The following is a 72,089-nucleotide window of genomic DNA, read 5'->3' on the forward strand; positions in this document are numbered from 1 at the left end:
GCGCAAACCCAAACATGCATTCCAAGCCCTCAAAACAAGGGAGGGCGAAAGAATGGAAAACCCCCGGGTGAAGGGATACGGAACAGAGAATGACATGTGAAACGTTACAATGTTAACCAGACATTAGAATGAGATCATGACACTCATTCCCATCTTCATAACCATAGTCTTACAGTCTTAATATTGGTATCCTGATGTTACAGTTTGCACTAGTAATTAAGTGTTAGTCATTTTCCACAGTGTATAAACTAGATTACTATCTCAATGGGATGGCTGTAATTTTATCCCTTAATGTTATTTTATGCTAGTCAGTGACCAAAATAACCTTTTTGGTTATTTGGAACCTTGTTGAATAACCTTGTTGGGCCAGACTCTGTCTGTCTGTCTGTCTGTCTGTCTGTCTGTCTATCTGTAATGATATCAAGTAAGTTAAGACATTATATAACTTTCATTTGTTCTCTTCTGTTTTGGGGGGCAGAGATGTTATTGAGTCAAGAACTGTGTTAAGAACATTTGGAGGCTTTTATTGTGGTGAGTACGCTACCTCAGAATGAAGAGAAACTACACCACTGATTTTTGGCAGTAATGACTCAATGAGAGATATTCAGAAGGTAGAAAAAAACAGAGTCTGAAGATTAGATAAAATGGAATGAGGAATGATACGATATTATGAAAAACAGCATTGTGCTCAAACATATCCCTCTAAACTAGCTTACTTATAGACAGAACACATTGGAACTATGATAAGTTGCATTGAGTTTTCAGCACCTTACAACTTAGTGACCACAAGTACAGTAAAGTGTAGATAGTGAATTAGGAATACCTTCTGTGTTTCCTTTTTAGCCTTTACTCTTCCTGTTCTTTGTCTAAAAGATTGCTAATCATAGTGTACTCCCTTTCTGCCTTTCTGTCTCCCCAGCATATTTGATTTCTGACTCTAACTGATAAGATATGCTAAGCTAGGAGCTAGACTTTGGTTATATCTCAGGTCAAGTCCCCACCGCCCCCCGTATTTAACTGTTTCTGTTTAAGTTACAAAGACCTGTTTCACCAGTTAGATTTTTGCTGTCTAGGAACACACTTAAATAGCTGCTTCCAGTAGGATGTAGGTAAAACAAATGTGTATATGGCTTATCTAAAATATCCTTATGTAGTGAAGATGAGAAACATTTAGAGAGTTGTGAGTATCACATCAATATTAAAATGCGATGAATTTTAAGGTTGCATTGTTCGTGTGAGCTTTTTATGTTTTGGTATAGTGAGTTGGATCAATGTTAATTTAATATCATGTTCTGTATTTTATAGCCACCTTATTTAATTGCTTTATACAGTTGAATTTTAAATTATCTTCCCCCTGCCCTTGGGGTAGAGTGGCTTATAAATGTGAATAAATATATAACATCGTTTTTATTTCTCATGACAACTTAATAGGTTTTACCTATTTATGATATTTTCATATGGCCTATGAATTTGATAAAAATGAATAATACAAATTTGAAATTGCAATATAAAAGCAATATAAGCTGTCCATTAAATCACCAAGCCCCCCACTCCTGATCATATTTTACTTTACTAGAAAAAGCAAAATGCTGATAAACAAGATATTCAGTCAAAATAGATTTGGCCAGATTTGCTGCCTATTCTTTTCCTGTTATACATTCAGCAATGTCTTGTAATCAATTTAGTAGTAATTTTATGGTTTTCTTTTCCTTTTCCTTTTTTTTCCCCTGTTTGGATGTGCAGAAAAACATAAAACATAACATGTGCGGAAAAACATAACTGGTTGCTCCCAAGCCAATTACTAAAGTTGACTTTTTTTTTTTTTTTGCCCATTGCTTTAGGTAGGAGATATGGTATAGCTACACACTTATCAAGGAGTCTCAAATCCCGAAATATTTTCCAACACTGATCAAAATAAATCTTAGACAAGGAAAGTTCATTCCTAGTTACTAAGTAAGGATAGCTAATACCATTCATCACTAAAGTCAAGAAACATACAACCCTAGATCATGGAAGGAACATTAGTATAAGAAAAGTTATTTTCTAAAAGTAGAAGTAGGTCCCATGGGATTTTATCTAATGGTTTAGAGTAGTTTCATATTCACAGGCATAAATGTTAGTCACCAGAAAACATACTAAATTGCAACACTAAGGTAAATTTCCATTTGAAAGGAATTAGATTTTATTGATAATAATCCCCCCCCAAAAGAATAAATGGTATTATATCATAGGCAGTTGTAATCATTTTGAAAGGCAGCTACATTAAAACTGTACATAAAACTGTATCAGTTTAACGAAACATAAATTTTAAGAATACTTATCTGAAAGACTTGTATTGGATCATACATAAAGTTTTTTATGAATGAACTCAGAACTTCACAAATTATCTAAATCCAACATAGTTGCGAAATCTGAACATGTACTTCCCTAACTTGATAAACCCCTGTAGTTATCAGAGCTAGTAAGTTTTGCTGCTCTGTTTCTTTTCTTATAGGTTAGTATCTAGTATCTTAATACTGTATATCCTGCTAGCATTCAAAGCATTGTGTTGTTAGGTCCTTAGTTTCTGTCTAGGAAATCATGTTGGCCATCTCCACTTCATTATTTTATATTGGGCACATTTTTTCTACATCAAGTTCTTCATAAAATCTCAGTGAAGAAGTAAATTATGTCAACCAGTGGAATAATTCCAGTAGGTAGTTGTGACCACAATATTACTACCAATAAATATTTGGGTTAACTTAAGTCTCAAAACAGACTTAATGTTGAGGGTGGTTGAGTGGAGAATCCTCCAGAAAAAGAATAAACCCTCCAAAAGCCATATTTCCCATTGTGGTCATACCTAGCTTTCAAGGCTGAGGATCATAATTTATAACTAGCATAACTTTAAGAAGAATTCTAACAGTTACTTTTACTGTCATCAGGAACTACAGTATATTCTTATGTTGATTTCTAATGACAGGAATTATTGTGGAAAGAATAAAATTAGGCCTTCTAATTCTCCATCATTTTAGTATGACCAAAAGTAGTCACAGTGAACCATTTTATGAGTGTCGCAATACAAAAACTGGGCATCTTAACCTTATTCTCATTTCGATCCTGTCCATTATTAGCATTATAGAAGTGATAGCACAGACAAATGCTTTCACCTCCGCAGGAGCTATGCACATTAATAGTATTACTCAATTTTATAAAAAACAGTTTGCAGTGTTTCAATAAAATTATTATTAATTCAATACAATTATTATTAAAAAAATAAAAAAAAATGCATTATGAAGCTTACTGTATTTCTGCAGCTCAAGATATTTTGAATTTAGGAAATTAGAATGCTAGTTAATTGTTAGAGCTAGTGCACTTATTTCTACTATTCCTCATACAGTTAAATAGCATGGGGATTAGAACACTCAGATGAAGCTGTTGAAAATATGTAGCTTCTTACTTTCATAACATCAAGGATCAAAGTCATATTATTATAAAAATAACAAAATTGCCATTTTGTTTTGTTTTAATAAGCACAAAATAAGAAAGCATATTTTCACTGCTTTCTGTGTGTGTGTGTGTTTGCTTGTATATGTATATGATGATGATGATGATGATGATGATGATCATCATCATCATCATCATCATCATCATCATTTTATATCATTAAGGTTAAAAAGCCTTCATAAAACAGTTTACAAAATAAAAAAAAAACAGTTTACAAAACACAATTTATAATGTGTTTGGAGACTTCAGGAACATATTTAATATCTGTGTTGATAAATAAAGTAGATGTTCTATAGAAGAGAACACTGGCAAAGAAATGTCTGTGGAGTCCTTGGGACTCCACAGTTCAACCCTGAGCTACAAATATTCGCTCTGAAAGAAATGTCTGTTGTCAGTCACAATAGGTCTTTTGCTGCTGATATATGTACTGTAGATTGATAAACTAGTCAGAAAAGTCTTCATAATCACAGTGGGATGCAGAAAAAAAAAAAAGAGAGGGAGAGAGGGAGAGGTAAACAGAGAATTAAAGCTCTTCATCGAAATCTATGTATCTATTATAAAAACAATATTGTAAACACTGATCTTATGTCTTGCCCAAAAAAATGCTTTCATATTCTTATTGCATTAAATGCACAAATTAAACTACAAAAGAAAATTTATTTTATTGTATTGTATTAACATTCATTTAGTAATCTGGAAGTCAAGGAAATATACATGATTAACCAATTTATTGATTGTTAAATCATCTTGACAGAATGTATGTACAGTCTGTCTGTCTGTCTGTATTTTTATTCATTTAATTCAATTTAGGCACTCCCTGACTCCAAATTATTCTGGGTGGTTCACAATATAATATCATGAAAACTAATATAAACCAGAACCAAGATGGGATCTGAGCACAATATGCAGACAAAAACCAAAATAGCAGACACACCCAGGAAGAAGCCACATCCATCTCAACCCAAGGCCTTGGAAAACAAACACAATGTTTCATAGAAAACCGAACCTATTATTCTCTTTTCTGTAAAATGTGTGCAACTTATTCAAATCCCCCCCCCCTTACTCAAGAGTTTTGCCACTTACTCAAATTCTCCTGACTCATATTCAGCTTGAATATGCTTTACTTAAATGTTTATTATTCTCCTATTCGCTACAATCCCCCTTTCCTTCTACATACACTATTATCTTCTTTCAAATTTAAGATTTAACTCCTTGGAAACTTTGTGTGATTAGATCCAAGATTATTTATGGCATAGACTGAAGAACCAATATGGAATTATAGGTTTACTTGAAATTATAATCCTAGGAGACATTAATCAAACTATTTGGTAAAGGCTTTAATATGTTTTTTATATCCCTTGCTGCTTGATTGCTTTAACTGAAAATATTGCAGATTGAACCTGAGACATTTTGCATGAAAACCATGTACTATATGACTGCAATCAGTATGGATCTCACTGTACAGAGATATACTGTAACATGCAATAAAGTAGTAAGATGCTCTGTTTCCCAAAGGACAATAATAAGCTTATCTTTAGAAATCAAGCAAGACAAGAAAACCTAAACTGGCTATAATACAGACAAATTTTAACATTCAGGCTGAAATCCCTTATGCTCTTATCTCAAAGTTAGTCCTATTGAACTAAACAAATATAAAAGTAGTGCACCGCTAAATTATTTCTGAGTCTTTACAGAAAAGGTGCAACCACTTGATTGTACTGTGCTTATCTAATCTGCCTTAATCTAGATTAGTTTTGTGATAAATCTTTGAAGACAGAGTTCTCTCTTCCTGATGGCTTTATCTTTTACCTGCTTTATTTTTTATTTTTTTATTTACTACTACTCTATCCATTTGCTTCTGAGGCACCCAGTTTTAGGTTGTTGAAGTATTGTTAAATTGAGCAGATTTCAGAATACAGAAAAGAGGCTACAAAGAGGGAAGCTGTAGGACAAGCTGGCATCAAGAAATAAATAGTAAGCAAAGACCCAAAGGTCAAATGGCAGAAGGGCAGTGGAATGAAGGGCAGAAAGGGGGAGGGGAGACAAGGTGTAGGAGAAGGAAGACACAGCAAAGTCAAAAGGTATAAATCCAGGAAGTGCAAGTGAGGCAGACAGAAAAAGGTATGAAATAGAGAAAGAAAAGTTATTTTGGTACAAAGTGAGGAACTCCTCTCCATAATATAAAAGTTGTGTGAATAAGCAAGAGAAGTAGAACAGCTCTTTCTGGCAGAGATTATCCTCCCCATTGCAAAAGAAAAAGAAGACGAGCAACTTAGAACAGGGGGCCTAACCATTGGGAGAAGAAATAACAAAGAGATTCAACCCAGGACATGGAACCACTGTTCTTTGTTTTTTTTCAGGCATTCTTAGCAAGCTACTGTATATAAACAGGGAGCAAATCCCACACTCACTCACACTGATGATGTTACCTAGTTTGGTAATGAAATGTCTGCAAGCAAACAACCAAGCTCAGAGAGCACCAGAGACTCCACAATTCTTAGCAAGCATTTAAAACTTGAACAGGACAAACACAACCAATTCTTGAACTAGTTTCTTATTCTTTGTATAGTTATGTCTTATTATGCAAGGGGGGGGGGGGTTGGTATGTTGTATTGCATATTTTGGCCTTCATAAAATTATATTATATGAATTAACATGATCGTGAATTTTAGCTATGGTTACTTTGCTAGAGGTGTATCTCAACGAAATAGGTTGTAGGAGAACCTGTGAGAAACAAGAGATGCAGGTTAGTTTTTTTCTAAGCCAGCAATTCTTAACTGAATTATTTTATATTTCAGAATACTTTAGCTGCCACTTTCTTATGAAGAAAGACAAAGTTACATAACAAAAGGTGCTAACCATGACACAGAGGTGGGTTTGGTATTGAACCCTTCTCCAGGATTCAGTTGCAACATCAAAATATTATGCTTATGAAATTTAACTTGACTAAAAAACCTGTTGGATGTTCACAAACAAGTCTGAACTCAGTAATAAAAGTAATTACTTAAGTCAACAGGCAAATCTGAACATTATCTAGAGTGTCTTTTCTAGCATGGCTCTTCTTTTTAAGAGGCTTAATGGAATCCATTTCCTGGAAGTTTTTAAAGAAAAAGTGGTAAAAGAGAAAAAGGGAGTGGGGTGCCTATAAACACAGATGTATGTATGTCACTTGCCATTTCACCTCAGGCATAAATATAATTAGGCTTTTTCCCCACCAGTGGTACTGGGGGGAAAAAACAAAAAAACGAAACAGTGCATTTGAGGGATGGATAACATACATTCTCTCTCCCCACAACTCATTAAATTTCTCATTTTACCAAGTACAAGTTGTATTCATCCCCAAAGTTTATAGATTCAGCAGAAAGGGGTTACATAAATGTTTTACTTATTTTTACATGTGCTTCTGATAGATTTTGTCTACACTTTTGTGAATTCTTCTTTTGCATCTTGTGATGCAGGCAAGGTACAACAGTAGGAACAATAGAAGGAACATTTTTAAAATCAGAAAACTGTTGAGGACAGCATTATGAAACACAGTTCATTTGATACAATGAAAAATCAGGAGGACAAACATTTAATTTGATTAAAATAAAATTAAATATGCAGATAAACTGAATATAACTACATAAAACAAAAAAGACAAACTAGCCCTAAAATGTGCAGACACATACAATTTTCACAGTCAAAACAAAAGGGGACCTAATGATTGATCTATAAAAACAGTGATTTTGGAAATAAGGCCAAAAAAGAGGAAACCAAAAAGCAAAATGTGTTTTTCTTCTCATTTCTGAAGAAATTCAGATTTGATTATCTGCATGAATGTTGTAAGACAGTAATAAACATTTTTCATGAAAATCATTTTTTTTTTTAATTCTGATCACCCATCACTTTCCTTCTGCAGAAGAAAAATGTCCTGAATCTAATTTAAGTAGCTTGACCACTGCTAACTTTGAGTTCTGCCTCCATTAAGAAAAGATTTTTTGGATGCTGTGAATATAAGAAAAACCTAATGACTAGTATAAATGGCAGATTCAGAATTAACCAGAGGAAAGATTCTTCTAAGACGCTAAGAGGAGAAGAACCTTGAAAGCTCTTAAAATGTCAGCTACACTAATACTGTAGATATAATTATTATTCTTGCCTTCCTTCTTTCCTTAAGATTTGTTTCAATATACTGTATAATAATTTAAATTTGGAACATTATTCCCCCAAGGTGAGATTGGCCCTCAGAACCCGGTTTTGTCATCCAAGGCCTGGGAGTCCCATGGATCTGTAGAGCCCATTCAGTGGCTGCACTGTATGTAAGTTTAGAATGGACTCTCCCACTTTGTTGTTGTTGTTGTTGTTGTTACAGTTTTTAACTGGTTTTAACTGATTGTGTTTGAATAATGTTGATTGTTTAGCTTTGTGTTTTAATTGTGTACACTGCTCAGAGTCACATGCATGAGATGGGTGGCTATATAAATTAATTAAATTTAAAAAAATGATAAATAAGTTTCACTCTTCACAACTACTATTTAAATAATGCACACACGTGGTAGAACAGACAATTGGGGGGAAATTAGGAGGAAAGATAAATTAAACACACTTTTTTAAAGTCATTAATATCATTCTTTTTACTTACTTGGGGGGGAAAAGATTGAATTACTTGAGATAAAACATCCTTGTGGAAACATGAATAAGCACCATTTTTTTTAAGTTGCAAAAAACTTCAAACTTCAAAAAACTTGGTTTTAAAAGTTTATTTCCACTGTTCAGTCATTCATTCTTTCACATCATTGGATTAAGTGAATTAACAGCAATGGAGAGAAAAAAAAACATATAGCAAACAAACATTCCATTCATATAAATATATTTACTCACATAAACTCATGGCTTTTCCTAGTACTAAATCAAAGTCCTATCAATTCATTTTTGATCAGCTCAAAAAAAATCTCCAATAACATTTACTGTCGCATTGCAAATTTCTGTTTTGGCTCTACTGTATTTCTTGGAGTCGCTGCCAAACTGTGTCTTGATTTGTGTATGTGCTGGTTATTATTCCTATTTTAATCTGGGATTGCTGCTGTCCTCTTTCACGAGTGATGAGTCAATGGGTAAATGTTGAACAATTAGGACACCATGACAAGAATGGTGTCAGCATCACTGGATAGACCAGAGGAAGAAATCAATTTCATAGGAAGGCTAAAAATACTTTTATTGAGATTGATTATAATAACAGCATCTCACAAGTCTGTGCTGTACCTCCTTCCCCTCCTTATTTTCCTGTGAACCAGGCAGAATCTGCCTAAGCCACTTCTAGATATTATCTCATTTCTCTGGACTTTCTACCACTTTTACCTAGGTAACAGTTCCTGCATATTTTCTGTCAAGATCATTTTCCTTACTCTTTATAAATGGGATTGGTCTGATTTCAGGATTATGGCTGATTTCTCTGGGCTGGTTTGATTGTCCTTCCTCCTATACCCCACTGGGTCATCTCCCAAATAAATATAATATGAAACAACGAAACACATGGGAAAACACTAAGACAGAAATATTCCCAGAGACAAATGAGGCAGACCCTACCATGGTTTTGCATCTGGAGCAGGACTACAAGAGTGAGACTACTGGAACTGACTAGTTTCAGGCAATAACTTTCACTGGGGTACATGGTATTTTGTTTGAAATGACAGATACAGCTGAAGTGACAAATGCAGACAAACACATTTCATTTTTTTCTCCAAATGGGGTGGGGGGGATGTTAAGAAGCATTCTTCTCAGCAATATTTTGTTAGGAGCCTGGAAAAAAATTGGGATCAAAAGTAGAGAGGGGAGGTGACAGGTCTGAAGGAAATGAGAAATAAAAGGAAAATGGTGAATGATGGAGAGATATGGCTATGGTGGAGATTGGCTAAGGACCAGAAGGGAGAACCTTATGGTCATGATTGTGCTGCACTTAATGCAATGGGGCAAGGGCCACAAAAGTCCCTGTTTTTCTCCTGCCGAAGTCCAGTATAGTCCAGCAGTGATAGGAGGGAGAAAAGGTGGAGGAAAATAAAGATGAAAAAGAATAGAAAAGAAGGAAGAGAGGATCAAGCTGAATTTGGAAGGCAAACAGAAGGAAGACATTGAGTCACAGAAGACAATAAAGTAGTAAGCATGTACTTTGAAGCCATAACCTCTATATGTCCCTTGAGTGTGTACTATCCCTCCTGTCCTTGATGTGCCTCTTTTATGTCTGGGGGAGCAAGCAGCTCCCAACATGCTTCTTCCTGGTTTGGGTAGATATTCTCAAAATCCTACAGAAAGCTAATCTGAGAGAATGTAGATCTCTTAGAGTTATAACTCAGATAGATTTACAGTAGTTCTTTCTTTTTCCTCTAGCATGGAAGTTATGTGCAGGAAATCTGAATGCTTGCAAACTTATATTAAATAAAATGGTATATTTGTGACATTTCACTGTTTGTGACCTTGCTTATATACATTTTTAAAGACATAAGTGGGATTACTCTGCCCTGTCTTCAAGAAATCTAGATGGGTAAAACAGGAAGCATGATTTATCATTTTAAAAACAAACAAACAAACAAGCAAAGCTTTCCAAAGGGGGGAAAAGAAGGTTTTCAAAATGCCATATTTTGGCTAAGAATGAGTCAATATTAATTAAATTTGATTTACTTCTGAACTCACCCTGTGATGTACATTATTTACAGTATTTTATGAATAATAAAACTTTGAGAAAAACAAAGAGAATATCTATCATGTATCCATCTGTCTGTCTGTCTGTCTATCTATCATCATGTATTGAATACATGCATAAAAGAAATAAAATAAAGTATCATTCATACTTCATGAAAGTCTGATTGTTGAAGCTTTTTGCATTTGTTTATTACCGGTGTTAGGATAGTGAGTTAAAATAAAGATAATCTATATACACTTCATAAATATTATCATAAATTTGCTTAGAACTAGCAAACCACAAATTAACATGACAGCAACATGCACTTTCGCATAGATTATTTATTTTAAAAAGTGTGCAACACAGAATTACTGATATGACCAGGTGTTTCTGCATGAACCAGCTGAGTTGCCATAGTGACAGCCCAGCCACAAGGGTGATCTAAAATATATGATAAATTGCAGACATCTTGTAACTCAGCAAGCTAGCAAAGTTTGGCATTTAAGAAATATTTTGTGTATCTATAGATCCTTAACGGAAGAAATAAGTACATTATGACAAATCACTGATTTTCTATATTTTCTTTCCATAAAAACTGTGTTGTAATCAGATTCTTGGTTCATGGGATTCTGCACCTTCCTTTTATTTTTGCCCTTTTCTGTAACAAAATGATGAGTTGTTTCGTACATGCAAAGTATACATACACCACATCACACATGGGCACACATGCATACATACACACATATGTAGTACTTTGGAAAGTGGCAGAAATTGATCAGTCCTATTCTAGCCAAAATAAAACCAGTGGCAACAATGACAGTATGCAAGAAAGTAACACAATCTATATGAGAAAAGGAACAGAAATGAAACCTAGCAGTTTATGCCTGCATGGCTGAGAACAGCATAAAAAGTAGTATGAATAACTGGGAAGTTTGCATATTTTTGTATGATTGTATGTTAAAGATAATTAATTGTGTATACACAAGGTACGGATATTAAACCCAATGACCAGTACGAATATAACATTGCTTAGGAATTAACATTAGTTTCAATTATAATGTAGGTCCTTGTCTATATTTTGTGACTGACAAAGAAATGGACAAAAATATATAATGAATATTGGCTGCTGTGATTTTCAAAACACTTGCTTGGTGCTATAATGACACATATTTAATGTGTCATAGATTGAAAGTGGTTGCAAAATAAAAATAGTTATTAGGCAGCCATTATATTTATAGCTATATTTAGCTACCTTTAGTTATATGTTTAAGGGACATGGTGGTGCTGCGGGTTAAACCGCTGAGCTGCTGAACTTGCCGATCGGAAGGTCGGAAAGTCGGTGGTTCGAATCCGCGTGACGGGGTGAGCTCCTGTTGCTAGTCCCTGCTCCTGCCAAACCTAGCAGTTCAAAAACATGCAAATGTGAGTAGATTAATAGGTACCGCTTCAGCGGGCAGGTAACAGCGTTCCATGTAGTCATGCCGGCCACATGACCATGGAAGTGTCTACGGACAAACGCCGGCTCTTGGCTTTGAAACGGAAATGAGCACCACCCCCTAGAGTCGGACACGACTGGACTTAATGTCAAGGGAAACCTTTACATTTTAGTTATATGTTTAAGATGGGCGGCCATGTAATCTTCCTAAATAAATATCCTGAGTGATTAATTTGCTGTCTTCTTGCTATCTCTCAATTCTCAGTAATAATAAATAGCAATTCAAGAAAAAATGTTTAGAATAGGCATAGCCTCTTCAGTAAGATAAAGGAACAACCTCATTCCATCATTGTTGTTGTTGTTTATTTGTTTAGTCACTAACGACTCTCCGTGACTTCATGGACCAGCCCATGCCAGAGCCTCCTGTTGGTCGTCAACACCCCCGGCTCCCCCAGGGACGAGTCCGTCACCTCTAGAATATCATCTATCCACCTTGCCCTTGGTCAGCCCCTCTTCATTTTGCCCTCCACTCTCCCTAGCATCAGCATCTTCTCCAGGGTGTCCTGTCTTCTCATTATGTGGCCAAAGTATTGAAGTTTGGCCTTTAATATTATTCCCTCAAGTGAGCAGTCGGCTTTATTTCCTGGAGGATGGACTGGTTTGATCTTCTTGCAGTCCAAGGCACTCTCAGAATTTTCCTCCAACACCACAGTTCAAAAGCATTGATCTTCCTTCTCTCAGCCTTCCTTATGGTCCAGCTCTCGCAGCCATATGTTACTACTGGGAATACCATTGCTTTAACTATGTGGACCTTTGTTGTCAGTGTGATGTCTCTGCTCTTAACTATTTTATCGAGATTTGTCATTGCTCTTCTCCCAAGGATTAAGTGTCTTCTGATTTCCTGACTGCAGTCAGCATCTGCAGTAATCTTCGCACCTAGAAATACAAAGTCTTTCACTGCTTCTACATTTTCTCCCTCTATTTGCCAGTTATCAATCAAGCTGGTTGCCATAATCTTGGTTTTTTTGAGGTTTAGCTGCAAGCCAGCTTTTGCACTTTCTTCTTTCACCTTGATCATAAGGCTCCTCAGTTCCTCTTCACTTTCAGCCATCAAAGTGGTATCATCTGCATATCTGAGATTGTTAATGTTTCTTCCAGAGATTTTAACTCCAGCCTTGGATTCCTCAAGCCCAGAATATTGCATGATGTGTTCTGCATACAAGTTGAATAGGTAGGGTGAAAGTATACAGCCCTGCCAAACTCCAATCCCAATCTTAAACCAGTCCATTGTTCGGTGGTCTGTTCTTACTGTTGCTACTTGGTCGTTATACAGATTCTTCAGGAGGCATACAAGTTGACTTGGTATCCCCATACCACTAAGAACTTGCCACAATTTGTTATGGTCCACACAGTCAAAGGCTTTAGAATAGCCAATAAAACAGAAATAGATTTTTTTTCTGAAACTCCCTGGCTTTTTCCATTATCCAGAGGATATTGGCAATTTCGTCCCGAGTTCCTCTGCCTTTTCTAAACCCAGCTTGTACATCTGGCAATTCTCGCTCCATGAATTGCTGAAGTCTACCTTGCAGGATCTTGAGCATTACCTTACTGGCATGTGAAATGAGTGCCACTGTTCGATAGTTTGAACATTCTTTAGTGTTCCCCTTTTTTGGTATGTGGATATAAGTTGATTTTTTCCAATCTGATGGCCATTCTTGTGTTTTCCAAATTTGCTGGCATATAGCATGCATTACCTTGACAGCATCATCTTGCAAGATTTTGAACAGTTCAGCTGGGATGTCGTCGTCTCCTGCTGCCTTGTTATTAGCAATGCTTCTTAAGGCCCATTCAACCTCACTCTTCAGGATGTCTGGCTCTAGCTCACTGAACACACCGTCAAAGCTATCCCCGATATTGTTATCCTTCTTATACAGGTCTTCTGTATATTCTTGCCACCTTTTCTTGATCTCTTCTTCTTCTGGTCCTTGCAATCTTTCTTGATCATACCCATTTTTGCCTGGAATTTACCTCCGATGTTTCTAATTTTCTGGAAGAGGTCTCTTCTCCTTCCTATTCTATTGTCTTCTTCCACTTCCGCACATTGCTTGTTTAAAAATAATTCCTTATCTCTTCTGGCTAACCTCTGGAATTTTGCATTTAATTGGGCATATCTCCCCTTATCACTGTTGCCTTTTGCTTTCCTTCTTTCTTGGGCTACTCCTAGTGACTCAGCAGACAGCCATTTTTCCTTCTTGGTTTTCTCTTTCTTTGGGATGTATTTGGTTGCCGCCTCCTGAACAATGCTGCGAACTTCTGTCCAGAGTTCTTCCAGGACCCTATCTACTAATTCCAGTCCCTTAAATCTATTCTTCACCTCCACTGCATATTCCTTAGGAATATGAGTGAGCTCATATCTAGCTGATCTGTGGGTCTTCCCTAATCTATTTAGTCTGATCCTAAATTGTGCAAGAAGAAGTTTGTGATCTGAACTACATTCAGCTCCAGGTCTTGTTTTTACCAACTGTATAGATGTCCGCCACCTTTGGCTGCAAAGGATGTAGTCAATCTGATTTCGGTGTTGTCCATCTGGTGAAGTCCATGTATAAAGCCATCTCTTAGGTTGTTGGAAGAGAGTGTTTGTTATGCAGAGGGAATTGTCTTGGCAAAATTCTATCAGCCTATGTCCTGCTTCGTTTTTTTCTCCCAGGCCATACTTACCTGTAATTCCAGGTGTCATTTGACTGCCCACCTTAGCATTCCAGTCTCCTGTGATGAAAATAACATCTCTTTTAGGCGTGTCGTCCAATAGGTGCTGCAGATCCTCATAGAACTGCTCCACTTCAGCTTCTTCAGCATTTGTGGTTGGGGCGTATATTTGGATCACTGTGATGTTAGATGGCTTGCCCTGAATCTGAATTGAGATCATTCTGTCATTTTTTGGGTTGTATCCAAGCACTACTTTCGCCACTTTACTATTAATTATGAAGGCTACTCTATTTCTTCTGTGGTCCTCTTGTCCACAGTAGTAGATCTGGTGGTCATTTGATGTGAAGTGGCCCATTCCAGTCCATTTCAGTTCACTGACGGCCAAAATGTCTATCTTTAATCTTGACATCTCACCAATAACCACATCCAATTTGCCCTGGCTCATAGATCTTACATTCCAGGTTCCAATGGTGTGTTGATCCTTAGAACATTGGATTTGCCGTTCACCACCAGCACCGTCGGCCGTTAGCCATCCTTTCGGCTTTGAGCTAGCTGCGTCATCATGTCTGGGGCTAGTTTAACTCATCCTCTGTTCCTCCCCAGTAGCCTTTTGACCATCTTCCAACCTGGGGGTCTCATCTTCTGATGGTATACCAACATATCTCTGGTTGTACTGATCCATTTAGTTTTCATGGCAATAATACTGGGGTGGGTTGCCATTACCTTCCCCAGGCATTGCATTTAGTCTGACCTCTCTGTCATGACCTTCCCGTCTTGGGTGGCCCTTCACGGTTTAGCTCATGGCATCATTGAGGTGCTCAACCCCAGCACCACGACAAGGTAACGATCCTTTGCTGAAGTGCAGAAGGCTACATACACATTATTCTTTTTATAAAAGTTGAACTAGAATAATACAGCCAGATTCAGTTGGGTTCAATTTTATTACCATCACTGACCAGTACAAGATACAATTCTATAAAGATATAGACATTAGCCTTAGCCTTAAAATATGAGCCATCTGATTTAAAATATTTTGAATTTTGAATTTACAAGTTCCAATTAAATGTTAAAATGTTTAGGTCACAATATAAATGAGCCCATTAATCAAATTTAAAAACAATCTTATTAATTTGCATTATCATGACTAATATTCTATCAAATATAAATGTCTATAAAAATATGATATGTAAAAAATTAAGCCAGATTAAAAATGATCAATAATGTAACACAGATCTATGCCCAGAGGCATCGCCTTAACATATTGAAATCAAAAGAATGAAATGTGTGTTGTGATATCACAATGCAAGCTCTCTCCTTTTGTACTTCTATACAAGGTCATAACACACATTTTGCCCCCCTTGTTCCTGTCTTGTGAATACCTTGGAATGACCTTGGAATAAAATGACCTTCAGTTATCCTGTCTAGACCAAACCTAATAGACTACACAAAGCTTCTTCTTTCTTCATTTTCCAGGAATATGGAGTAAAGAGATGATTTTATTAAATAATTATTCTAAATAGTATCTTATGAATTAGGATGCTTCTGGGAAAGGATTTATGGTAGAAATGTCGTATCTTTTTTGTCCTGTCCCATCAGATTGATTGGCATCAGTAGAAAATTGTTGGCTCTCTAGATTTTTCTGACTCTTACCATCTTGGGCAAAGTTGAAATTATTACTATTTATGTATTTAACATTTGTGCAATTATTTATACTCTAACTTTCAGGACATAAATTCTACAAAACAGTTTATATGCAAGAATACCACTGATGAAATTAAAAACACAGTAACATTACTTTTAGGGGGGGGGGGATTAATTTTAGGGATTCTTCCTGAAGGCATTGTAAGAGGAGAGATGGGTTAATCTATTTTTTTTTTTTAAAGGACTCCGTAAGCACTTTTTAATAAAATTGGTAAGTTGGAAAAGGTGCTATCAGAGTCCTTCTGTTTGTTTGCTTACCATAAGCCTTATGCCTTTTTATACCTATTATAAATATGTATGATAAAATTAGTTTGTTCCTTTATGTTACTAAAGAGGTTCAGCTTGTTCTGAAAAAATATATATATTGAATTGTTATTTTATTATTATTGAGGGTTGATAGGTAGCAAGAAGATAGCAAATTAATCACTTGGTTGGTTGGTTCTGTTGGTTGGCTGGTCTTAGCCTCCTTTTTCTGCCTGCGTACACTGACACACACAATTTCTTTCCTGAAAATAGCATAATTCGAATTTGTCCTGCATGAACTAATCTTTCATAGTGGCATTTCTTAATAATAATTTCAAACATTAATTTCATGGATTATAATAATTCTAAACTGTGAATATTTATCAAGGCTTGGTAAGAAATTATTTTTTCCCCATAACGTACTAGGTCACTTAAATATATTTTCACTTGGTTACCTAGTTTAGCTATTAAAATATAGAGAGCACCTTTGCTTTAAAATTGACAGGCCAATCTATTTAAACACATAAAAACTATGATCTGAACAATCGAGTTGAGAAATTGAACTGCTAATTAGTGGAAGCATGCAACTGTGCTAAGATTAAGGATAAACAAAAGCAAACAATTTTCTGGTAGAAGGTGTCAGTGAGGTTCATAAGGAGAATTTTAAATTGCCTTTGTGAAAATGCAAGATTATTATATAGATTAATGATCCACTAATGCCTATCATTTATAATCATAATAAAGTTTACTACTCAAAGTAGTAAACAATATTATTTTCATAGAGTACTGTAGAACTTTCCTGTATTACTGTGGAGCTTAGGGATCAAATTGTGATATTAAATCTAATCGTCATGAATACAACCTGTGCAATTAAGGGTGTGTGTGTGTGTGTGTGTGTCTGTGTGTGTGTCTGTGTGTCTGTGTGTGTCTGTGTATGTGTGTTTAAATATCAAGTTTGAGGAACTTTAAATTTCTTGTGAAGCTATGCTGGCAGATTGTTTACTTGGGTTAATATTAATTTGCCACACTTATCTCACTGCTGGCTCATTTTCTTCAAGGTTTGGTAAAGTGTGAAAACCAACACAAATCAAACCAAACCAAAAAACCTTGCCTCCCAGAATTGAGATGTATAAAAATTTTATTTTATTTTATTTTTATCCTGCCGTAATTATTTTTTTATAAATAACTCAAGGCAGCAAAAAACCCTATTACTCCTTCCTCCTCCTATTTTCCCCACAACAACAATCCTGTGAGGTGAGTTGGGCTGAGAGAGAATGACTGGCCCAAGGTCACCCAGCCAGCTTTCATGCCTAAGGTGGGACTAGAACTCATAGTTTCCTGGTTTCTAGCCCAGCACCTTAACTTAGCTCAAATCACTACTTTGCATGCATAGTAACAACATGCAATTCTCATGCTGCAAGTGGCATTTGTTAGGATTCTAACCAATCTGTGCTACAATCCCTGAGGTGGAAAGGTATGTTGTGACATTATTATAATATTTCCTATCATCTAGAGTTTTGGTTGGTTGGTTTGTATTACCAATCTGGCTTATTAGAAAGAAAAAAAACAAAGTGCTAACTTAAATTTTATATCATATAAGCAGTCTAATATGTCACACTTAGCCAGTTTGGTGTGGTGGTTAAGGCATCAGGCTAGAAACTGGGAGACCATGAGTTTTAGTCCACCTTAGGCACAAAGCCAGCTGGATGACCTTGGGCCAGTCACTTTCTCTCAGCCCTAGGAAGCAGGCAATGGCAAACCACTTCTGAAAAACCTGTCAAGAAAACTTCAGGAACTTATCCAGGTAGTCTCTGAGCATCAGACAGGATTGAACAGATTTTTTGTTTAAGTTACAAGATAGACAAGTCGGAGTTTGCAATATACAGTTTGCATTCGTCTTTCAGAGCAGATTATCATTTGGGAGTAATTTATCTAGGTTGACATTCCAGTATCCACATTTCCCAATTATTTGCTAGGTAATAAATGCTAGATCATTTCATCAAAGTCCTATCTAGCAAGGCATAATCATTCGCCCAAATTCTACCCGTTACAGATTATAACATATTCATCCAAAACTATTTCCTGTTAGACAAACAAATAACAAAAAAGCCAGAATAGCCCCAGATCCTTATTTCTCCCCCACACACACACACAATGTCTCCATTTTTCTACCCTTTGGTGGATTTTTTTTTTTTTATATTCACCTCACTGTGAAGCTGTATACCCCAAAGTTTCAGTTACATTAATGAGTGGGATATAGTTCTAGACATAGTGATGTTATTTTGCCCATGTTTCATGCAATTAAAATAATCATCCACTGTTAAGAGGCAAATATATTTTTAAAGTATTATAAATTATCAAAATTAAAACTAATTCTCAGAAAATATTGTCACCAGCATAGAACATAGATATCAGTTTTCAAAGTGTCATAACTTGCCAAGATCTAAATAAATATACATCAAATTTCACATGCTCCTGAATATGTCTTCAATTTATGTGTATAGTATTTCATAAAGTTAAAATATATAGTTTTATTTCATGAACAATAAAATGTTTGCAAAATCAATGACAGATTGCCAAAGATTCCTGATGGTCTTATATAGGAGGGTATGACCTGGTCTTTTCCAATAGCTTTGAGGTAGTTGGTATAGAAGGTATGTAACTGCTTTACTATTTTTTTTATCCCTATAGAGTACATATATAACTTCATATTAACAGAATATGTATTAAAAATACATTGTTGTATCTTAGACCCATTCAAGCTAATTAAAACACTGACCACATGAGCACTGCAATTAAGCAACCCTTTTATTGATGTCCTGCATATATCCACATGTTCAGGAGAAAAAAATTATCCCTGATCTACTGAGACCACTGCAACCATCATTTCAGAACAGACTAATTTATGAAACTTCCTGGTTATATATGGCAGCATTTGAATTTTCAACTCGCTGTCATGCCTATTCTCAACTTTATTATTATTTACTATTTCAACATTTGGTTGATCAAGAAGACACTTGCAAAATAAGTTGTATTCTTATATACAACCACACCCCAGTAGCATTATCTTTTCCTTCCTTCCTTCCTTCCTTCCTTCCTTCCTTCCTTCCTTCCTTCCTTCCTTCCCCCCTTCCTTCCCCCCTTCCTTCCTTCCTTCCTGCCTTCCTGCCTTCCTGCCTTCCTGCCTTAAAATTGTACTGAAACACATCAAGACTTACATTTTGTTAATAAGATAATCAAAATATTAGTTCATTTTTTGCATAAAAACACAATTAGGAAATTTAATGTTTGGGATATTTTAAGACATATATTTATTGCAAATGCCATATGAAATAAGAAGAAAGATTAAACAATTTCAACATAACACTCTAGAAAAGAAAGTTAAGGAACTTTTGAATGCCTATGTGTGATCTCTTTGCAGCTATACATGCAGGCATTTCTTTGTGCTTGATTATGATTATTGTATAAAGCAAAATTATTGGGAATGAGGAGGAAAAAAAGTGGTTTGTAGAATTAAACTAGTAATTGAACAACAAGTAATAATACTATTTTTGCACTTAAAGACATTCAGGATAGTGTATATATTGATTTCATATATCAACACATACTGAGTTTGTAATGATATTTTGAGAGCTCCTGACATGAAAAAGGATTTTTTTTAAATAAAATAGAATTGTTAAGGATTTTACAAGAGCAAAGTTTGATTTAGTTGCACTGTTATAATTACAAGAAATTGTTGATACTATTAAGTTTATGAAAACAGAAAAAGGCCCTGGTCCACATAGTTGTTTTTTTTTTCCTCTTTCTTTTCCATAAAATGGTATAAGACATAGGTAGAGTTTTTCACTCTTCTAGTATAGTATATCAATGAAGCATTTTTAGTAGATTATTTTTCTTCCCTCTCATGTTATGAAGCCTCTATAATAATAATATTGAAGCCTGGTTTTAAAAAAAAAATCTTGAACCTATTGCCCAATTTTTTTAAAATTAAATATGGGTTACTAAAATTTTGATGTCAACCTTGGCACAGAAATTGCAAAATATATTACCATCAAGAATTCATCATGCTCAGTCTGGCTTCAAAAAAAGCCAACAAGCTTCAGATAATATCAAACTGCCAACAAATAGTATGCTAGAAGTGCAGTCAGAGTAACTGGATTGTGCAGTTGTGGCTTTGCTGGAGACACAAAAAGCTTTTAATATGTTGAAGATTAAATTTTTGGAACAATTTTTGGTGGTATTTGGATTTGCTCCTGCTTTTATCAGTTGGATTTAAATGTGGCATTTGAAACTATTAGCTCGGCTCAGAAGAATTATTTCTGCTATTAAGATGCATTGTGAGATTCAGCAAGGAATAAAAGACAACAAGGATGTCTTTTATTTACTCTAATATTATGTGAGGGGTTGGAACCGCTGTTTTATTAGACAATCAAAGGAGATTTGAGGTATAAATGTGGCTAGAGTGGAACATAAATTATTATAAAATTTAGGTTGATATTTTAGGTTTTACTGACATTTATCAGAGCTCTTTACCTGAATTTGTGGATATTATTCAGCTATTTAGTAAATTATCAGGCAGTTGAAATGCTATATATACTTCCAATTGTATCTAGAATATCTAGACAAAATTATAAGAAAAAGGGTTATGTTAATTGTATGAATGCTCTTAAACATCTTGGAATAATTTTTCCTAAACTAATCTCAACTTTTCTTAACATGTGTAGGGGTGTGTGTTTGTGTGTGCACATGTATATATACACATATATACAGTATTAATTATACACAACAATTCCCACAAATTCTAGGTGGTTGAGTTATGGGGAAGAATGAATGTCAAAATCAAGTCAAGAGTCCAAGATACAGCTTCTTGCCAGTGGCGAACCTGGCCTTTAGCCAATTTATCCACCAGATCTTCCAGAGCATCCCTAAGCACCTGCCAGAAACTGACAGGATCAATAAGGTACATGACAGAACCATCTGGATGGGTCTGGCTTTGCGAAGGAGCTGAGGTCAATTGCAACAGGACCAGAAAGTGATCTGATTATGACAAGATGCAGACTGTAATGCCCTTCATGTCCAGATCAGACAACTGCTTGGAGGTAAACATCAGGTCTACTATGTGACTTTCCACATGAGATGGAGCTGATATGACTTGGGACAAGTCCATGGTTGTCATGAGCCCATGTCCTGCACTCTACTGGAACAAGGTCCTCTGACCTGGGCCTGGAAGCTGAAGTCCTCTAGTTCTAGCAAACAAAGGTTTCTACTTAGGCAACTTAGAGTGTTGTCAAAAATAATGGCTTTATTTTTTTTGGGGGGGGGGGAATGTTAGTATGAACTTAAGTCCTGAAGATATATACTCACTTTGAACCTTTGAACTAGCTTTTTATTAACAAATTGGAAATAATGATTCAATAACAAATGTTAATTTACTTAAAACTCTGTTGAAAATATAATTTTTATGTAATAAATGTAGTTTGTTGTCCTTTTAATTTTTTTTTTACATTCTATATATCTTTCTTTTTGTATCCATGTATGTATGTACGTATGTATACACATACACACACACGTATGTATGTACTGTATATTGTTTCATATTCTGTATGTTTTCTAGTAATTTATTATAGTGATAAAATTAAAACAATAAAATGATTGCTTTTGATCATTATTTATTCATGATTGATGATTACTTATTCAAGCTGTATGAAAGCTGATGTGAGTGTGTATGTATATGGATGTAAGGAAGACTCTATCACAAATGTATTTTCAAGAGATACAATGTTATCTGCCAAAAATAATTATCATATACAGTATATGTATAGGCATGCAATTCAAGAAGTTCACATATATTTATGATGTTGCATACCTGAATGCATCTTATAGGAGGATAGGTAGTTATGCAGTAATTTCTCATTCATTGTCATTCTGTGCATTAATTTATTAGATTTGTATCTTGTCCTTTTTCCAGAAGCTTAGTGGTGCTTACATTCCATTCATTTTATCTCCCTGAGAACAACCCAATGAGATAAGTTGGCCAGAAAAGAATGGCTACCAAAGTCACTCCACCATTTTCCACTGCTGAAGATGGTCTTGGAGGCAGGGGAGCAAGAGGGAAAAATGACAATAAGTCCTTGATGACATCATCACAAAAATGCTACAAATTATGCATTGATGTTAGATGTTGGAATGCATGTACCTAATGGTAGCATTTGTGTGATGATGTAACTGTGAGCATGTTACTATTTTGGCAGATGCTGCTAAGTCAATTTTACTAAGAGGAAAAAAAATGATTGTGAACCCTAATCCAAATTTCTCTAGAAACAAACTCTGTATTGATAAAATAAATAAATCATCTTTTTCAAGAAAAATGAGGATACTATTTTAGTTCATGGAATAACCTCACAAAGAGGTTTAAAAAATATTTCCTGCTTCTCTGTAAATAAAAAAGTTCTGCTTCTTTGAACAAGCAAACTCTAGATGTGGAATTCAAAGCTCATGAAAATCAACTTACATATGTGTATGGATAAACAGATAGACAGATAGTCTTGACATATTTTCCCAACTAAATTGAATAAAAAATCTGAAAACACTCAAATCACTACCTCAATGGTATCTGGCACAAAATGTGTTGATGAAAAATTTACAAAAGGTGGATTGCAATTTCATAACACAAACTTTGCCCTTCCATCCTTGTTTCTTGATGTCAAACACAAGTGTGTAAGTTATGTGGTTTGTACCACACTGATGTGAGTCATTTGCCCCCTGTGCCTTGTCCATCTAGTGATGGACACCCACACACTTCCATATCTGGTGATGCCATTGTGCCACCTTGGTAAAGCATAGGTTCCAGCTGAAAAAACAGATCTCATTATTATATATCTCCCAAGGTTTTAAATAGATTTCCTTCCTACCCTTTCTTAGATAGGTCAAAAATTTAAGACAGTATCTTCTCCATACAAACAAGCTACTATTCCACTGAACTGGGCCTCCTTTTGTGCAACATCTCTTTTATTCTTATGAATTTTTCTAATTTTGATGGGGCACAGTGATTGCCAATCATCCTAGAGTATCATGCTGCTAGCAAAGCATTATTAATAGAGCAGTGGCAAAAATAGCTATCTTTGCCAGGAGCTCTTATACAAAATCTTTTGTAAAGTTACAGAATTAGGACAATGGCTATGTGAGCTGGTTTAGCTGAGCAAGACTTCCTTGCCTAGAGGCAAAATAATTTTGGATCTTCACATTTCATGACCTTTCTATTACTTTCCTCATTTCTGGGCTATAATAATTTAGCTTCTCAACTTCCATGCACCTGGCTGTGATAAAGTGCAAATATTTGGGTAATAAATGATTTGTACACGTAAAAGTCTGGTCTCTCAGTAGAGAAACAAGAGACACGAGACTGAAAAGAAGGGGAATAAATATAATTCATGGTAAATGCTCTGAGAAATAAATCTTGATGACTTCACACAGTACATCATAAAATTACTTCCAAAGTTGACCACTGGATTAATCACATACTTTATTATTAACTCACCCTCAGCAGCACCAGTAGATGTGTATAATAAATTTATTCCTGAAAAACATAGAAGTGTAATTGCAAAGTGAAGACCTATGCAGCAATGGCCAATGAGGTACATCACTGTTGCTTCAGGGCAATTTGCCAATCACAGATTGCAGATCTGCCTCATTGCTTGCTTCTTTGTCTCTTATAATTAGCTGTTTGTGCAGGCAAATATGCTCAAGCAACATTATCTAGATTCGGTTTAGAAAAAGTGAGCCTCCCCTTTCCATTACTTATATATTTTGAAAATCTACGGTATATGGGTTCCCCTAATATCTCAGCCACAATGACTAAGGAAACATTCTGGTCTTAATAGCCTTCCAGAAAGCTAAGAGGGTTGGAGCCCTCTAAATCTCAGGGCGGAGGCTGTTGCATAGGGCAGCTGCTGTGACAAAGATGCCATATCTTCTCAGTCCCTCCAGATGATACTATTTAACAGATGGGACTTGGAACATCTCTATTCTGCTGGATTTGGTGGAATGCGCAGAAACCCTTGGAGATAGCTGATCCTGCAGGCAACCCAGTCACATGCCATGCAGACCTTTAAAGGTGATAGCCAGTTCCCTGAATTGTAGCCAGAAGCATACTGGAAGCCAATGCAGTTCATGCAGCGGGGGGATTGCAGAGGCAAAAATTGGAGCATTCTGGATCAGTTGAAGCTTCTAAGTCAACCTTTCTCAACATTTTGACCCTGGAGGAACCCTTGAAATATTTTTCAGGCCTCAGGGAAGTGACTAAGGTGGTGAGTGACAGTGAGGAGAGCCTCTTAGTCCAGGTATGGGTATAACTACCACACAAAACAGATCTTTCCAGAGACCCTCCTGTCTGTAGCCTCTACCTGGTCTTCAGTCATATGATATCTGATATCTCCCAATATGTGACTAATAGCTGATCTGCACTTCCTGCTTGCCCCAGTACAAGGATGGGCCACCTACAGTTTTGAATGGGCAGCTATAGATGACATAATTCTCAGCCTTCCCATAGCCTGCTGGCAAGGTAACATCTAGTCTTAATGTGATTAGTATTTTGCATTAACTTCATGAAGACCAATTTGATTTTACTGCAGTTTGCTCTGTGTAAGTTTTGCATGATGGCTCCACATACAATAAACTAGGTATGATCTTTTTCTCAGCAGTCATTCATGCATCTGTAAAATTAAGAGGCACTTCTAGTAATACTCTATAAATATACTATTAATGAAATGCTGGTAATTTCTCCTTATACTAAGAACCTGCATCCATGCTGGGGGTAAAGAACATTTATCAATCTGTAGCAGCATTCTGTTACAGCAGTCACTGAGCTGCAGCGTGCTTTCATTGTCACCCAGCAAATAGTTATTGGTAAGGATTGATTTTTGCTTCTCTCTTTCTGCAATGGTGGCAAGTATTCCTGCTCTATTAACTTAGTGTAAAATAGAACCTTTGTGCTGACTAACTGGAATAAACAAACAAACAAAATTATTATTATTATTATTATTATTATTATTATTATTATTATTATTATTTTAATAATACCCTAAAATATATATTTTATATTCAATGTCTTGTGGCCATGTACCTTCCATTTCAATCCCAAGCAGTTTTTTGCAAAAAATTTAAATAGGTTTTTATCTACTCTTACATTTACGTGTTATATCCAGTGATATATTTATTTGTGTCAGAGACATTCAAAGGCAAAAGACAAAGGAAAATCAATTTTCTTTGTTCTAGAAAATCTGGTTTATTATACAAAGGATAACATGTTTAAAAAAGAGTAACAATTAAATGAAAATTAAAAAAGAAGGTAGCTTTCTGATTAGTCCAATAAATGTGCTATATCAGATAAGCTGAAATTTTTATATTAGCATTATTTCAAATATATGTAGTTCAATTTCTGTTTTATTTATATTTTCTGGCACTAAGACATAGGTTTAAATGCCTGAAACATTATTTTTCTATATGCCTTCTGCTTCACCTTGTAAATAGGTAGTTAGGTGGATGGGTGGATATAGACTGTCTTTCGAAGTTCTTTTCCCTGATCATTTTCAATTTATGACATAATTCTGCTGCTGTTATAACTCAGAAATTTCTGAATGGGAGAATGCCAATTAATTGGTTTGAATAAATATTTGTGTTGTAAAGCAGTTACATATATCTGTAATAAAGCCTTTGCTCCATAGCAGCTTCTGTCCTAAAGGACATCAAAATGCTTTATAAAGTTAAATATCAGAGGTAAGTGAGACTCTCTTAAGCAAAAACTGAACTATAAGTCCCCTGGGAGTTAAGTAGCATCTGCTTCTATACAAAGATAAATGACCTTTTTTTTTTTTCCTTTCTTTTCCAAGAAACTATGCAAGGCCAGGCATAAGTTCCACACTAATTCAGCATAAGGTGTGTCATTTGCTGAGTCATCAGGATCTACCAATCCAGCAGTTGTAGCAGGTGTTACCTGGCACCTTTCATTGTGGATATGGTATTGTCTTGACTTTGTAAGACAAGATTATTTGCTGCAAGGAAGAAAAAAATGGAATTCCCAACAGGATAGCCTTACAAAAATATAGCCTCAACAACCTAATTCATTTCCTTTGTCCTATATAACAAGGTGAATTTAGATTCATGTCTGTTTTACATCTTTTTATGCTCATGTGATTCCTGTGCTTTGTGAGCTGCATTGATTGCCAAATGGCTTCTGGGTGCAAGTGAAGGTGCTTGTTGCCACCTACTATATAAAACTCTTCATGGCTAGAGGCATGGCATGGGGCCTGGATGACTAGGGAACCATTCTTTTCCCATTGTTTCTGCCTCTCTGATAAGATATGGCAAGATCAGACTGTTCTAGGTCTTGTTCCTAAAGCAAGGTTATATTGCAGGACCTCAGATACATGCCTTCTCTATGGCTATCCCTACCCTATGTAATAGCATCCTCCTGAAGTCTCCATAGCCCCCAAAGGCCTGGCTTTTTCAATCAGCCCTCGGAGAGGGTGATATGTATTATTCCGTACTGTTTTACTCTTCTCTAATATATGTGGATAATATATTTTTAATCTTTGGGTATATGAAAGGTATTTTACCTGGTCTTTGAAGTTTGTACAATGCCTGGAGTTGTTTCAGCAACTGAAGGAACTAATAAATGGATCAATCAAATAAACTATATGGCTATGGCTATGCTGTCCCTAGTAGTTGAGCTTGATACAAGAGAGTGTATACTTTTTTACACCCATTTTCTACAGAAAGAGGAAATGCTATGTATTATATTATGTAATACAATCAGTTCCATATAGATAAAACCAGCAACGTGAAACAGTTAATCAGATACAGAGATCAATTAAAAGAAGTAGCAACTAAAACAGATATGAAAATAAACATCTAAAATATGAAACTATTTAAAATCAGGCATAACAGGAGGAAAAAAAAAAAACCTTAAAAGACTAGAAGGCATGCAAAAACAGAAAAAGCTTTTCCCAATCCCAAATGATAACAAAATACTTTGCAGGAGCCCTTCTATGGAAAAAAAAATCTCTCTCTCTTTCTCTCTCCTGCATTTTTGCCAACAAAGTTGCTCAGGTTCGCCAAAGCCTTCTGCTACTGGGCAATTCAGTGTGGTGACTGCAGCAATGCCTAGCTCAGTTGCCTGGGAAACTTTTTGTCTGTGGATCCTGAGAAAGTGGACAGGGTTCTCTCCTGACCTGTCTGCCACTTGAGGACTTGATCTCTGCCTCTCCTGGATTTTATGTGACGATAGATGATGGGTAGCAACCTGATCCAGGAGCTTATCAGTGCTCTGAAGGAGGCTATGGACCTTGTCATTAAGAGGTCCTCTCTGGATCTAGCAGCATCTGATTTATTTATTTATTTTTGCCCAGTCTCTTTTAAGGAAAGTTGTTGAGTAAGGAATAGGACTCTGATTGCACAGCTCTCTAGAGGAAGCAGATTATCTAGACACTTTTCAGTTAGGATTCAAGCCTGGATATTTTGAAACAACATTTATTTGTTTGTTCATTGGATTTATACACCATTTTAACTGACCAACTCTCAGTGGTTTAAGGAATACAACAAAGACAATTAAAATGTCCATGTAAAATAATAATATAAATGAAATGAAAATTATAGCAACAACAATAATAATAACAAAATAAATAAAGCAAGAAAATGTTATCCAGAATAATTCAGTTTTCATAACAGGCCAGTAGGGAGGAGGTATGTCAGATGTTCAATGGAAGGGCATCCCAGAATAACAATATTACCACAGTAAAATAGCATTGTCTAGTCTCAGCAATTTTTACATCCTAGAAGTGAAATTGCAAAACATTGGTCATGCCAGTGGATGAATTTTGTTGGGACCATTCTTGGTTTGATTTTTTATTTGTTTAAACAATGCATATACTGTAGCTACCCAACTTGTAAATTACATACATCAACCCATTCCAAAACAGCAACATAGCCAATTAAAAATTTAAAAAATAACAAAAATGAAATCCATAAACCAACATATAAATATGTTCAGCTTGAGCTCACCACTCCCAGAATGCTCATCTCTTGTCCTGGCAACTCTGTCGGAGGGGCTGCTACTATTAGTCCTCTTCCCCTTGCTATTTAATAATTATATGATACAACTGGAATAGGTCATCCAATGATTTAGGACATGATAGTATCAATATGCTGACAACACCCAACTTTATAACACTATTCTGGGCCCAACGGAAAATGCCATATAAGTCTTGTCCTGTTGTCTGGAGACGTTTATAGTCTGGATGGGATGGAACAGGCTGAAATTGAACATCAGCAAGGTGGTGTTACTGTTTGTTCATCATATCTTTCTGTTCCATTATTGTATCTCAAGGGAAACCATGGGGTATTTCTGAATTCCTAATTTCTGCTTGATGATCAGGTAGAGGCTATGGCCTTCAGGGCATTTGCTCAGGTTTTGCTGGTGTGGTAGCTTTGGGAGGGCCTGGTCATAGTGATTCATACCTTTATCATCATATGGTTAGACTTCAGCATGGTCCTCTGCATGGAACTCCCTTTAAATACCACTGAGAAATTACAGTTAAGTAATATCTCAATTTCTGAATGCTAAATAATGTTATAATATTATACCTGACTTTCAGTATTGCATTGGTTGTCAATTGGCTTTCAGGAACAATTCACAGTGCTGATTTCATTCATAAAGCCTTCTTTGGATAGCTACCTACTCCAACTAGAGTCAATTTTCTCTAAGAGTTTGTGATTTGTGTTTGTAGTTGTAGAATTTTGTGGGGTGAGTGGAACTGAAGTCAGAAAATTGTTGTTCAATTATGGTGCCAATGTTTTGGAATAGTCTGCCTCTAGAAGTCAGGTTAGCCCCTTAGTGATGTCCTTCTGGAAGGTAATAAACATTGTACTATTAAAAGGATTATTATCCTGCTAGCAATCCATAGTATTTTACTATGTGATGCACTTTGAACAGAGTCTCAGAAAGATTTCAGGGCTTGAATAAGAAGGTAATAGAAGAAATTGCTGTAATGCATCTTATGGCCCTAAGCCATGAAGGGTTTTATAGGTTAAATAGATTTGAAGTGGGCTCAGGATAAAATTTGGAGACAGCAAGATACAGCCTTAATATGTTCATTAATTACCAATTATAGTAAGTAACAATCTGCCATAGTTTATACTAATAGATATTTCAGATAATCCACTCTATATGAAACATATTGCAGTAATTTAATTTGGAGATTTCCAGACTATGTGACATGAAGAAAGCAAAGTTCTTTCTAATTATAATTATTTTAGATGGTATACAAGTTTAAGCTGGTAAAAGGTGTTCCATACTACAAAGGATACTTGACCTTCTAAATAATACAGATGTGTCAATGACATTTTTTAATCTATAAATTTGATTTAAAGGGAACACAACCCCCCCCCCACAAATATTTGAACACTATTCACCTGAACACATAAAGTAATTGGTAGTGGCTTTGATGGGATTAAACTTCAATCTCTTTCTCCTCTGTCCATAAATATGATAAAACAGTGCTAATGCATTCTTCCTGCCTCCTGGAATCTGATGATACCTGCAAATGGCCAGCATATTGATGGTACTGGATTCTAGATTGATTTACTCAGCAGTTTCATGTAGTTGCTGAGAAGTATGGAATATAAGTCCTGAGGAACAGGTGGTATATACTCTGTGGCGACACCATAAACCTCTTATTGTCTTCTGCAAATGGTCAAGCAGAACCAGTTCCAAATCTGGAGGGGTTACATGAATCATCTCCAATTCAGATTCTCTCTCCAGAACAATGTTATTAAAAGCCACTGAGGAGGAAAAAAAAAAGAAAGGAGTTGCATTTCTGATTCTTTCCAGCATGTATCATTTCATCAAGCAATCAACAGAATTCAGTACCATATCCTGGCTTAAATATGTATTGAGATAAATAATTAAATAATTAAATACATACACACACACACACACACACACCATATACATTATTCCTGTATATGATTGTTCACTTGAATATGATTGTTCACTATCAGTAGTTTGAGCATGTGGCCAGAAAGGAGATTTTAGCAATGGCTTTTAAATTTTCAGGTCCGTCCTCCCTCCCTCCCTCCCTCCCTCCCTTCCTTCCTTCCTTCCTTCCTTCCTTCCTTCCTTCCTTCCTTCCTTCCTTCCTTCCTTCCTTCCTTCCTTTTTTTTTCTCCAGACATATCTCATTACCACTGCTATTAAGATTTGGAATACTTCTTCACCCTTCCCTGTGTATAACACACATATATGTGTTTTATGATGGCTCCACTACCTGTTCAACTTCACTATCAAATTAAATGAAATAACAGTTGTGATGGCCTTTCTGGAAATGGATAGGGTTCAAGTGGACCAGAGTTTATATCTTCAGACAAATAAAGAAGGATAAAATAAAGAAAGTAAAAACTATACATCAGGTAAGGCAATCTATTAGTATTGAACCAATCTTGAGGATGATGGCATTTGTTTGTTTATTTATTTACAGTATTTATTTATGCTTCAAATTTCATCACCACCCATCTCACTGAAAGAGCAACTCGGGGCATATATAACCTTTGAAGATAAACATATATTGTGATAAATAGAAAGAAAAATAACCAATATTAATGTATACAGTATAGAGGACATAGTACCGATGATAGAGTTTTCAGTCACTTCAAATAATAATAATGAAATGGTGAAAAAAAAGTTAAAGTTAGGAGTTTGAGGGAAATGTCAATTAATTAATCCCAATGTATGAAAAAATAAACCTTAAAAGTTGAAATTTGTCTGTTCACATTATATTGAAGAAAAGTTTTCAGGTATTTCCCTACTACTAGAGCCAATTTGGTCCAGTGGTTAAGGCACCAAGCTAGAAACTGGGGGACCATAAGTTCTAGTCCCACCTTAGGCATGAAAGCTAGTTGGGTGACCTTGGGCCAGTCATTCTTTCTCAGCCCAACTCACCTCACAGGGTTATTGTTGTGGGGAAAATAGGAGGAAGAAGGACTATTAGGTATGTTCACTGCCTTGAGTTAAAAAAATAATAAAGTTGGGATATAAACAAATTTTAAAAAAAAATGAATTGTGTGTTGGAATCCGCATAGAACACCTGATTTTTTTAAAAATGGTTTTTAAAAAAGTAATTCCCTTCTCCAGAATGTGAATATCTACTGGAACATAGGCCAGTAACTGAAAAAAACCAATGATTAGAAGGTGACTATATATTCTTACAGATTTGCAGGATTATCCACTATTAAGGTTAAATCCTTCAGGAAAAACAAAGGAGGTAGATTGAGCAATTAGCCAGACAGTTTCCACATTTATTTCTGGGGAAACATATAAGGGGCAGTGAAGTTGTTTATACACCTATATCCCTATATACCTCTCTGTGTGTGTTTGTGTGTGTGTGTGTGTGTGTGTGTGTCTGTGCCTAAGGTGGGACTAGGACTCATGGTCTCCCTGTTTCTAGCCTAGCCTAGTGCCTTAAGTATTACAACAAATATATTACATTGTGAAGGACATTCCAAGACATGATTGCTTATTGGAAAAGGCATTTACCCAAAACATCTGGTCCAGAAATTCTGTTGTTGTTACTTCATAATATCAAATTGTTTTTAAAAAACGAGAGACACTTTAATCAGTATTAGAAGTTAATTCCCAACTCTGTTTCATTTTTTTACAGGTTTAAAAAAAGGTTTGTTTTTGTTTGTTTGTTTGTTTGTTTGTTTGTTTTTTATAGCCCACAGAAATTTAAGGAGATTTTTCCCCACTGCTCTTCATACCCTCAAGCCCTCACAAAACTACAAAACAGATGCTAGTAGAATTTTTGCATATGGCCATTGCGTGTAAACATAGTTAGGATCAACTAACATTCAAGGATGACCCAGCTATTAAGCAGTGAGGCAGCTGCCTCAAGCATCAGCAAGGATGAGTACAGACTATTAGGGAAAACATGTCTGTGTATAATGCTGCATATCCTGTGTTTACTATGAAAGCTTTCAACTCTCTGTTACACAGGAAACATCTCACAGGGACCAGGCAGCAAGCAAGATCTTTTAACAAAAGAATACACTTTCCAGAGTACACTTTCCAGAGTAAATACAGACCTCTAAAATGGTGACTATTCATGAAGCACATAATAGAGGAAGTAACAGTCAATGAGAAATGACATTAACTGGAAATAGCATTCAGTAGGGAAATAACATTTAAGTAGCATTGGGATAATGTTCTCGACTCACGTGAGGATAGAAGGAAATTTCAATTGAGTTTTTAATATTAGGGTGGAAGGCAGAAGGTATTTTTCCATCTTAATCCTCTACAATGTGTTCCATTGACCCTGAAGCCAGATAATTCTCTCATTACCTTTCTTCTTAAGCAGCATCTGTGAGATATATACACAGCATGTAAATTATCATAGAACACAGCCTATCCATCAGCAAATTTGTTGCTTAAAGTTTAAATCAGCCTTCCCAATCTAAGCATTATCCAAGGATGTGGTCTTCAATTCCCAGAATTTCCCAGAGAAATAAGGAAGGCACTGCTGAAAATTCCACGGATCTGTCAAACTAGGTGGAGAGAAGCTAATATAATAGTAGTACACATAGAATTTGGCAGAGAAGATATTTTACATTTCTACATTGATTCAGGCTGCATGGAATTTAAACTGGGTAACTACATTTTTTATCCAAACTCTAAAATACATCTACCTTCAATAAAGTTCCATCAAAAACAGAGGATACACACATTATTTTGCTTCCAATTATTTCTTTGTTATTAATAACTCTTAGGAATGTTCTGTTATGGTCTGGATTCACAATACAAATCTGTTTGCCTAAATCTGAGTATATATTTCCAAAAAATCTAACTAGCTAAAATAAAGTAATTCTACCCCATTTGATTTGTGTTATGATTATAAGAAACTTATTATCAAGACTGTTATAAATGAAAATGTTTATCCTTTTTTGGCTTTGCCCTGTTAGTTAACCTATGCAGATACTACCCTGCTTTCCTCTGTGCTAAGAAAGAACTCTTTCATGATCAAAATACAACAAAGATATATTGCAAAAGCTCATTTCACATTCTACCCTAAGAAGTAGCTGATTTTGTCATTACAAGTTTGTGAAACTAACATGGAAACTACAGTACATAAGATCAATAAGGAAAGCAAACATATGCTAATATAATATGCATTGATATTGAAAAAAACATATATATATATATATGTATGTATGTATGTATGTATGTATGTATGTATGTATGTATTGTATATATAGATTATATTTGTCCCTGGAACATAAAGCACACAGACTGACTTAATAGAATGAATCCATTAAATATCTGTATTGTGTTTTAACTGTTTTTATTGTTTTTATGATGTTTTGCTGCCCAGAATAACTGGCTTGAGATGGGCTGCTATACAAATTGGATAAATAAATAAATAAAGTGTTAGGCTTGGTTCAGGTAAACCTAGGTTTAACACGTTTAAATCCTATGCATCAATGGACTTTCAGGTTGCCTTTGGAGAAATCCCTTTCCTGGCTAAAACTCTTCAGAGAATTGTTGTGAGTATAGCTCCTGTTTAACAGAGATGCTGGACCTGAGTTGGAGAAGTTGATTGCCTATGGGATAGATAAGAATCTTATCAAATTTGTTTAAAAGAAAACTGCTGCCAAATTTCCCAGCAAAAATGAGAAGGGCTCCAGAAGAGTGTTATATCTCCCCTTCCTCCATAAATCCAGTAAATAGATAGATACATGACAGATAGATAGATAGATAGATAGATAGATAGATAGATAGATAGATAGAAAGATAGATAGATAGATAGATAGATAGATAGATAGATAGATAGATAGATAACGTTGTGTTCAAACAAGAACAACCATAGGAAAACATTTACCACATATATATATATATATATATATTATCACACAAGTCTTCAGCAAAGGATCGTTACCTTGTCGTGGTGCTGGAGCTTGAGCACCTCGATGATGCCATGAGTTAAACCGTGAAGGGCCACCCAAGACAGGAAGGTCATGTCAGAGAGGAGAGACTAAATGCAATTCCTGGGGAAAGTAATGGCAACCCACCCCAGTATTCTTGCCATGAAAACTAAATGGATCAGTACAACCAGAGATATGTCGGTATAACATAAGAAGATGAGACTCCCAGGTAGGAAGATGGTCAACATGCTACTGGGGAGGAACAGAGGATACATTCAACTAGCCCCAGATGTGATGACGCAGCTAGCTCAAAGCCGAAAGGACGGCTAGCGGCCGACGGTGCTTGTGGTGAACGGCAAATCTGATGTTCTAAGGATCCACATACCATTGGACCCTGGAATGTAAGATCTATGAGCCAGGGCAAATTGGATGTGGTTATTGGTGAGATGTCAAGATTAAAGATAGACATTTTAGGTGTCAGTGAACTGAAATGGACTGGAATGGGTCACTTCACATCAGATGACCACCAGATCTACTACTGTGGAGAAGAGGACCACAGAGGAAATGCAGTAGCTTTCATAATTAATAGTAAAGTGGCTAAAGCAGTGCTTGGATACAATCCAAAAAATGATAGAATGATCTCAATTCGAATTCAGGGCAAGCCATCTAACATCACAGTGATCCAAATATAAACCCCAACCCCAGATCCTGAAGAAGCTGAAGTAGATCACTTCTATTAGGATCTGCAGCACCTACTGGACAATATGCCTAAAAGAGACATTGTTTTCATCACAGGAGACTGGAATGCTAAGCTGGGCAGTCAAATGACACCTGGAATTACAGGTAAGCATGGCCTAGGAGAACAAAATGAAGCAGGACATAGGCTGATAGAATTTTGCCAAGACAACTCACTCTGCATAACAAACACTCTCTTCCAACAACCTAAGAGACGGCTTTATACATGGACTTCACCAGATGGACTACAACGAAATCAGATTAAATACATCCTTTGCAGCCAAAGGTGGCGGAAATCTATACAGTCAGTAAAAACAAGACCTGGAGCTGACTGTAGTTCAGATCACGAACTTCTTCTTGCACAATTTAGGATCAGACTAAAGAGATTAGGGAAGACCCACAGATCAGCTAGATATTGTCATGCGCTGCCTCCCTCTGAATAACATTCAGACACTGGTTTGCGAATCAGGCTCTGGTTTATTGCAGGGCAGGTACGCGTTGGTAGAAAAAAGCTGAGAGTGACAGGAGCGCGCCGGTGCGGGGTTTAAATACCCCGCGCCGGTCAGCGCCCCCTCGCTCACGGTCACGTCGCCCCCCTTTGTCCCATGCGTTGCCCTGCCGGTGGGTGAGGGTTTCCGGGATCGCCCATCATCAGGTTTCCATTCTTCTGCTGATTGCTTTCAGCTGGGCGATCCCCGTTGTATTGCCGCTGATGGCTTGGGTGGCTCCGTGATCCGTTTAGCTATTGTTTGTTAGCCGTTAGTCGTTGTGGGTTGATGGCTACTTAACTTGTACCCCTTCCCCTATTTCCTTGTCATTGTCATGTGTGCCATTGCGCTGATGACTTTAGCTCAACGGCACTCATGACATACTGCCCCCTTTTCGAATAGTGTTCTCCCCCGGTTTTCTGGGTTTTCCCCGTGGAGCTGTCAAAACGCCACATTTTTTTTTTTTTTTTTCAAAGTTCCCGCCGGAGTAGTTGTCGCCCCTCCCTTTGCTCCTCCCTCTGCCACGTGCCTTCCCAGGGTGTGTTCGTGCTGCGCATGCTCGGGTCCTGACCTGGCGTGCGCATGCTCCAGCCACACCCTGTTTGTTTGGCTCAGTTCGGCGAGGCGAGAGGCGTGGCTGGTCGGGTGCTTCTCAGCTCCAGGTAGGGCCCTTCTTTTCTTATTTAGAGTGCGTCGCCTTTGTTGTGTCTCCTGGGCGTTGCCCCCAGGTTGCCCTGTTGACTTGCTTGCCACTCCCCCGCGGCCGGGGGGCGGGGGGAGGGTGCTGGCGATCGTTTGTCACCACCCCGTGGGCCCGGGGCGGGGGGAGTGAGTCCCGGGGGGGGGAAGGTCCACCCAAGTCGCGGGCTTGGGGGGGGGGCTTTCCCTTGGGGCACGGGAGGCGGGGGGGGCCTGCGGGGGGGGGTTTGGTTTTGCTGACCTTGGTTGCGGTTTGTCGGGGTATGCCCGGTGAAATGCTCTGGTCAGGTCAGGCGCGTTAACGTTGTGCGCCGCCACCCATTCCGGGTGGGGGAAGTGTTTCCACCTGACCAGATAGTGTAGAGTTCCTCGTTGCTTGCGGGAGTCGAGGATGTCCCTTATCTCGAAGTGGTGTTGCCCGTCGATCATTAGCGGTGCGGGCTGTGGCGTGCTTGGGTGCCATCGGGAGGTGGTTGCCGGTTTCAGGAGGCTGGTGTGGAACACCGGGTGGAGTCTCCGGAGGTTGTGTGGCAGGTCCAGGCGTATTGCTACCGGGTTCACTATTTGCGTGACTCGGAACGGCCCGATGTACTTAGGCCCCAGTTTTTTCGAGGGTTGGGTTGACTTTAGGAACTTGGTGGATAGATAGGCCATATCCCCCGCCTGGAACGTCGGTTGTTGGCGCCGGTGCTTGTCGGCCTGCTCTTTGTAAGCAGCCTGTGCCTCCTTCAGCGCCGCCGTGATTACTGGCCATGCTTCCGCGATCTTCCGTCCCCAGTCGCTGGCGTCCACCTGGGGTTCCGGGGGTTGAGGTAGCTCCGGTATGGGGACGAAGTCGCGCCCCGAGACTACTTCGAACGGAGTTTTCCCCGTGCTCGTGTGGACGGCGTTGTTGTATGCGACTTCGGCGAACGGGAGCAGTTCAGCCCAGTCGTCTTGGTGGTAGTTCGTATATGATCGTATAAATTGCTCTAAGGTGGCATTAAGAACCTCAGTGGCTCCGTCCGTCTGAGGATGCCAAGCCGTAGATAGGGCCTGTTGGGTCCCCGTCAGCTTCAGGAAGGCCCGCCAGAATTTGGAGGTGAACTGTGTGCCCCTGTCGGTCACCACACGTGCGGGACATCCGTGTAGCCTGTACACGTGGATGAGGAAGAGTTTGGCTAGCTGTTGTGAGGATGGGACCGACGTGCAGGGGATGAAGTGGGCCTGTTTGAGAAGTAGTCCTTCACCACCCAAATGGCCGTTTTCTTCTGGCTGGGTGGGAGGTCCACTATAAAATCCATAGAGATTTCCTCCCATGGGCGGGAGGGTTCTGCCACCCATTGCAATAGCCCCGCGGGTTTGCCTGGTGCCCGTTTGGCCCTAGCGCACGTTGGGCAGGACGCCACGTAGGTTTTTACGTCTCGCCTGAGCGCGGGCCACCAGAATTGGCGCCGTGTTAGGTGTAGGGTCTTGAGGAACCCAAAGTGTCCCGCTTGCTTGGCGTCGTGTGACCTATGCAAGATCGCCTGGCGTTGCGAGTCCGGGACGTAGATTCTGCCTTCCCCCCATGCCAGGTCTTGCGCCATCGTTACCTTGTCGGGGTTCGCCAGGAACCAGGGGTCGGTTTTGAGGGCGGCGGCGAGGTCCGTGCGCATTCCCCCTGGTAGTTGCGGTTGGCTTCTTTCCGTCGCCGGTTGTCCCGCCGTCGGCTGCGCCGTAGCGTCGAGCTGCCTCCGTGCGCCGCTTCGGGTGGTCACGGCCATCCCCAGTTGCGAGGCGGATAGGACCGTCCCAATGGTGTCTGGGGCGGGCTCTTCGTCTTGGGGCAGTCGGGAGAGGGCGTCGGCCAGGAAGTTCTTCTTGCCCGGCATGAACTTCAGCTGGAAATCAAAGCGGCTGAAGAATTGGGCCCATCGGACCTGTTTTGGGCTAAGGCGTCTAGGCGTTCGTAGGGCCTCGAGGTTCCGGTGGTCCGTCCAGACCTCGAATGGTTGGGTGGCTCCCTCGAGTAGGTGTCGCCATGTCTCTAGTGCCGATTTCACCGCGAAGGCTTCTTTCTCCCAGACGTGCCATCGCCTCTCTGTCTCGGAGAACTTCCTTGACAGGTAGGCGCATGTTTTCAGGAGCCCCGTGGAGTCTTTCTGTAGCAGGATGGCTCCCAGGGAGAAGTCTGAGGCGTCGGCTTGGACCACGAACGGCCGTTCTGGGTCCGGGTGCGCGAGGATTGGCTCCGTAGTGAACAGCGCTTTCAGCTTGTCGAATGCGGTCTGGCACGCGGGAGTCCAATTCAGCACTGTGCCTGGGTTCTTGGCGCGTCGGGTGTCCCCCACCCCTTTGGTTTTGAGGAGGTCCGTTAAGGGGAGGGCTATCTCAGCGAACCCCCGGGCGAATGACCTGTAGAAATTCGCGAATCCCAGGAAGCTCTGTAGTTGCCGTCTGTTGCGGGGCCGCTCCCAGTTTAGCACCGCTTCGACTTTTGCGGGGTCCATTTCGATGCCGTCCCCGGAGATTCGATACCCCAAATAGTCTAGGCGCTCTTTGTGAAACTCGCAATTTGTAGGCTTCGCATAGAGCTGCGCCCTTCTGAGCTTGTCGAGGACTTGCCTGACTAAGGTTACGTGTTCCTCGTGTGTTTTTGTGTAAATAAGGACGTCGTTGATGTAGACCAGGACCCCTTTAAACAGATGTTCATGCAGTACCTCATTGATGAGCTGCATGAACACCCCAGGGGCCCCCGCGAGTCCGAAGGGCAGTACCTTGTACTGGAAAGCGCCTAGGGGGCAGTTAAACGCCGTCTTCCATTCGTCCCCCTCCCTGATTCGGATGCGATAGTACACCTCGCGAAGGTCCAATTTGGAAAAGACTTTGCCCGTGGACAGGTGGGCGAGCATGTCCTTCACCAGGGGTAAGGGGTATTTGTTGGACAGGGAAGCCGCGTTTAGGCCCCGGTAGTCGGTGCAGAGCCGTAGGGTCCCGTCTTTCTTCTCCCGGAATAAGACGGGGGCTCCGACCGGTGAGCATGCTGGCTCTATGAATCCCCTGTCTAGGTTTTTATCGATGAACTCCCGGAGGGTTGCCATCTCCTTCGGGGTCATCGAATAGATCTTTGGTCTAGGTAAGGGGACGTCGGGCAGTAGGTCGATCCGGCAATCCGTCTTGCGGTGGGGGGGTAGTTGGTCCGCCTCTGCCTCTCCGAAGACCTCGGAGAAGTCGGCGTATTGTTCTGGTAGGTCTGCTGTGGTAGCGGCGTTGTCTTGTGTGGTCGCCTCCGCTCGTCCTACCGTGGGGTTGCTTTTGCCAGCTGGTACTGGTGCTCGATACTCGCCGTCGCCGAATGTGAAGGTGCGGGTCGCCCAGTTGATCCGCGGGTTGTTTTTCGCGAGCCATGGCATCCCCAGGACTGCAATGGGCCGTCCGATGTGCGTGACTACGAACGATGTGCGCTCGGTGTGAGTGCCCATTTGTAGGGTGACCGGCTCGGTTTGTAGCGTGGCTGGTTTCCCTCCCGCTGTAGAGCCGTCCAGCTGGTGGAATGCCAGCGGCGTGGGGAGGGGGAAGCAGCGGAGGTCGAGTTTGGCGACTAGGTCGGGGTGGATGAGGTTTTTTGAGCACCCCGAGTCCACTAGTGCCGCGGCCGTGGTGGCTCCGTTGCCGGTAGAGAGTTGAATTGCTGCCAATATTACGGAGCTTTTGTCGTTTCGTTGAGGTGGTCCGCGTTGCTGTCCCACCGCCTGCCTCGCCACGCGTCTCAGAGCAGGCGGGGAGCATTTCCCGCCGGCTGGTCGGGGTCGGTATTGTCCTCTTCCCCCCAGTAAGCGTCCCAGCCCTCTTTCGGTGTCGCTGTGGCCACGGTCGTTCGGCGGTGAGGCGGCGGCCCCGGGTTGGGTGGTTTGGGGCTAATTTTCGGGGTGGGCTTGGGCGCGCTGGTCGGCGGTCGGTTGGCGAAGCAATCCGCCGTCCTGTGCCCTAATTTGCCACACCTCCCGCAGGGCTCCCGGTTGAACTTCTTTTTTGGGTATATGGGGCCGGCCATCCCCCCGTGTGGTGCGGGTACCTTTTTCCCGGCATCGTTTGTGTCTTCCGTGGTTGTCATGAGGAAGGTGCGGTGCGCGTGTTCGGCTTTCCCCGCGAGGTGGATCCACCCGTGTAACGTTTCTGGGTCGTCGCGGTAGAGGGCCCATTGGAGAACGTCGCGGTTGAGCCCCCTTTTGAACATTTCCAGCAGGGTGGTCTCGGACCAGTCGCTGACCTTCCCCGCGAGGGCTTTGAACTCCAGGGCGTAGTCAGGGACCGTGCGGGTGCCCTGTTTAAGTCTTTGGAGTGCGCTTTTCGCCCGTACTTTGGCTAGGGGGTCTTCGAAGTAGTTTTTCATCTCTTTGATGAAAGCAGGGAAGGTGGCGAGGGCGGGGGAGCTGGACTCGTACAGTTGGACGTACCAGTCCGCCGCCCTGTCTTGGAGTTTGATCGCCACGGCGGCGATCTTGTCGGCCTCGGAGTCATAGGAGTGTCCGTGCCTCCCCATGAACTCCCTAGCGTTGGTCACAAAAAACGAGAGTTTTGTGGGGGTCCCATCGAAGAAGATGGGGAAGTCCTTTGGGGCCCGGGCGTTTTGTGCGGCCCCGCCTCTCGCTTCTCGGGGTGTGGTGTCGGCCGCCTGTGCCGTCTGCTGGCCCTCCGCTGGCCCGTGTGGGTTCGATGCTTCGCTCGGGGTGTGGGCTTGTGCAGGGACGTCGTTGGGTGGCGCGGGGGGCATAAGCGCCTGGAGCATGGTCCGGAGTTCCGTCAGCTGAGCCCGCATGGCCGCGAGTTCAGCTCGTGCCTCCTCGTCCACAGCCCGCGCCGCCGCTGGGGCCGGTTCCGTTGGCGCGTCCTCGGGGGTGGGTTGCCGGCGGGGTTCATTGTCCCTCTGCCGCGGGTCCGCTTCCTCCGCCGTCTGATGGGTGTCTCCGTCGTCCTCCTCCGTGTTGAGCGCCGTGGGGCTGTCGCTCCACGCCCGTTGCTGGGGTGCGATGTGGGGCGCGGGGTCCTCCGCTGGTTTCGGAAGTCGTGCTGCTCCCTCCCGCGGTCGGGTTGCCTCCGTCGCCATCTCCCCTTGGGGTTGGAGCTGAGGCTCGGGTCGGGTGGGGTGGGCGTCCATGGCTCCGGGAGTCCGCGGTGCCTCTGGCCTTGGTCGGTCCTCCTCTGTCTCTTGCCGCGCGGCTCGCCCTCCTTGCCCGCGCCGTTCCGGCCTCATCTTGCTGGTCTTCTCGCCGTCTACTCCTCCCGCGGCTCGTTGTCGTCCGGTGGGGCTCGGCGAGGCTGAGTTTATGACTCTCAGCTTTATGTCATGCGCTGCCTCCCTCTGAATAACATTCAGACACTGGTTTGCGAATCAGGCTCTGGTTTATTGCAGGGCAGGTACGCGTTGGTAGAAAAAAGCTGAGAGTGACAGGAGCGCGCCGGTGCGGGGTTTAAATACCCCGCGCCGGTCAGCGCCCCCTCGCTCACGGTCACGTCGCCCCCCTTTGTCCCATGCGTTGCCCTGCCGGTGGGTGAGGGTTTCCGGGATCGCCCATCATCAGGTTTCCATTCTTCTGCTGATTGCTTTCAGCTGGGCGATCCCCGTTGTATTGCCGCTGATGGCTTGGGTGGCTCCGTGATCCGTTTAGCTATTGTTTGTTAGCCGTTAGTCGTTGTGGGTTGATGGCTACTTAACTTGTACCCCTTCCCCTATTTCCTTGTCATTGTCATGTGTGCCATTGCGCTGATGACTTTAGCTCAACGGCACTCATGACAGATATGAGCTCACTAATATTCCTAAGGAATATGCAGTGGAGGTGAAGAATAGATTTAAGGGATTGGACTTAGTAGATAGGGTCCTGGAAGAACTATGGACAGAAGTCCGCAACATTGTTCAAGAGGTGGCAACAAAATACATCCCAAAGAAAGAGAAAACCAAGAAGGTAAAATGGCTGTCTGCCGAGACACTAGAAGTAGCCCAAGAAAGAAGGAAAGCAAAAGGCAACAGTGATAGGGGGAGATATGCACAATTAAATGCAAAATTCCAGAGGTTAGCCAGAAGAGATAAGGAATTATTTTTAAACAAGCAATGCGTGGAAGTGGAAGAAGACAATAGAAGAGGAAGGACAAGAGACTCCTTGCAGAAAATTAGAAACATTGGAGGTAAATTCCAGGCAAAAATGTGTATGATCAAAAACAAAGATGGCAAGGACCTAACAGAAGAAGAAGAGATCAAGAAAAGGTGGCAAGAATATAGGGAAGACCTGTATAGGAAGGATAACAATATCGGGGATAGCTTTGACATTGTGGTCAGTGTGCTAGAGCCAGACATCCTGAAGAGTGAGGTTGAATGGGCCTTAAGAAGCATTGCTAATAACAAGGCAGTAGGAGATGACGGCATCCCAGCTGAACTGTTCAAAATCTTGCAAGATGATGCTGTCAAGGTAATGCATGCTATATGCCAGCAAATTTGGAAAAACACAAGAATGGCCATCAGATTGGAAAAAAATCAACTTATATCCCCATACCAAAAAAGGGAAACACTAAAGAATGTTCAAACTATCAAACAGTGGCACTTATTTCACATGCCAGTAAGGTAATGCTCAACATCCTACAAGGTAGACTTCAGCAATTCATGGAGCGAGAATTGCCAGATGTACAAGCTGGGTTTAGAAAAGGCAGAGGAACTAGGGACCAACTTGCCAATATCCACTTGATAATGGAAAAAGCCAGGGAATTTCAGAAAAAAACACATCTATTTCTGTTTTATTGACTATTCTAAAGCCTTTGACTCTGTGGACCATGACAAATAGTGGCAAGTATGGGGATACCAAGTCATCTTCTCCGCCTCCTGAGGAATCTGTGTAACGACCAAGTAGCAGCAGTAAGAACAGGCCATGGAACAACGGATTGGTTTAAGATTTGGAATGGAGTATGGCAGGGTTCTATACTCTCACCCTACCTATTCAACTTGTATGCAGAACACTATGCAACATGCTGGGCTTGAGGAATCCAGGGCTGGAGTTAAAATTGCTGGAAGAAACATTAACAATCTCAGATATGCAGGTGATGCCATTTTGATGGCTGAAAGCGAAGAGGAACTGAGGAGCCTTATGATGAAAGTAAAAGAAGAAAGTGCAAAAGCTGGCTTGCAGCTAAACCTCAAAAAACCAAGATTATGGTAACTAGCTTGATTGATATCTGGCAAATAGAGGGAGAAAATGTAGAAGCAGTGAAAGACTTTGTATTTCTAAGTGCAAAGATTACTGCAGATGCTGACTGCAGTCAGGAAATCAGAAGACGTTTAATCCTTGGGAGAAGAGCAAAGAGAAATCTCAATAAAATATTCAAGAGCAGAGACATCACGGTGACAACAAAGGTCTGCATAGTTAAAGCAATGGTGTTCCCTGTAGTAACATATGGCTGCGAGAGCTGGACCATAAGGAAGGCTGAGAGAAGGAAGATAGATCCTTTTGAACTGTGGTGTTGGAGGAAAATTCTGAGAGTGCCTTGGACTGCAAGAAGATCCAACCAGTCCATCCTCCAGGAAATAAAGCCAGACTGCTCACTTGAGGGAATGTTATTAGAGGCAAAACTGAAATACTTTGGCCACATAATGAGAAGACAGGACACCCTGGAGAATATGCTGATGCTAGGGAGAGTGGAAGGCAAAAGGAAGAGGGGCCGACCAAGGGCAAGATGGATGGATGATATTGTAGAGGTGACGGACTCATCCCTTGGGGAGCTGGGGGTGGCGATGACTGACAGGAAGCTCTGGCGTGGGCTGGTCCATGAATTCACAAAGAGGCAGAAGCGACTGAATGAATAATCAACAATCACACAAGTACAGGATTGTCTTTACATACCCTTAAGCTATAGAACTTCTTTATGTCCTTGCCAGCCTCTCTTTCTCCATTCATCGGTTGAGTTTGTAGGTATCCTTTGTGTTCTACCCCCAAGTTTCCCTCCTCCCTTTGTTATCCAAGGGGAGTGAAATCTCAGCTAGGTAAAGTAGTTGTCATGAGTAAGGATGGCGAGCAGGGGGCTCCCACCCAGACTGTCAAGCGCATGCGTAGCACTGAGGAACTGTTCAGCCATTCAAAGAGACACAGATCGGGACCACCTTAACCCTTGGGGGTTATATGTCTGGGTTTTTCCCACGCTTCTTCAGTTTGTTAGGATTCTTGTTAAGTACTAGTAATAAATATTAGAGACCAGTTCATTGTCTCAGTGTGTTTCCTGGTAGTTAGGACATCAATCCTAACAAACTCCTACTCCCATCGAAAGAGGGAGGAATGAGCAATTAAGCAGAAACTTTAGAAATGTCTTCAGAAAACCAAGAAATGCGGCTCGCCATCCAGCAATTGGCAGCAGCCCTACAACAACACCAGCAACAAGTATATCTCCAGATCAATAAATTACAAGCTGCCATGCTACAGCAGTTACAACAACCAGCTCCGATTAACTCACAACCGGCACCAGCAGCAGCAGCAGCAGCAGCTCCACCAGTAATGTTGAGATCCCAGGGCAGTCTACCAGAGAAATTTGGAGGAGAAGCAGGACAGCTGAGAATCTTTCTCACACAGTGTACTATGTTCTTTGACAGCAGACCGGCAGAGTTTCCTACAGACAGAACCAGAGTCACTTTCATCCTAGGCCTGCTGAAGGGACCAGCTGCCAAATGGGCTATTCCCATGGTGGAGAACAACGACCCGATTCTCAACGACTACCAGAACTTTTTGGCAGGGTTCTGAGCACACTTTGACGACCCTATCAGAGAAGCCACGGCCAGCCGGGAAATTTGGAGGCTCAAGCAAGGTAACAAGAGGGTGGGACTCTACATTGCTGATTTCAAGTTGTTAGCAGGAGATCTGGACTGGAATGAGAGTGCATTAAAAGACCAATTCAAACAGGGGCTGGATGAGGATATTAAGAATGAATTGGTGCACCAGGGAACACCAGCTACGTTAGAAGCCCTATATCAGCTATCGGTGGTCATAGATGCCAGGCAAGAGGAGCTTAGGGAGATGCAGCCAGGGAGAAGCAAGACCCTCAGAGCGTTTTCAGGATTTCCAGCTCCCTCTGTAGCAGCCTCTCACTCAGCACAAGAGGAGCCAATGCAGATTGGGGCAAGCAGGAGACTGAATTCCGAGACTGAGAGGCAGAGAAGGAGAGAGAGAGCCCTGTGTTTCTACTGCGGAGCCCAGGGGCACATGGTGAGAGCTTGCCCAGCAAGAGGCCAAGCAGCTCCAGTAAGACCCCCAGGGCAGGCAGCTGAAACAAGACCCATCCCCGCCTCTGTTTCCAATCAGGGAAACTCCGTTGGTCTCCCTCCACAGAGCTCAGCAGGGAGACCGTAAATCAATTAAGGAGGGCTCATTCCGAAGATTCCAGGCAAGCCTTTTACTACTTACCAGTAAAAGTCCATGTCAACCCAGAGCACCGGGTCAAGCTAGAGGCCCTCGTGGATTCTGGAGCTTCAACTAATTTTATTGATGCGCAGACCATACAAGACTGCAACATCCCGACCAGAGAATTACCATGCTCCATAGAAGTGGAGACCATTGACGGCCAGCCCCTCAAGGCAGGGCCAATTAGAAGGCTCACAGAACCGGTGGAACTGACAGTGGGAGACCACACTGAGTGGATCCAGCTTTATGTTACTGCAGCGCTAAATGTGCCGGTAATCCTAGGCACGCCTTGGCTGAGGATCCACAACCCATTGATGAACTGGACTACAGGAGCAATCTCCTTCCCAGTTAAGGAATGCCAGCACCACAAGATTCAAGCCGCTCAACACTCTCCAGCAACCAACGCAGTCACAGTAGCAGGGGGAGTCCACTTGCCAGCCAAGTATGCAGATTTTGCAGACGTTTTCAGCGAGCAAGAGGCCACAGCACTACCCCCCCATAGGGACTGTGACTGCACCATTGAGTTGATACCAGGAGCCAAGATTCCAGCTAGGAAACAATATCCCATGTCCCCCAAGGAGTTAGCCACCTTAAAGGATTACTTGGACTCCAATCTCCAAAAGGGGTTCATCCGACCGTCTACGTCCCCAGCATCTGCTCCTACCTTCTTCGTACCAAAGAAGCCTGACCCGTTGGCACCTGCAACCCAGGAGACACCCATGAGAGTGGTCCACAACTTCAGTTTTTAAATAAACAAACAAAGAGAGAATCCTATCCTCTGCCCTTAATCTCGGATCTGCTAGATTGCTTACAGAAGGCACACATTTTTACCAGGTTGGATCTCAGGAGTGCGTACAATCTGATCCGGGTGAAAGAGGGGCACGAATACCTGACTGCCTTCGACACCAGGTTTGGAAAATTTGAGTACCTTGTTATGCCCTTTGGCTTGTCTAATGCAGGAGCCATATTTTCCAGATTTATGAATCACGTTTTTGCTGATTTACTAGACAAGTACATGGTCGTTTATCTAGATGACATATTAATTTTCTCTGAGGATGCCACAACTCACGTAACCCATATACGTAATGTTTTCCAAAGACTAAGAGAGAACAGGCTGTTCGCCAAGCTAGAGAAGTGTGCCTTTGATTTAACTGAAGTACATTTCCTGGGCTATATAGTATCCACAGAAGGCATATCCATGGATCCTGCTAAGGTCCAGGCAATTCTTTCTTGGCCACCTCCCCGAAATGTTAAAGATATACAAAAATGGTTAGGATTCTCCAGTTTTTATCAGCGTTTCATAAGAAATTACAGTGAACGTACCAGACCATTTACACAGCTCTTGAAGAAAGGCTCAAAATTCATATGGGGGGAGAGGGAGCAAGCAGCGTTCCAGGAATTGAAGCAGCTTTTTGCTTCCCAACCGCTCTTAAGGCACCCTGACCCCACGAAGCCATTCATAATGTATTCAGATGCTTCAGATGTTGCCATTGGGGCAGTGTTATTGCAATATACAAACAAGGCAGAGAATACATTGCTTCCTTGTGCCTTTTTTTCATGCCTACTCTCACCAGCAGAGAGAAACTATGATGTTTTTAACAGAGAGTTGCTGGCAATTAAAGCAGCATTCCAAGAGTGGAGGCACTGGCTAGAAGGGGCGACCTTTCCTGTGAAAGTTTGCACCAATCACAAGAATTTACAGCTTCTACAGAACACCAGATCCCTCACCCCATGCCAGATCAGATGGAGCCAGTTTTTCTCCCGTTTCAATTTTGTTATTTCTTATGTGCCCGGGGCGCAAAACTGCTTGGCAGATGCCCTGTCTCGATCCTTTCAGGCAAACCCCCCCACTCACCAGGATGTACAGGCTGCTATATTACAACCTCACAACTTTGATCAGCCGATGAGGGGGAGCCAAACAGAGAGTTTAGCAGCAGGCAGACAAGCAGAGGACCTATTTTCAAGAGCCAGAGCTCAGCAGCAACAGGACCCGTATGCCAGGGCCAGGATGGATGACCTCTAGAGGGCCCCGCAAGGCAATGCCTCCCCATTCAATGTGGAGGCAGGAATCCTCTGGCATAGTGGGTGATTGTATATTCCCCCTCCATTGAGGGAAGAAGTACTGAGACTGTGTCATGACCACCAAACGGCAGGCCACGGAGGCGTTTTCAAAACTCTCCATAGAGCTCTGAGAGACTACTGGTGGCCTAAGATGGTTGCAGACATTAAGGGGTACGTTGCTTCTTGTCACACCTGCAGACGAGCCAAGCCTCTCCCAGGGAAGACCACAGGACTCTTGCAACCCCTACCCACCCCCAGTAGGCCTTGGGATACGATCTCCATGGATTTCATCACTGATTTACCCCCGGTCCAGGGCCTGACTTCCATACTGGTGGTGGTGGACCTTTTCACAAAGATGGCACATTTTATTCCTTGCAAGGGCCTCCCATCTGCACCAGCCACAGCACAGTTGTTCATAGACCACGTTTTTAGGTATAGAGGCATGGCGAATCACTTGGTGAGTGACAGAGGCCCACAGTTCAGGTTCTGGAGGGCCCTTTTTCAGTCATTAGGGGTCCAGATCCACCTGTCATCAGCTCATCATCCTGCCAGTAATGGGCAAGCCGAAAAAATTAACCAGTGGTTACAGCAGTATCTCAGGTGTTACACCACTTATCGGCAAGACAATTGGCCAGCCCTGCTGCCCATGGCAGAATTTACTTATAACAACTCTGTGCAGTCATCTACCCAGATGTCTCCATTCCAAGCGCTCTACGGGGTTAACCCTCAGGTGTTGCCCACCTCTTCCCAGCAGGGAAATGTTCCAGCTGCAGCTGATTTTCTTAAAGAGCAACAAGCCGCAAAGGAGTTGTTAAAGGAGCAGCTGAACAGGGCAAAGAGTGCTTACAAGAGGGCGGCAGATGCTCACAGGCAGGAGGGGCCAGCGATTGCAGTAGGAGACAAAGTGTGGCTCTCTACCAAGTTTTTGATCTCTACCAGACCCTCCAAGAAATTGGACTCTAAGTTTGTCGGCCCTTTCACTGTGGTGCAGCAGATAAATCCAGTAGCTTATCGTTTACAGCTCCCACCATCCATGAAGGTCCATCCAGTGTTTCACAGAGCCTTGCTAGCCAAAGACCCTCCCCCAAGTAACTTGCGATCGCAACTACCCCCCCCCCCATCTCCAGTAATTGTGGAGGGAGAGGAAGAGTACGAAGTGGAGGAAATTCTGGACTCTAGGAGGAGGGGAAGGGGCATCCAATATTTCATACACTGGAAAGGGTACCCCGAGGAGGAGCGCACGTGGGAGAATGCCAGAGATGTACATGCTCCAGCACTGGTTCATCGATTCCATTAGCTTTTCCCTCACAAACCCAAGCCTCGCATTTTACCCAAGATTCCTCTTTCACCTGAGCAGGCCGAAGAAGCCCAAGCTGAGGAGTTTGTGAGTGTGTATTTCCCCCCGCCCCCGCCTGAAGCCTCGACTCCAGTTACAGAGGAGCCGGGTGAACCACAGCCCTCAACCTCGGGCTTGCATTTCCCAGGGGGGAGGGGGGCTGACCCTGCTAACTCTCTAGATGTTTTCCAGCAGCAGCCACCTGGCCCGGAGGCATTATCGGATTGGGAGGGCAGCACTGCTTCGTCCTTGGAGGAGTTGTCCTTTGAAGAATTGCCTTCTTTGCCCAGTTCCCATGGGACTTTACAAGCAGACAGCACATCTTATCAAGACTCTGGAGGGGAGGGGGCTGAAATGGAATGTCAATCTGGAGGGGAGGGTGATGTCATGAGTAAGGATGGCGAGCAGGGGGCTCCCACCCAGACTGTCAAGCGCATGCGTAGCACTGAGGAACTGTTCAGCCATTCAAAGAGACACAGATCGGGACCGCCTTAACCCTTGGGGGTTATATGTCTGGGTTTTTCCCACGCTTCTTCAGTTTGTTAGGATTCTTGTTAAGTACTAGTAATAAATATTAGAGACCAGTTCATTGTCTCAGTGTGTTTCCTGGTAGTTAGGACAGTAGTGCATCAAATGCGGTGGGGGGGGTCAGGGGATGTGGGTGAGGGGGGATTGTGCTTCCCTTTTACTCATGTATAGTCTTCAAAAGTCCCTGAATTTAAGACTTTGTTTCTTATTCTGTTCATCCCTTCCTAGGCTAACCTTTCCTTTTATTTATTTATTTTTCTTTTTTCCTAGACACTGCCTCCAGGCTTATTTTCTTTTGCTCCTCTCATTTCTCTCCCCCTTATGTTTGTGACTTGTAACCACAACTCCACAGCTTTTTGTATTTTTCCTAAGATTTCATTTCTTGCATTTCTATTCTCTGGACAGCCCTCTCCCTTTCCTTGCAAACCCCAAGATACTTAACATAAATCCTCTTCTTGCTTCTCTTAATAGTTACCTTTATTTGCCCCAGAATTTCCAATAATTTTGGCTTCTGCACTTCTGACTATGTTTAGTTATAGCTTTTCACAATCAGATCCTGAACACCCAAATTAACTTCCTTACTTCCCAGTTTTAATGAAACCAACTTTGTTCGATGAAGATAAAATGAGAGGAATATCCATATACATTCTCTATTGCTCTCAAGAGAAAAGTATATTATTAACAATAAAGAAAGAAAGTTAGTAATAATAATAAGTAAATAAAATAAAGAAGGTTATGGAGATTAAAAGTGACCTGGTGGTCTGCTTTTGATGTGTGTGTGTGCATGTGTGTATATAGGGGTAGAGAAGCATGCATATTTATGGTGCTATTTATTATAAAGTATGAGAATCCTTGAGCAAGTAAAATGGTAGAAACACAAATAAGCCACATGATATTAATTAATTAATTAATTAATTGTTTGTTTGTTTGTTTATTTATTTATTTAATCAAATTTGTCACTGCCTATCTCTTCCATCTGGAGGGACTCTGGGTGGTTTACAGCACAGAATAAATATACAATAAAAACTCAAATACAAACACAGTAAAATTCCAATAAAATCCCATTAAAAAGCAAAACAATTTCTTAACTACCCCAGCTCATAAAATCCAGATGGCTATGATCTCTTCAACCATCATGTAGGAGGGGCACTTCAAGGCACCAGCCAACCCCAAGTATGTCGATTCTCCTCCCTGCCCCAAGCCTGGTGGCAGAGCCAGGTCTTCAACTTCCTCCAGAAGGCAAAAAGTGATGGGGCTAATCTTACCTCCGGGGGCGAGATGTTCCAAAGGGCAGGTGCTACTGCCGAGAAGGCCGACCTCCTGGACCCTGCCAGATGGAATTCTCTTATTGATGGGGTCCGCAGCATGCCCTCTCTGCATGAATGGGTGGGACTGGCTGATGATACAGGTAAGAGGCGGTCCCTCAGGTAACCTGGCCCCATGCCATGTAGGGCTTTAAAGGTGATAACCAACACCTTGAATTGGATCCAGAAGCAAGCTGGTATCCAATACAACTCATGTAGCAAAGGTGTTATGTGCGGCCTTATAGGGGTGCCAAAAATAGTCCGTGCAGCCGCATTCTGGACCAGCTGAAGCTTCCGGATACTCTTCAAGGGTAGCCCCATGTAGAACACATTGCAGTAGTCTATATGGGAGATAACAAGGGCATGAGTGACCGTCCGAAGGGCTTCCCAATCCAGGAAAGGGCGCAACTGGTGCACAACATGAAGCTGTGCAAAGGCCCTTCCAGCCACCGCTGCCACCTGCTCTTCCAGCAGGAGCCATGAGTCCATGGGGACCTCCAGGTTATGCACCGGGTCTGTCTAGGGCAGTGCAACCCCATCCAGAACTAAAGATGACAAAGTCCCGGATATGGAGGAACGCTTAACCCACAGTCACTCTATCTTACCAGGGTTCAGCCGAAGCCTGTTGTTCCCCATCCAGACCCCTACAGCCCCCAGGCACCGAGAGAGGGCAGTCACAGCATCACTTACCTCACCTGGGATGGAGATATACAATTGAGTATCATCGGCATACTGATGATACCTCATCCCGTGGTGACGGATAATCTCGTCCAGCAGTTTCATGTAGATGTTAAATAGGAGAGGAGAGAGGACCCAGCCCTGCGGCACACCGCAAAGGAGAGGTCGAGGGTCGGATCTCTCCCCCCCTTCACCACCGACTGGGACCCACCCTGGAGGAAGGAGGTGATCCAGCGCAAAACTACGCTGCCCACCTCCAACTCCCTGAGCCGACCCAAAAGGATACCATGTTCGATAGTATCGAAACCCGCTGAGAGGTCAAAAAGAGCCAGGATGGATGCACTACCCCCATCCTGCTCCTGCCAGAGATAATACATAAGTGCGACCAATGCCGTTTCTGTCCCATATCCTGGCCTGAAACCTGACTGAAAGGGGTCTAGATAATCCGTTTCATCCAGAATCCTCTGGAGTTGTAATGCCACCACTTTCTCAACCACTTTCCCCAAAAAGGGGAGGTGGGAGATTGGACGAAAATTATCCAGGACAGTAGGGTCCAACAATGGTTTCTGGAGGAGGGGTTGTACCAGTGCTTCCTTAAAGGCAGCTGGAAACACCCCCTCCCTCAAGGTTGTATTAACCATCGCCTGGACCCAACCACATGTCACTTTCCGAGCTGCTTTCACCAGCCAGGAGGGGCATGGATCTAATTGGCAAGTGGTGCCATACTGTCTGGAGGATCCTGTCCACTTCCTCAGGTCCAACAGGATCAAACTGTTCCCAGATAACATGGTAAGTACGATTCCTTGGTATCTCCCCAGACCCTGCCTCACGCTTAGAGCGTAGAGCGGATCTGAGCGATTTTGTCTTGCAGATGCTCCGAGAACTCCTCTGCAAGGCCCTGCAGGTGGGTCACTGCACCCACCTTCCTGAAAAGGGATTGAGTGATTTTAAATAGGGCCGTTGGGTGGCATTCTGCAGACACAATAAGAGCGGAGAAGTATTGACGCTTCGCCCCTTTTATTGCCACCAGGTAGGCCTTAACAACGGCTCTAACCAGTGTTCGGTTGAATTCGGTCTTTGTCTTCCTCCAGCAGCACTCTAGACATCTCTTAGTCCTCTTCAAAACCCTCAGCTCCTCCGTAAACCGCAGGGAGCATCGAGTGTGATGAGGCAAGAGAAATCGAACAGGTGCAATCCTGTCAAAGGCCCCAGCTGCCTCCCTATTCTAGGTGGCAGCCAGAGCCTCTGTTGGACTGTGCAGCACATCCCCGGGTATAACCCCCAGCTCCCTCTGAAACCCTACTGGGTTCATCAGTCGCCGGGGGTGGACCAATCAAATGGGTCCTGCCTCCCTGTGGAGAGGGGTGGCATAAGAGAATCTCAAGGCCACCAGGAAGTGATCTGACCATGACAATGGGGGTAGCTGTAACTCTCCCCTCAGGTCACATTACCACTGCTCCAACAAGAAAACTAAATCCGGGGTGAGGCCACTGTCTTGAGTTGGGTCGCAAATAATCTGAGTCAGGCCCATGGCTGCCATGGTAGCCATGAATTCCCGAGCTGCCTCAGAGGCCCGCCCCAGGGAAGGCAGGTTGAAGTCCCCCAGAATCATAAGCCTGGGGAACTCCACTGCCAACCCTGAGATGGCCTCCAGTAGCTCAGGCAGGGAGGTTGCCACGCAGCAGGGAGGCTGGTACAGCAGCAACACTCCCAACTGCTCTCGTGTACCCAATTTGAAAAACAGGGTCTCACAACTGGCCACTTGTGGGGCAGGGCCCCTGAAGGCCACCAGAGACTCCCAGATGACAACTGCCACCGCTCCCCCCCTGCCCTGGAATCTCGGCTGGTGCCTTACCATAAACCCAGCTGGGCACATTTCTGAAAGGGGCACCCCCCCTTCAGGGCCCAGCCAGGTTTCAGTAATACATGCCAGGTCTGCCCCCTCCTCAGTGATCAAGTCACTTATGAGGGGGGCTTTGTTGTTAACAGACCTGGCATTAAGTAGCAACAGCCAAAGACCAGGGCCCCTGTGGGTCTGCTGACCAGGGCCTGGGTCTGAGTGCAGAGGGCTGGAACATGCCACCAGCAACAAACACCGGGGTCGTCTTCCCTGAAGACGGCCTGCTCTCTGGCTCCCGCCATAATGTCTCCTACCCAATAGTACCTGGCTCCTACTCAATAGTATGGCCCGCCCTGCAGCCCCCAGAGACTCTAAATCCACCTAGCCCCATTCCAGCACTTCCGGAGTCTCCCGCTTGGAGTATAGGTCCCTCCATCCATTCACACACCCTCACACATACACAGTTACCCACAGGGCAATGGCAAGCCCTCTGGAGCACCAGCTCGCACTCTCGGCGCCATCTGGGCCCAGCCATCACCCAACCATGCATTCTTCAATCCCAATGCTCCCTGTTTGGCCTCTCTCACCGGTCGGCCCGGGGCATCTCATTCACTCCCCTCACCTCCTGCGTCTCACTCAGGAGGTGAGTGCTCTCCCACACCATCAGACGCTTCCTGACTCCCCCCCTCATCTCTCACCCCAGGTTGGAATCCTCATTCACACTGGAGGGGCCCCAACAGCTCTCCACCACTTCCTGCAGGTAGGGAGGGGATGGCCCAGATCTCCTTGCCCAGCTCCCTCCACATCCTCGGGCCTACAACGCCAAGGCCTATAGCCTTAGGCCTATCATGGGCTCTCCCTGGTCAGTCAGTCAGTTCATTGTCTAGCTGGTAGTCAACCTGCTCCACCAAACCGGTCCTCCAGGTTCATTTCGCCAGCTCGCTGCGCTGCTGGGCTGGTGCACCACTCACCCACTCTACCAGGCTGGGCCTCCAAGGTGGGTCTGCAGGTTTGTCTCACCACTGGCCTGCTGTGCCACCGAACTGCTCCACTGGGCTGGCCCTCCAAAGTTGGGCCGTCGCACCACTGAGCCGTCTGTCTGCCGTGACGCCAAGCTGTCCCACCAGGCTGGTCCACCAAGGCCAGTCAGATGGCCCGCAATGTTGTCGATTCACCGCACCGTCAGGCCACTCCCCTGTGCCTCCAGGCCTCCAGGCCACTGCAGGCCACCATCCAGCGTCCCCAGGGATTGCCCCGCTGATGCCCCTCATGCCATTTGAGCCTCTCCTGAGTCCCATGCACCACCAAACTGCTGCATTGCCAAACCTCCAGGACTCACCACTTTGCTTCGTGTCACTGGGGCTTGCCCAGGTCCGCTGCCCCTCGCCGCTCCGTCCAGGGTGCTCCGTCCAACCCTGACCAATCAGGTATGAGGGCTGGGGAGTCTAGAAATCCCCCTCCAAAACCCCCCGATCAGGTGAAAGCCAGTGGGGGGACCCAGGAGTCTTCCCCTTACAGCAGCAGTCGGTATACATATACTAATACTCTGAAATGCTTTGATACAGTACCTTTTCACACATGGGGCAAACCAAAAATGCACAGTGTCGTATAAATTTTGTTCTATGCCTAAAGAAGCAAACTGCTAGTTAATAGCATATTTAAGTGTTGCAACCTTTGTGCTCTGATTCATTCTATATTAGACAGAAGTTTGACTATATGTTGCTAAGAACACAGTTAATAATGCTTTGGCCAGACTTAACGCATCCTGAAAAAGAGTGAATGAAATATGAACACAATGTCAAAAAACAGATTTCAGTACATTTTAATTACTTCTATAAATAGAAGATTTAGAAGTGAAATAAAAGTACAAATGATCTCCCAAAGTGAAGAAGCCTGTAGGCACAGAATATGTATGCCTGTTCAATCTGCTACTAGTTGTTAATGAGATACTTCAAGATCCTTGCTCATCCTTCTAATACTTCATTATCTTTAAACCAGATGTCAACTGGATAGCTCTTCAAACAGAACATTTAGTAGAAACCTACCCTTTGAGAAACCATCCAAATTTGATTGCTATTTATTGCTAGGGAGAATCAAACTCCATATGAACTTCAATTAGGTTATCTGGCATGTAGTAAAACACCAACAACAGATTCCCACCTGCCCCAAAACCGATGTCTAAAATGTCTGATAATTTTATCATTTCTTTTTTCCCCTTATATATATATTAATATAACTTCTAAAAAGCTGGATTATGAAGTGTCATATATAGTAATAACTTTCTTAATGGATAGAAATGGTCATATACCCTATAACTCTTCTAAAACAAAGTAATATGGATTTTCTCCAGCTAGATAAAAAATAACATAGGAAATATGAAGGGATTAATTGGGATGTCACCAGAGAAAATTACACTGGATAAGCATTAGCAGGTGCTTCAAGCAGCGGGTTAAAATATTTTCCTTCATTCTGCTTGGTTGAGTTGTGTTTTGATTCACAACATTTTATAAGTCTACTCCCTTTCTTACCTCTCTGAACCAATGCTACCTTCATTTGAATTTCATTGTATACAGTTGATCTTTCCTCCTTTGAATATGTCTGGAATTTATTGCCCTGAGACTATCAAAGTCTTCCAAACCTGTTTTCCAAACTGTTTCTCCAACTGTTCCCACTCTGATCACTGAAAAAAAAAAAAAAAATTCATTCAGATTCTCTAGTGAGGGTTGAATTATTATCTCTTCTTTTGCTATGCATGACTTGATTTTTTCTCCTTCTTCTGTAATTCTGGACAGTGGTTTATCTTATAACTTGCTCATATATATACATTCTTAAAAACACTAGCTATCAAATGTATAGTTCAAATATGCATCTCCTGAAGACCTATGCCCATTATAACATCCAGAGATACATTCAAGGAATTCTTTAAAAGTAAGAGAAAAGCAATACTGATCACAGACAGATTTAAATGTTGGGCATTTTCTTATTATTTTCTTCCATGAGGTGAAGCATATACATCAATCTTTTTTTAAATAATAATAATAATAATAATAATTTCTTCAAATTATACTACACCTTTCTGCTAAAATGAGTTCTCAGGGCTTAACAACATTAAACAACAAAATATACAATACTTACAATATAAGACCAATACTACCATTACTGAACAATTGAAGTCCATTAAAGCAGATTTATTTTGACATTAGTATATGAGCTAAGACAGTGGAGGCAATAAGCAAGGAGCTTCTAAACTAATACCCTTTCCCTTTAGGTATAGACACTAGATGAGCCCCTGACAGCAGGAGTATCCTGAGAAAGGCCTTTCATGGTCGGGATGTTTCATAATGGTGGTGAAGTTCCCCAGATAAATGGAACCTAAGACAATGGGGGTTTTAAAGTGTAAGATCAACAACTTGTATTCCTCAAAGTCCCTATAGACTGATCCTGCTGTCTTTCAGGACAGTTTAAAGACTGGTTCTTGCAGCAGGTTCTGGACTTAGTGATACTAAGTGTAATTATTTAGTTCTTTTTTTTTTTTTTAGTTTTTTGTATTCCCTGGGTTGTCTGTTATTTTTTCTTCTTTTACACTACATTTTGAACTCTGTGTTTAAGCCACTTTGAGTTGTGTGAAGACTTATAAATCAAATCAAATCAAATCAAATCAAATCAAATCAAATCAAATCAAATCAAATCAAATCAATAAATGTGTCTAGTGAGTAATTGGCAGCCAATGGAGATCTTTTAGTACAGGCTTCATGTGATGCCCATTTCTTACCCCAGTTAGTAACCTAACTTCTGAATTAGGTATTATTTGCAACTTCCACATACAGGACTTTTCAGGAAGGATAGTCCTTTTTAGAACAAGTTTTAACAGACAAGACAGGATGAAGGGTGAATATGTGTCTCCAGTTTTGACCAGCTCATGGGTGGCCATAAAGTACACTGACCATAATACTGAAATCATACTGGTAAAGATCAAGGAATACCCTTAGACTGAGGATCTGCTCTTTCATTGTAAGTGAAGCCTCATCAAGAACACTTTACAATAGACCCTCAGTCTGATTAGGTTTTAATTTCAGCTTGTTTATTACTGAATTTAAATAATATCTCAGTTAATTATCTGGAGCTGGATGACAAGGAGTAATAGAGCTGGGTATTATCAGCATGCTACTGGCACACTATTACCAAGCTCCAAATGACCACCCCAATGGGTTCCTGTAGACAATCACCAACATAGAGGACAAGATGGAATGCTGGGAGAGCAAAAGTCAATAGTTTAGCTACCAAATAACAGTCTGTCAACACTACTTTCTGGTATATAAATAGCTTCATAGCTATTTATTTTTTTTGGTTATGTATTGGATTTAGATCTACTACAATTAGGACAATTTTCAACAATTAAGACCCTGGGACAATGATATAATCTATTCATGAGCAAATGGGCCACTGTATTCTAGACCACTTAAAACTTCTGAGTTGTGCTCAAAAGAGCCCCATTTAGAAAATATTACAATAATCTAATGCAGAGTTGATGAAGGCATGGGACACAGTCATGAGATCCTCCTATTCCATAGGACCACATCTGATGTACCAGCTGAAGCTGGGAAAAAGCCCTTCTGGCTATAGCTACCACCTGCATCAAATAGTAACCATGACTCTAGGAGGACCTCCAAATTGCATAACTGCTGTTTTCTCCCTGTGAGAAACAACACTGGAGCTTACAGAGAATCTTTTTGTATTATCAGCAACTCTGTATTGCTTTGGTTCAGCTTTAGCCTGTTTCATCTCATCTGGAGCCTTTAGACACTGGGTTAAAATGTTGGCCTCATATCCTGCATGACCTGTGATAGTGATGTACAAATCAAGGGAGAGAGTACTGAGTTTTGTAGCACTCCACAAGGAAGCATCCATTGGGCTGACCTCTCCTCTCTCATTGCCACTAACTGGAACTGCCCACTGAGGAAGGACTGGAACTGCTTTAAAAGAATGACTGTGATAATCAACCCTCAGGATCTTCCTCAAAAATAAGAGATTAAAGTAGAGTGATATATTTGGTCAAGAACCAATGAATCTAAGGAGTACAACTTAAAGAGTGGATGTACCACACTCCCTATCAGAGATGGCAGAGAGGCCTCAACAACTTCCTGCATCCAAGGTGTCACATTTCCTTTGAATTCCCCAGAGAAGCCAGAAGGAACATAACTCAAGGCCACACATGGAAGGGGACAGCATTCTATACACTTCAGCAGAATAACCACAGGCCAGAGTAAGGCCTAATTCACATGGGAAGAAGTTGGCCTAGGCACATCATTGAACTATATTAGCATTAGCTAATATAATCTACTTAATTGGCAAAATGCTGTGAAAACTGATCATAGTAGCCAGATAGGAGATCTAACTGTTGCCATGTCCCTAAAAGGACAAGAAAATTGGTGCCCCAAAATGACATCCTGCCAATGCAATATGGAAGGAAAAGTAGTGACAGTTTGTTTGTTACTGTCATGCCTGTACTAGGACAGAATATTGTTTCTCCTTCCTTCACCAGTGTTTCAGGTGTTGCCTCTGCTGTTTATTCTTCTGGAGTTTCTTAGTAAACCACAGAGATGTCCTGTATTGACAAATAGAGAAGCATCATTCAGGAGCAATTGTATTCAGTAAACGGGTGTCAGCCCTTTGGTGGGCTAGGTCAGGAAACAAACATCACAAAAAATACTAGACCTCTATTCATATAGGCTATAATAACAAAATTTTGAAAGCCTGACAGCATTTCCCCTTCCTCCCTCTTATACCAAAAGAATCAAGGCAAGACAATATTTAGTTTCTTTCTCATGCTTTTTTGTTTTTGTATTTTCTCCAAGGTCACCTTTGTGCTCTTCTACGTCATGTCACCCAAAATTTCCATTGATTAAACAGGCACTCAGTAGAACTGGAAGAACTTCCAAGATCATTGAAAACTCCCAAGATCCTGCTGGAAATCATCCAGATTCATAAGGCAGCCTGGTGAATAATCTTAATGGACCCATTTGTCTCACAGATAGTCCTAGTGGCAGTCAATCTCTGGTATTTTAACTACAGTTTAGAAATTATTATTGTATTATTATTATTATTATTATTATTATTATTATTATTATTATTTTGTAAACAATCTATGTAATCTTTAAATACTAGAAGAGTATGCCTACTGATATTTAGATGTAAAAAAAATAGATATTTAATTGAAGACAATTGAAGACAATTAAATTGGGACATTTCTTCAACAAATGATATGTTACAAATTCTCAAATATCAAGATTTATCACCTAATTATGTTAATTATGACAGCCAGTTTGATGTAGTGGTTAAAGTGCTGGCCTATAAACCAGGAGACTGTGAGTTCTAGGCCTCCCTTAGGCATGAAAGCCAGCTGGGCTAGTCATTCTCTCTTAGCCCAACCCAGCTCACAGGTTGTTGTGGCAAAAATAGGAGGCAGGAGCATTAGGTGTGTTTGCCACTTTGAGTTATATATAAAAACAGTGTGATAAAATAAAAATAATAAATCATCTTAGGTATGCAATCCATATACTACTTAGTTTCTCTAACAAAAGAACTGTAATGATATTTTGAAGTTTTGATCCTTCTTACTATAACATGATCATAACAGTAAATCAGAGTTACTGTAGAATGCTTTTCCACATCATATATCTCAGTAGCTAATATAATAGAATTCCCTATTTTTAAGAAGGCTAGTCCAAATACCTTCCAATGGGTGTCTGATTCCAAGTAGCTCACATGGAGAAGTTTCAAACTCACTAGTCCAACAAGGAAGACTCACTTTATGATATACATTTAGATATGAAAAATTAAAACCACTTTCTCTAACTATTGAAACTTCCTGACTGAAAAATATAGGAATAATTTCCTCAAATAAATTTGTGAAACAGGCATTACATCTCTGAAAATATATTTTAGGACTATGTAATAAGGTATGCATTAGTCATGGCAAAACATTGATTTTTAAAATATTAATTTACGCCCAAAGACTAACTTTAACAGAGGCCTAAAGATCCAAATCCACTCCTATTTCTAAAAAAACAATCTATTTCAATTCAGTTTAATCAACTATTTTATAACTCTGCTTCTGGCACTATTTAAATTGCCAGGAGAAAATTAATTTTGACACTGTAGTAGTCCTGTCAATTCATATTTAAACCATTTAATATTATACACAGAAAAGACTCCAAAACTATAGTTTAATGTTACTAATTTTTGTATGGAAGACTCAGGTGTAACAGTAATAATAATATATCATTGACAAACAGGATTACTCTGTACTACTAACTGAAATGTATCCAGCCATATATCTCACTGCTCTAAATACAAGCACAAATCAAACAAAGACAGAGTAGGCAACTGCAGTCCAATGGTCCTGGCAACCATGGAGCATTGACCAGTACTTTGGCTTCTTTAGGGGACCGGTGCTACTAGTGGTAACTCAGAAGTTATAGATGAGTGTTCCCTCAAGTTTCTGCCTGTCTGGAAGATCAGGCAGAATGGCTAGGCTCCAGGTCATCTCAGTTAAACAGTATCATGTATTAGGATCATCTTCTGCATGTATAATGTGCCTGCCCTACACAGTCCAGCAGAGAGAAAAGGCTTCAGATTCCTATTTCCAAGGACACAGGAATCTGGAATTAAGGAAACCACAGGGTCAGCATCCTCCTCCTCCCTCTAGAATAGTCTGCTCCCAGAGATCAAATGTGTCAACAAAAGAAGGAAGGAAGGAAGGTTAAGATGGTTTCTGGAGTTTTCTGACATTAGTCTCTGCTCAATCCAGAATTAAATATGGAGAACGGAGGAAGCACTAACTTGCAAATTCAATATGAATTTATCTCTATCATATGTTCTTCTTTTAAAAACTCTTATCATTTGGCAAACATAAGAAAAAAACCTCTTTTTTTCAAGCAGCATGAGTTACAAAGATGCTTTGTCCTGAGAATAATACTAAGTGATACTTTTATGGATCATGTGAATTGATCTGGACTTGATGGTAATAATCTGATGGTGATTCTGATCCCAAGAGGTAGAGATCATATACTTTGCTTTTTCAGATGCGTATCAACACACCCATTATGCATCTGCCAAAATGTGTGTCCACATACCCATTGTGCATCTTTTTTTTTAAATATGAATACATAAATCCCAACAGATTTTCTCATTAAAGATGTCTGATATTCTCATATCATATGCATACTCTGATTGAAAATTTTATCTGACACGTATATCTATCATATATCTTTTACCTGTCATCTTATCTACCCTAAATGCTTTGGTGAATAAATTGCACTTATATAAACTCTCTTTTTATTTTAGTTCATATCCCAGGAAAGAAAAATATGTCACTTATAACAGATTCCAGATCTCCTTGCTAGTAAAAAATAGCATATGGCAAAAATGAATCACAACACTCTATGCTATTTGTTGAGCTCTTACTGAACTGTATTGAATTGGCTGGTAATATATTGATCAACATCAGTGTAGCAGATGTTGTATCTTCTGGATATTAACTTTTGCTGTTTTTCTTACTGTTTGTTCCTTGTTAGTTGCAAGGCTTACTTGTTTTTGTACTCTGTTTGGCTAGTTCACATAGCAAAGCTGTGTAACAAGGATTTTGTTTTTCAGCTGGCTTGTCACAAACCCTGATGCTGATTTGGCCTGAAATGGAGTGATTTGCCCAAGCTCATCCAACATCTTCACACTATATCATGCAAGCTCTCATTTCTGGGTCTTACCCATCTTTTTATATTTGGTTTTATTTATTTATTTATTTATTTATCTATCTATCTATCTATTTGTTTATTTGTTTATTTGTTTATTTATTTTGGGGCCAGGCAACTGTTTATAACACAATGGTTTATAACACCACTGAAGACAAGACATCCTACAAATTTGTTTTGTAGATGAAAGTGATGGATTTGAAAAGTTACAAAATGTTTTTATGACTCATACTGAAACACAGTTTACTTCTGAGCTTTCCAACTGAAATTTTAAAATGGCTCATTTCTTTGTATAATAAATTTCACTATCACATTTTTATTTGGGCTATTACGCTATCACTATCTAATCTAACATAACAATTGTCTTGAAAGGTTTTTTTATTTTTTGGGGGGGGTGGATTTGGGTTTTTGCACACATAAACTCTTGCCTATAGGAGTCTGTGATTGCATTTACATTTCTCACTCCATCTCATCTCTTCTATTTCCTCTTCAAGCTTTATCTTTGTTTTAAATATTCATTTAAAAAAGGAAATACATAAATGTATACTAACTTTCATGGTGATTAACACTGATTAGAATAAAAAACAGTGCTAGGAAAGATAGGAGAGAAAGAGAGTGTAATATTGTGACTTATACAAGGCAGTCTCATAAATTCTATGCCAGCTTTAATGTGGCCCCTTCAGTAGCTCACAGTGCAATAGAATAGAAGTTAAACAAAGCAACAGCATGGACCATAACAAAAGTTAGTACCACTATAACAGTTATATCTTCTTTAAAAACTAAGAAAGTCTTCATTAATAATAATACGTGACAAGGGTTTGCCAATTGAGATTTCTTAGCTGATGTTCCAAGCACAGGTACCATAAGGAAGAAGACCTTTGCTAACTGTAACCACTCATGACATCTTAAAAAGCAAGGGGAATTCACTTCCTGTGCATCTAGAGCAGATAAGGGAGTAGTTTTGAAGATGAATTAATGCTTTGAAAATTAAAATATTTGTCACTTTTGTGTCCTTGCACATGTGGGTAGTTCTCCAAACAAATAGAGAGGTGGGATATTCCAGCCATGAATTTGAGCATACGTATGTTGAAGAAAATCGACTGTATTTCCCTCCACTTTCAAATTGCATCTGAGAAATAGCAATGCATAATTTTGACCTTGAAATCTATGAATAACTTTTAGTGTAGCACTTGGTTATACCCCATTATAAGCCTGACCCTAATTAACCCTCTTAGTAAAATGGAATTCATTGGCTCTTAAGGACAGTCTCCTTGAAAAACAATGTCACAGTGCCATTCAAATGCTTAAGTAATGCTGCTTTATAAAGGGATTTGTGGTAACAGCTCTTGAATTTTAATAACTTCTTATGCTATGCTACACTTTTAGCCTGTTCATGTAAAGTCAAAGACTGAACTATGTCAATCATGATTTTTAATAAGGAAAAAAAAAGTCGGGGAGGGGGGGAGAACTACTTTAGGAACTTAATTCTGGTTCACTTGATGATTTTCATAATGTTCTTAGCATATTTGGAAGAATTCATAGCCATGCTTCTGGATGCATTCTGCTGAAAGTTATCTAATATGCCATCCAGTTAATCTGTTGAGGCTACGATAAGTACATATTTTCCTTAATGTGTTAGACCTGGTGGAAAAACTGGGAAAAACTACCATTTGTGGCAAATAACAAGATCTGCATGTTCAATATGCATTTTCAATACGTACTGTCTAATTTATAAGAAATTGCATTGTGTGACTGTACAACCAGTGTAGTAGCAATGCAGAAGACCATTGTTATTTCGAGGAGTTTAAGTGACATATTTTGATTTTTCTCCTTCACATGAAGAAGCTTAGAGTTTATTTTGAGTTATACTAATGTTTAGTTGGCTTGTTTTTTATTTCTGTTTGGAATGGTGGGGGGGGGAGATAAGAGAAATCCCCAAGATTGTTTTTGTTAAGCACTAGCTTATCTGTATAGCTTCCCAGGCTCTTGGAAACAGGAGCTCCAGACCCTGGGAACTATCCTGTCAAGGTCAGATCCTGCAACCATGGAAACAGGGTCACAAGGCTTTAGGGCCAGACTTTGATAAAAACCTTAGAATGATGATGATGATGATGATGATGATGATGATTGTTGTTGTTGTTGTTGTTGTTGTTGTTGTTGTTATTATTATTATTATTATTATTATTATTATTATTATTATTGAGTTTGGGAGCTTCTGCACAGACCTGAGCACAGGTGCTGTGAAAACTGAGCCATCCTGAGGTATCTCCACTGTCCTTATTATGGAGCTCCTGACAGCCTACGGAGATAGGTTTCAGCTTGCTTGGTATGTAATGATTTTCCTTTCTTTATGCTATGCTTTTTATGCTTCTGTTTAATCTGCCTAAACTGTGTTTCTGTTTAAATTTTTCTTAAGTTAATAAAAAGCTTCAAATCTCTTTATCCACTGGTGTGCTTATTGTCTCTCAATCTAAAAGAACCAATTTTTTGAGCACCTGATCACTGCTTGGACACTTGGCAGACAACCAGTTGATGCAACCTTAACATACAAAACCTATCAGAGCACCACTACTTCACAAACTGTACTGGCTTCTTCTCAGCCTCTGAGTGCAACTCAAGGTTCTGATGATCACTTATCAGCACAGGGCCTGGTTATTGGCAAGACCACCTATCTCCAATTACATCTACTCAACCCATGAGATCCAACAGAATGGCTATGCTTAGGGTTTTCTATATGAACTGCCTCCTTCCCTCAATATTCAGATCACCAAAAAACTATTGGTCTTCTGTAAAGGACTAAAAACGTTGTTTCCCTGGAAATTGGGCTAGGATGTTGGATGAGCCTATGTGGTAAATGGTTTGGAATTGGAATATATAGAAATTGGGCCTTAGTTGTGTGTGGCTTTATACTGTGTTTTGTGGTTGTTTGTTTATATTTATTAGCTCTTTAGTTTTTAATCTATGTTAGTTATCCAGAGTTAGTAGGGATGAAAAGTATTGGTTTACAGGGCAATTGTGTGTATGCTCTGTCCTAATAGGTATCTTTAGAAACTTGTATTGCTAAAGGTGCCCATAATAAACATAATTGAAAAAAGCAATAGGTAGTGTTTCTCATTTAATTATTTATATATCTCTATTTTTATATCACTTACAAATATAGGGTACTAAAATATTCCTTCATGGCAGTTTCGCCTAACTAGCCTACTAGCATTATCATGTACTCTGTGGCCTGTTACCTCTCTAGTTATATAAATGGCATCTGGATGAATGGAATAATTTTATTAATTAGCTAATTTTTTTGCAAGGAAAGTTGAATTTAGGAAGACCTTTAGTAACTAGGCAAAATGCAAGGTGATACTTGCATCCCCTTAATGCCACAGCACCACTAAGGGAAGGGGAAGTTCCTACTTTTACCTCTAATATAACTTTTGGATGATATTTCTCAATTAAAAAGCTTCCAGGGAATATTTACTCTAAATATCTAAAATAAATTTTAAAATTAAAAACTATAATATAGATTTATTATTACTTGGTTAATCAATGCATTAATCTGGTATTAGATGAATGTATGTAATAGCATTACGTGGTTTTTCTTTTAGTATACTCCTGTATTAATTTGTTTTATTCTATTATAGTTCTTCTAAATTTTCTGGGCCATTGACCAAATAAATGCAGACTACTATTACTGCTGCTAAGGGAAAGGATGGAGGAAGAAAAAGAAGTAAGAGCAAAAGTAGGGACTATAGATATATGCCAGAGCATGCCCATGGTTTGCAGGCTTGTTTCTTCTTTAAATTATTGGTTCAAACAATGAGGTTTGAAATTCAACTTTAAATGCCACACTATTTAGAAGCAGACCAAATAAGACATTTGTATATGAGATACATGGTATTTATATTCTTACTGGAAATATGTTACTGCATTTACCTCTGATTGTTAACGTCTTAGTAGAGTAGATGTCTCTGGCCTGCAGAATAACATAATGATGATTCCAAAAACCCTGTTTTGGTAACATATTTGTTTGTATAATTAAACAATTGAAGAACAACCCTTATCTTTCTTAGCTGTGCTGCAATATTGGTGAACAACTAGTCATCTGTACATACAGTATGATTGACTGCATGTCATTTGGACAATTATGATAGTGGATGGTTCCAGCTCATGCTTTAAATACATGTGATGCCTCCCCACTTAGAAAATTTCATTATATCCAGCTCTACACTGATATCACCCTTGTGACTTAAGGCTATTCACTTCTTTTTGTGAGATGAATTATAAACATAAATATGCCATCAAGACAGTACTACAGCCTTGGTGTAATCCAGCATGGCTTTTATTATGATATTAGAATAATTATGTTTCAGATCAAGCTAACCTTCTTAAGAAATCTACAACCATTCACCACAGTCAAGAATTTTCAGTGTGAAGATATAATATCTGGGTTCTACAGAATATAGCTAATTCTTCAGATAGTTACAGAATAGTTGTTCAGTTATTATAAATAAAACAAGTAGATCTCTTATTACACATGACATTTCTTTTTAAAAATGACTTCACTGTACCTATGCTGTTATTTGACTTTCAAATTATTACTATTACTATTATTAATAATAATACTTCTGTGATTCTATTAAAAAATTCTTCTGAATGCTTTACTTTCATATTTTATTCAAAATTTTATGTACATGATTAGTTGTTAATTTTAATTATATGTGTGGCTTTTTAATTAAAAATCAATCCCTAATGAAAAAAAAGCATTAGCACTAGCTCTCCGTTCTAATAAAAAAAATGTTTTTGTCTATGAAGCATCACACTTTTTGTGATTATATTATACATTGGAACATTTTTTTTAAAAAAAAAAGTGTGCTCTATTTTCAAGTTATCATAATTTATCAAATTTTATTCCATTGAACAAATATATTTAAATATTCTACATTATAATGATTTTTCCCCCAAAATAGTAATGCATATTTTATTCTATCAATATATAAACAAGTGGAATGTATATGTGATAAACGTTTTCTAAATCCTAACTATTTTTATAGGAACAAGCTGGAAAAACAAACCTGATGAAATGGGAATAACCACTAGCTGATGCAAATGCCCCATATTTTACCTCAGAACTGGTAAATAATGAAACTAGATCAACCTGCACCATTCCATACAAATATATTTATTTGAGACTATGGACAGAGAATAGTTTTTAAAAGATGATAGCTCATATAAATTTCACTATATATAAACTATTTGCACTGGCAAACCAACATTAAGGCACATGGAAGAATAACTCTACTTAATTTAGTAGATATTAGTGTTAATATTTATGAGACAGCAATAATTTGCACATTTATTTTGGAGTTACATTCCACTGAAAATAATAAGATTTGATTATCAGTCAACATATGTGTCTCTTTGTGTGTTGGAGGTTTTGTGTGCGTGAGAGGGAGAAAGAGAGAAATGTCTTGCATTTGCTGTTAATACTGCATCAGATAAGACCCCAGAATCAGACTATCTGCCCTCTTTTGAAATTTGCTTCTGAAACTCATTTTGGCACCACATCCTAATGTTTGCTCTGAATCCCTTTCTCGCAGTTTCATTAATGGAAAAGAATCCTAATCTTGACACCATTTAACCTGTCCTTTGTAATTATAATGAAGGGACCATTGAGCTGCTGAGCTTGCCGATCAGAAGGTCAGCGATTCGAATCCACGTGATGGGGTGAGCTCCCGTTGCTAGTCCCAGCTCCTGCCAACCTAGCAGTTAGAAAACATGCCAATGTGAGTAGATTAATAGGTACCGCTTCGGCGGGCAGGTAACATCGTTCCGTTTAGTCATGCTGGCCACATGACCACGGAAGTGTCTACAGACAAATGCTGGCTCTTCGGCTTTGAAACGGAAATGAGCACCACCCCCTACAGTTGGACACGACTTGACTTAATGTCAAGGGAAACCTTTACCTTTACCTTACCTTGTAATTATAGGTTTTAATTTGTTTGTAAATTAAATTCATTTTAATTCATGTAGTTAATTTTAATTTTAAATTATTATTTTGTAACAATATTTAAAATATTATTAATAATTGAGTAAGATTATTTATTTTTATATCTACAGTTTTAAGCCATAAAATGTATATCTATGAAAATTAGGAAAATGCCCTTTTCTTTGTTCCTTGAATAATAATAAAAAAATATTCCATTTTAAATTATGTAATCCACATTCATAACTTTTAATCATAAATTAACTAGCAAGCATCCTTTGATTTAATATTGACATACATTTATTCAAGTTAATGAATAATGTTGAAAAGTACTATCTCTCTTTTTCTGTCTCTCTCACTATTCTATACAAATTCTCATGAGCATATTCATTGTGGCACAAAAAGTTAACAGTTAATTGATCATCACTAAATTTATAAGGTTTTAATATTTATAGACCATTGCATTTGTTAAAGAAAATGTTAATGATTTCAAAATGTAATTATGTTCCATTTTTCTCTTCCTTCATTTTGGTATTGTTCCTATAAAAAGGGAAAGTGGATTAATCAAACCCACTGCATGTAAATGGCATCATTTCATGAAAATTTGATTTTATTCTTTCAGCCAAACATAATTTAATTTAATGTTTAAAGCAAGGATTACCTATAAATTTACTGCTTAAAGGTATGCGTTGTTAATGATGGAACAACAGCAAGTTCTGTAACATTTGCTTACCCTTTCTTGAGACAGTAATGGATGCCAGTTATTCCCCCCAAAATAAGTACTCTGGACTTTACAAGTGTGGTTTTCCCAGGAGCTGTGTTCAAACAGCTTTATACTGCTATTAAGAAAAAAAGATTTCAAACCAGCAAAGGTAAGTGTATATACTGTATACAGTACACACACACGGCTGGCATCTTCTTTCAACTGAGCAAGTAACTTGCAGGAAAATGCAGTAAACTTAATTTCTAAATATTGAGCTCCTACCTACTAAGATAAGATTATTTTAAGCCATTCTACATCCAGACTTGTGCCTTGTACACTAACCAAAAGAACACTATAGGCTTCAAACAAATCATCAACGTGTGGGTGTTATATGACAGAGAAAATCATTTCCCTTGTGACTCACAGACAGGATTGAATTTGCTCATCTCCTGAGCATGAAAACTGGCCCAAAGCTTGGCCACAGAGTTTATAAAATTGAAGGAAGAAAACTATGGGCCTATTCCAGGTGATTTCAGAGGCTGCTTGGCTTTTGAGAGCTGACTGAGATTTTAAGGAGCATTTTGCAAATTTTATCTTCTCTTTGGCTTGCCCACACCCCCATGTTTTCATTTAGTTAGGCAACAGCAACTTATGAGTTAACAGAATAGCAGGGAATTTTAGAAAACCTCAGGACTGGACCCAGCTTTAGGTAGAGTGTAGGGTGGTGCCTTGGGTGCCTTGGGTGGTGAATGCTGTGGGAGATGGTTGTGAAAAGTAATGACAAAGTTCTGTGGGTCACAGGGATGTCATATGCTCTTCTCTGTGCTTTGTTAAACTAGAGTATTACTCTAAGGTCCAGTAAAGGATGCTATTCTGCTCTCAGTATAACTGGTCTTGGTATCTGTAATAGACTCTGTCTATATTAAAATTTTTGTGGTGGGAAGGGTAAGACTTAAACTCAAAATAACTCAAGGTGGTGAACATACCAAATACTCCTTCCTCCTCCTATTTTCCCCACTAACTTTCACAGCCATATGTAGTTATGGGGAACACAATAGTTTGGACTACTCTACACTTAGTTGTCCTTCAGCAAAGGATCATTGCCTTGTCGTGGTGCTGGAGCTTGAGCACCTCAATGATGCCATGAGCTAAACTGTGAAGGGCCACCCAAGACGGGAAGGTCATGACAGAGAGGTCAGACTAAATGCGATCCCTGGGGAAGGTAATGGCAACCAACCCCAGTATTTATGCCATGAAAATTAAATGGATCAGTACAACCAGAGATAGGTTGGTATACCATCGGATGATGAGACTCCCAGGTCGGAAGATGGTCAAAATGCTACTGGGGAGGAACAGAGGATGAGTTCAACAGCACCAGATGTGATGATGCAGCTAGCTCAAAGACGAAAGGACGGCTAGTGGCCGACAGTGCTGGTAGTGAACGGTGAATCCGATGTTCTAAGGATCAACACACCATTGGAACCTGGAATGTAAGATCTGTGAGCCAGGATAAATTGGATGTGGTTATTGGTGAGATGTCAAGATTAAAGATAGACATTTTGGGTGTCAGTGAACTGAAATGGACTGCAATGGGCCACTTCACAGGCCACTTCACATCAGATGACAACCAGATCTACTGCTGTGGACAAGAGGACCACAGAAGAAATGGAGTAGCCTTCATAATTAATTGTAAAGTGGCTAAAGCAGTGCTTGGATACAATCCAAAAAATGATAGAATGATCTCAATTCTAATTCAAGGCAAGCCATCTAACATCACAGTGATCCCAATATACGCCCCAATCACAGATGCTGAAGAAGCTGAAGTAGAGCAGTTCTATGAGGATCTGCTGCACATACTGGACAACACTCCTAAAAGAGATGTTATTTTCATCACGGGAGACTGGAAAGCTAAGGGGGGCAGTCAAATGACACCTGGAATTTTGCCAAGACAACTCACTCTGCATAACAAACACTCTCTTCCAACAACCTAAGAGACAGCTTTATACATGGACTTCACCAGATGGACAACACCAAAATCAGATTGACTACATCCTTTGCAGCCACAGGTGGTGGACATCTATACAGTCGGTAAAAACAAGACCTGGAGCTGAATGTAGTTCAGATCACAAACTTCTTTTTGCACAATTTAGGATCAGACTAAAGAGATTAGGGAAAACCCACAGATCAGCTAGATATGAGCTCACTAATATTCCTAAGGAATATGCAGTGGAGGTGAAGAATAGATTTAAGGGACTGGACTTAGTAGATAGGATCCCAGAAGAACTATGGACAGAGGTTCGCAACATTGTTCAAGAGGCGGCAACCAAATACATCCCAAAGAAAGAGAAAACCAAGAAGGCAAAATGGCTGTCTGCTGAGACACTAGAAGTAGCCCAAGAAAAAAGGAAAGCAACAGGCAATAGTGATAGGGGGAGATATGCCCAATTAAATGCAAACTTCCAGAGCTTAGCCAGAAGAGATAAGGAATTATTTTCAAACAAGCAATGTGCAGAAGTGGAAAAAGACAATAGAATAGGAAGGACAAGAGACCCCTTCCAGAAAATTAGAAACTTTAGAGGTGAATTCCAGGCAAAAATGGGTATGATCAAAAACAAAGATGGCAAGGACCTAACAGAAGAAGAAGAGATCAAGAAAAGGTGGCAAGAATATAGGGAAGACCTGTATAGGAAGGATAACAATATCGGGGATAGCTTTGACAGTGTGGTCAGTGAGCTAGAGCCAGACAGCCTGAAGAGTGAGGTTGAATGGGCCTTAAGAAGCATTGCTAATAACAAGGCAGCAGGAGATGACGGCATACCAGCTGAACTGTTCAAAATCTCGCAAGATGATGCTGTCAAGGTAATGCATGCTATATGCCAGTGTCATGCACTGCCTACCGCCGAGTAATACACAGACACTGGTTCAGTTGAAGCAGGCTCTGGTTTATTCATAGCGTAGTGCCAGTTGTAGAAAAAAGCTGAGAGTGACAGGAGCGCGCCAGTGCGGGGTTTAAATACCCCGCGCCGGTCAGCGCCCCCTCACTCGAGGTTATGTCACCCCCCCTTTGTCCAACATGCTGTCTTGCCGGTAGGTGAGGGGTTGCGAGGCCCCGCTGGCGCTCCGGGATCGCCCATCATCGGTTTCCTTATTCATCCGGTGATTGCTGTCAGCTGGGCAATCTCCGTTGCGCTAGCGCTAACAGCTTGGGTGTGCCTTGCGATCCGCTTAGCCATTGTATCTTCTTCTTTCTTCTTTGTGAGTTGATGGCTGCTTATCTTGAGCCCCTTCCCCTGTTTCCTCGTTATTGTCATGTGTGCCATTGCGCTGATGTCTTCAGCTCAACGGCACTCATGACAGCCAGCAAATTTGGAAAACACAAGAATGGCCATCAGATTGGAAAAA

The 72,089-nt window shown here is 40.6% G+C and overlaps 1 protein-coding gene and 2 pseudogenes across 1 annotated transcript; 2 read left to right on the forward strand and 1 right to left on the reverse strand.

The window, feature by feature from the left end:
* Positions 1-14,031: 14,031 nt before the first annotated feature.
* LOC134502326 (craniofacial development protein 2-like) lies at positions 14,032-14,793 on the reverse strand (the record flags this gene model as incomplete). Its single annotated transcript, XM_063310634.1, has 1 exon — positions 14,032-14,793. A coding segment is annotated over one exon (762 nt), but the record flags the coding sequence as incomplete, so codon positions are not given.
* Positions 14,794-34,402: 19,609 nt separating this feature from the next.
* Positions 34,403-35,323, forward strand: LOC134501932 (craniofacial development protein 2-like; annotated as a pseudogene).
* A 35,902-nt stretch (positions 35,324-71,225) lies between these two features.
* Positions 71,226-72,089, forward strand: part of LOC134501882 (uncharacterized) — a 1,161-nt pseudogene continuing 297 nt past the window's right edge.

This window comes from Candoia aspera, chromosome 8, assembly GCF_035149785.1.
Source record: "Candoia aspera isolate rCanAsp1 chromosome 8, rCanAsp1.hap2, whole genome shotgun sequence".
Classification (NCBI taxonomy): domain Eukaryota; kingdom Metazoa; phylum Chordata; class Lepidosauria; order Squamata; family Boidae; genus Candoia; species Candoia aspera.